At 35.9% G+C, this 66,719-nt stretch overlaps 2 protein-coding genes and 2 pseudogenes across 2 annotated transcripts; 2 read left to right on the forward strand and 2 right to left on the reverse strand.

Moving 5' to 3' along the window:
* The first annotated feature begins 20,955 nt into the window (after window positions 1-20,955).
* On the forward strand, window positions 20,956-27,880 carry LOC133853997 (respiratory burst oxidase homolog protein A-like; annotated as a pseudogene).
* A 7,264-nt stretch (window positions 27,881-35,144) lies between these two features.
* Window positions 35,145-37,466, forward strand: LOC133853998 (respiratory burst oxidase homolog protein F-like; annotated as a pseudogene).
* Window positions 37,467-37,659: 193 nt separating this feature from the next.
* LOC133854723 (ent-kaurenoic acid oxidase 2-like) lies at window positions 37,660-43,589 on the reverse strand. The gene is made up of 8 exons (XM_062290980.1): window positions 43,267-43,589; window positions 41,002-41,485; window positions 39,118-39,387; window positions 38,909-38,998; window positions 38,722-38,800; window positions 38,497-38,603; window positions 38,212-38,333; window positions 37,660-37,952 (listed from the first exon to the last, which is right to left on the reverse strand). The coding sequence occupies exons 1-8, from the start codon at window positions 43,512-43,514 to the stop codon at window positions 37,841-37,843; spliced, it is 1,512 nt and encodes a 503-aa protein (XP_062146964.1). The 5' UTR covers window positions 43,515-43,589; the 3' UTR covers window positions 37,660-37,840.
* Window positions 43,590-47,670: 4,081 nt separating this feature from the next.
* On the reverse strand, window positions 47,671-56,788 carry LOC133854999 (serine/threonine-protein kinase BSK2). Its single transcript, XM_062291293.1, has 10 exons — window positions 56,557-56,788; window positions 55,761-55,984; window positions 55,114-55,249; window positions 53,664-53,797; window positions 51,235-51,340; window positions 50,637-50,722; window positions 49,634-49,822; window positions 49,346-49,504; window positions 48,559-48,672; window positions 47,671-48,221 (listed from the first exon to the last, which is right to left on the reverse strand). Exons 1-10 carry the CDS (start codon window positions 56,624-56,626, stop codon window positions 47,970-47,972), a joined length of 1,470 nt encoding a protein of 489 aa, XP_062147277.1. The 5' UTR covers window positions 56,627-56,788; the 3' UTR covers window positions 47,671-47,969.
* Between the last annotated feature and the right edge of the window lie 9,931 nt (window positions 56,789-66,719).

Below are 66,719 nucleotides of genomic sequence, written 5' to 3' on the forward strand. Positions count from 1 at the left end.
AGAAATTGCATTCGTTTAGTTGAGCTTTTACTATCTTAAATGTCTTTATTTTTGGCACTACTATTCTTTCGATTTACTTGGGCGTGTTTTGATCGCTAGCTAATTTGTCGTTTTTTCACTTTTTGAAAATGTTCAAGCGAATTATACCTAGGATAATTTTTGTGAAAAAGAAAACTGATATTATATATATATATATGATACGATGACGTTTTGAATGCGTTTTAAAGTTGGATATAAAATTGGTGAATTAAAAAGATATTAATTATATGAGCATTAAGTCTCAATAATTAGCTGTTCACCACGTAAAACTCTCAGTTTCCAGTGATCAGATGGAAGGCGTGGCAAAGGAAAATAATGGGTGTATATATATATATATATATATATATATATATATAGGGGGTGTGGGGACCATTCGATCTGCATGGTCTGGCGAGCATTTCTTTCTATATATGTTTGTGCATATGGTTTCAGTTTCATAGGTGGTGTGGTATTATTATGGTGGTGGAAACGTACAAAATTATACAAAACCAGTGATTCGATCAGAAGCATATTACAAAAAAAGGCAACAGCTTAGAGATCAAATTGAACCAGCAGCATGCATGGCTCATCGGCTCTCTCCCCCTCCCTAGAAAAGACATTCCAGAAATCCGATTGTTTCCTTCCGAATACAAAAGGCACGCGCACAATAGCCTTTTCTTACCGATTATTGGGGCAATTTGTGTCTTCATCGTCATTGTCTGCCTATTGGGCCTGTATTTCCGCTATCGTCATGGTCAAGCTAACCACAACCGAGTGCAAGAGGTAGAAATGCAACAGATTAGTGGTGCGGTTGAACCTGATATCGTACTTGAGGGACTCTCGAAGATCATTTACCACCCTGGCAACTCCGCTGGCGCTGTACCCTTCCAACAGGACAGGTGTACGTTGTGCCTGTGCGACTATGACGATGGGAACGAGCTTACTTTGCTCAGCTCTTGCGGCCATGTCTACCACTCCGAGTGCATAGGAGAGCACTTGTCCAGGAACACAACATGTCCCATTTGCCGTAAGCCTAGCCTGTCTCACCTGTACATGGAGTCTCATAATTAACAATAGGAAATTCAAAGGGCTTTAAATATTATTTGCTTTTTTGTTTGTCAGATGTTTCTGATTTAGTTTTAGGAATTTCTGTTCACCTCAAAGTTTTACTTTTTGAGTCGATTCTAATTGAAGTCGAAGATCAAAGTGAAAGTTGCGGAGGTTTATAAAGTTGACCATGATCAAGTGCTTTTTGGGTCGTCAGACCTTGTGATTTTATTTTGTTTTATATATATATGTATGTTTTTGTTTGCTTAAATTTAATACTTTCTATTGAGTATGTGATTAACTGATAACATTAACATCTTTGAGTAAAAGAAATTGCCTTCGTTTAATTGAGCTTTTACTATGTTAAATGTCTTTATTTTTGGCACTGCTATACTTTTGGTTTACTAGGGTGTACGAGTTTAGATGTAAAAAAATAAAAAGTAAGGTTTATTAATGGTTTTGTGTTGGCATATAAATCTTGAGTTTAGGTTGCTTTTATATATGGGGCTGTGAAGAATACTCTTATAAGCTATTAGGGTAAATTGATCCTATAATTAATTTAGGTGCTGTTTAGTGGAGAATTTGTGGTTAAGATTGGTGGAAATGGATTAAAAATTTATGAGTTTAGTATATTTTAATTTCCTTTGTTCTAGCTAGGCTGCAGATAAGATCTGTGATTATAGTAGGGAAGAAGAAGAATACTCCTAGCTATAAGGTTAAAATTTGTTCTATTTTTAATTTGGTGTGCATGATTTAATGGAGAATTGGGTTAGGGTAGGTGGAAAAGGATTAACAGATTTATGGGTTTAGAATACATTAATTTTTCAGTTGTTATAAGATATTGTTTGCTCTAGGCTGCAGATAAGATCTGTCCTCTTCAAGGCTTTGTTTTTTTTAATTGATACTCCCACTTCTTTTATACCATCCCCTTCATCACCCTTTGCTCTGCGCTTCCACAGCCTCAGATCGACTAGGTTGTGCCTCAATTTCTTCCCTAACTTCTATTACCATATTATTCCCCACTTGTATCTGCTCCTCTGCGCTTTCATAAATCGTGCTCTTCTGTGGACTTTTGGACTGACTCAAATGTTTTTTCCACATCAGCATGTTGTAAAATGACAGACTTTTTAATATTTGAGATGTGTTATTTTTACATCACATTACTCTATATCAATTCTACACCAAAACACATTGGGTGTGAGATTCATGTATATAGGACCCACACCCTATGGCCCCGTTTGAAATTCACTTTCCTCTTCCATTCCCTTATTTCACTTCTCCTAAAAAATATCAACTTCAAAATATTTTTAACTTTTTTCACTTTTTATATTATTACATCAACATTTGTTTATTACTTTTTAAATAAAAAACTTACTACAATACAATTTTTTATTTTCCGCTTTTCATATAAATTATTTGAACTTTAATTATATCACATCAATTCTATTTTCCAATCATTCAAAAAATATTCCTAAGGAAGGGGAGGGGTGAAAGACTTTCAAACGGGATATGTGTCTTAGTATACGATTGATGTAAGGTGGTGTGATGTAGAAAAATTATTTTCCTTAATCTTGTCACCCTTATCTCTCAGTCTTTCCCGTATGGCTACCCCCCATGTGGCGTCTCGAGGTCTTCCAAAATTTGCTCAACTGCAAACTTGGAAATAACATTTAAAACCCGAAAATGCTAGACATACTAATTTATTTATTTATTTTTTTTTCTAAAAGTTAGTTCCCAAATAATGTGTCACAATCTCATGTGATCTACTATTTTGAGAAATGTGTCATATTTCAATGAAATTGTGGCATATCATTTGATAATCAACTTTTGAAAAAAAAATAAATAAATAAAATAAAAAAATAAAATTGAGATGTATAGCATTTCTCTTAAAACCCCTTAGCTTGTGCCTCCTGTATTTATGCCTTTCTTCCTGCAAAGGCCCCGAATTGGTGAATTCCCTCTAACTTCTATTACCATATTATCTTTCCCCTGTTTTACACCTTCCATAGAATCTTCCATACCCATCTGTATATCTTTCATTTCCCCCTCCCCTTCTGGCGTGATCCGGGTTCCTGGAGCCTCGAGGAAGCCTTGATTTCCTTCCTCTCCCCCAGGTTTCCCAAACTTGTGAGATCCCCCGTCCTGTGAAGGCAATATGTCATTCTCCATATCTCTTCTAACAACTTATTAAAGAGAAGTAGTATCCACACAAGAATTTTCTAAAAAAGAAAATATTTTAAGGGAAAACATGTCACAATTTCGGTGTCCGTTAGTCTCTCTCTCTCTCTCTCTTTTTTTTTTTTTTAAAAAAAAAAAAAAACTTTGAGACTCTAATTATGCTCCCCAAATAAAAAATTAAAAAAACAATAGAAGGACTTGCAACCATGGATCTCCTCAGCCATGGTGGAGACTCATAGCCGTGCAAGTTGTGGATATCAGTCTATAGAATCCCATGGTTGTGGATCTTTTGGCAAATCGAGCTCCCCCAATGAGGCGCATGGCAATGGGTTTAAAGATAGTCGGTATACATGATTCAATATTAATTTTTTTTTATTTTAAAAAAAGTGCTAATATTAACTTCTTATGTGGACACTGCTTGCAGTAGCAGAAAGCATACAAACTCTTCACCACCATTTTCTTTGGTGAAGGATAAAGGGGTAAAGGGATGTGCAGCATTACAAAAATGCCCTCTAGCTTAAGTAAGTGTAGTATTGTGAAATGGGCTATAATGGTAACTCAAGGTTTGGGTCTAAAAGACTCTTATCTTTTTTTCTCTTTTCTTGGGCTATCATTTACAAGCCCATATGATAAAATAAACACTTTGTTTATTTTACCACACTAATTAGACTTATTTTTATTTAATCCTAAAACCCCTTTAATAATATTCTACCATTTTCTTTTCACTTTTCTAAATTAAATCCTCAAGTTTGATTTTACCACACTAAGTGGGCTTACATTAATTTACTTCCTAATAAATTTATTAAATAATTTCTTTGACATTACAGAGACGAAGGTCACGGATACTTGTCGAGTGCCCTTTTCGATTGGGCAATACATCGAGATGAAGTAACATGTGACGTGGTGGAGATGGATGCGTGTCATGTGTTGTTGGGACAACCATGGCAGTATGATGTAGACGCCACTTATAAGGGTCGGGGTAATACCTACCTCTTTTGGTGGCATGGAAAGAAAATCATATTAGTTCCTATCGGAACAAATGCTTTGGTGCAAAAGGGTACAGTGACAGTTAGAAAATCTTTCCTTACCCTCGGAGGAGTGCAATTTATGAAAGAAGTAAAACTGCTGAGACAATGTTAACCCTGGTAGTTAAGGGTGTTGAGTCGAATTCAAAGGCAGTTATTCCGAGATTGATACGACCGATACTAGAGGAGTTCGGAGATCTCGCACCACTTGAATTACCGACCGAGTTACCTCCCCTGAGGGACATTCAACACCAAATTGACTTGGTGCCGGAAGCAAGTTTTCCTAGCCTACCCCAATATTGGATGAGTCTGAGGAGCATAAGATTTTTCAAGATCAAGTAGAGGACCTAATCCGAAAGGGCTTGATCAAAGAGAGCCTGAGTCCTTGCGTCGTGCCAGCATTACTAATTCCGAAGAAGGATGGGAGTTGGAGGATGTGTGTTGACAGCAGGGCTATCAACAAAATCACGGTGAAGTACTGATTCCCCATTCCGAGACTACATGATATGCTCGATATGTTAGCTGGGGCAAAGGTTTTCTCTAAACTTGACCTACGTAGCGGCTATCACTAAATTCGGATACGACCGGGGGATGAATGGAAGATAGCCTTCAAGACAAAGGAGAGTTTATACGAATGGCTGGTGATGCCATTTGGGCTGTCTAATGCACTGAGTACTTTCATGTGAGTGATGAACCAGGTGTTGAAACCTTTTATCGGCAAGTTCGTAGTGGTTTAGTTTGATGATATTTTGATCTACAGCTGAGGTGCTGAAGAGCACTTGGAGCAGCTACGAGAAGTCCTACTCGTGTTACGGTCCAATAAGCTGTATGTCAACATGAAGAAGTGCACTTTCCTCACGAACAAGTTGCTCTTCCTAGGATTTATTGTGGGTGCTGAAGGTATTCATGTAGATGAAAAAAAGGTTCGAGCCATCCGGGAGTGGACGACGCCCACTACGGTCGGACATGTCCGAAGCTTTCATGGCCTAGCCACTTTTTACCGAAGGTTCATTTGGAATTTTAGCAGTCTAGGAGCTCCAATTACCAAGTGCCTAAAGAAAGGACAATTCCGATTAGGAAATGAACAAGAGGCTAGTTTTGCCATTATCAAAGAAAGGCTATCGTTGGCGCCAGTCCTAGCATTGCCCCACTTCGAGAAGCTATTTGAAGTAGACTGCGATGCCTCCATTGTAGGAATTGGGGTAGTGTTGTCACAGGAGGGTCGACCAGTTGAATTCTTCAGTGAGAAGTTGTGTGAAGCTCGGAAGAAGTAGGACGACCTATGAGCTTGAATTCTATGCGGTGATCCGAGCCTTGAAGCATTGGGAACACTACCTGATTCATCGGGAATTTGTTCTTACAGTGATTACCAAGCTCTGAAGTTCGTCAACACGCAGAACACCTTGAATCGGATGCACGCCCGGTGGATTACTTTCATGCAGAAGTTTACTTTTGTGCTGAAGCATAATTCGGGAAAACAGAACAAGGTGGTGGATGCCTTGAGTCGACGTTCAACTTTACTCGTGACATTACAGTCTGAGATAACAAGCGTAGAGTACTTACAGGCTCTATATGCCAAGGATGAGGATGAGGATTTCAAAGAAGATTGGAAGAAGTGTATGTGCCGACTTCCCCATCCAAGAGGGATATCTGTTCCGAGGAAATCAATTTTGTATTCTCTGAACCTCGTTACGGGAACAGATAATGCGGGAGTTGCATGGAGGAGGACTCGATGGTCATGTGGGTCGGGAAAAAACCATTTCATTGGTCTCAGATCGGTATTATTGGCCACAACTCAGGCGAGATGTCGACAAATTTGTACTGAAGTGCCCTGTGTGTCAAACCGAGAAGGGAAGCACACAAAATACCGGGCTCTACACTCCTCTACCAGTGCCCGATAACATTTGGGAAGACCTAAGCATGGATTTCGTGCTTGGACTTCCGAGGACTCAATGAGGTATGGATTCGATCTTTGTTGTTGTAGATCGGTTCTCCAAAATGGCACACTTTATTCCTTGCAAGAAGACCTCGGATGCTACCCACGTAGCTCATCTCTTCTTTCAAGATGTTGTTCGGTTACACGGTGCGCCCAAGACCATCACTTCTGACCAAGATGTGAAGTTTGTTAGCCATTTCTAGAGGACTTTGTGGCAGAGATTCGACACCTCTCTCAATTACAACAGCACTTGTCACCCACAGACTGACAGATTGACTGAGGTGACCAACCGTACTTTCGAAAATATGCTTAGGTGTGCTTCCCGAGACAAACCGAAGCAGTCAGACATCAACATTCCTCAAGTGGAGTTCGCCTTCAATTGTATGATCAACAGATCCACAGGCAAGTCACCTTTTGAGGTCGTCTACACCAAACTTCTGAAGCATGCCCTTGACTTGGTTCCCCTTCCGAAGCTTCCGGGGTTGAATGTTGCAGCCGAGCATATGGTTGACCGAGTGCAGCAGATCCATGAAGAGGTACGTCTGAATCTGAAGCAGGCGAATGACAAGTACAAAGATGCCGCTGATTCAAAGTGGAGAGCAAAGATTTTCCGTAAAGGTGACTTGGTGATGGCGCATCTGCGCAAGAACCGCTTTCCGGCCGGAACCTATGGCAAACTGAAGAGCCGAAAGTGGCCGTTTCGGATTAAGAGGAAGATAAACGATAATGATTATGTGGTGGAACTTCCTGAGGACATGGCCATTTCCAACACTTTCAATGTGGCTGACCTATTTGCCTACCATCCTGACGATCCAATTTAAGATGACTCCAACTCGAGGACGAGTTTTCTTGAAGAAAGGGAAACTGATGTAGGACAGTCCTAAGAGGCGCCTCGGAGCATTAATTGTATTATCTCGGACAATATCCGAGATGGGGATTTTGGATCGGCAAATAGTCGAGAGGAGTTAAAAACTGCCTCGGTTAATATCCGAGACCTAAATGACCGAACCACATATCGGTCTTACTCGGCAAATAACCGAGACTCCTCGTGGTTAAGATAAACTGAAGACTGTCAGGGACAGTTGGCTTAAGAGCGGATTTCCTGGAGGAACAGCCGAGCAGATTTCCTGGGGATTTTTGTGCGGAAATCATGAAAGAGTTGTTGACTTCCATATTTTATTTTTTGTTAATTATCTTATCTTACTTTTCTTTAAATCCTGGGATTACCTTGTCCATCAAATTTCATCTCCTTAATGAGAATTTGATGATATCTTTTACTATTATTTTATTCATTTACGAGCTACTAGGGCTTCACTATAAATAGGGATGCTATGTAAGAAGAAAGAGATGATTGATTATTATTGAATGAAAGTTTGTTTTTCCTCTTCAACTTGGGAGTTGAATGTTTGTGTTTGAGAACACAGATTCTCTTCACTTCTATACGCTTGTGCTACATCAAAGTGTTTGTGAACATCTTTGGAGGTTGAGGCCTCCATCTAAAATGCTTTAGAGTCTTTGTTTTGTGTTGTCAATTGGAGGCATATTTGGAGATGAAGCTTGGGTATTATCAGTTAAGGGAATCGTTTGGGATATCTTGCATCTTTTATTTTGGACAATATCTTGCTTGATTCTCTTTTAACGGGGCAAGATTTGACTAGTGTAATTAGTTTCCTAGAGTCTTCCCCCAAACTGCCTAGGCATACAGATTTAGCTAGAAGGGTTCTAGGAAAGTTTGCCTTCATCTTCCTGTGAACGATGGTTGCAATGCTTTTCGTAAAGGGTAATGATAGTTAAAAGAACTATGATTAACTTAGGGGCAATTCTAGATAGAGAAACAGGAAAACCTGATAAAAAGAAATTAAAAAAAAAAAAAAAAAAAAAAAAAAAAAAAAAAGTCATTTCTTGTTTGGTAAACATTGTGTAGTGTTTTATTTTTTAAATAGTAATGAGAAGTGATTGATGTAATATAAAGTAAAAAGAAATTTTGATTAAAAAAAAAAAAAGTTAAGAAATTTTTTTTAAAAAAAAATGTTAAAAAGTAATTGATGTAATATAAAAAATGAAAAAAAAAAATTGTTATAAAGTGATTGATGTAATATAAAAAGTTAGAATGTATTAAAGTTAATTTTCTTTTAGATCGAGAAAAGTGAGGGAGGGGAAAGGTGATGTGAACCAATTGAAAGAGAACACAGGAAATAGATAGGTTGGCTGTTTCGAGTGAGTTAGGAACTCCCAAACACAGTAAACTATATTTTCTTAACAAAATTCAACATTCCTTTTATTCCATGATCATTCCTTTAAATATACAAAAAAGCTAGCAGACTCATCATCGGAATATACTCTATTCTAGATAGAGTTATCCCATGAATTAATCTAGATAACCTATTGCTATGCAAAGATAGAAACCTATAGCAATACCAAATAACAATAAATAAAGACTACTACTCAACTTATCCTACTATAAGAGCTAGGATCCTTATTCAAACTATACTACTTAGATATCATCTAAATAGGACTGCTAGTAAATCAAATAACATACTAATCTAGATATTCTTATCTAAAATTAAAAGACTACTTCTATTACTAATCAACCGCCTATCTCTTAAGATAAGAGATAAACTCTTATTTAAATAATACTACTCATGGCTAGAGATGTAATTGATAATGATTACAGCATTACCCCCTTCTAATCCTTTCCCTTGTCCTCAAGGGAAAAGCAAGAGAATTGCGTTTTCACTTCTTCCATGTCTCCATCTTCATCTTCTCCTAGGCAAGCTTCAATCATAAACAATTTTTTGCATCGGTGTCTTGGTCCGTATTTATCGTTGCATTTAAAACACAATCCCTTTGCTTGTCTTTCCTTTAACTCCTCCGGCGTCAACCTCTTGATGAGTAGGGATGGCGGGTTTGACGTTTGCTGGTTTCCCATATCTACTTTTCTTTCTTCCGCTTGGTTGCTTCTTGTGATAGCACTGTGTCGTGCTTCGTAAAGTCTAGCCAGCCCGATTGCAGATGTCAACGCCTCAGGTTTTCCTGCAGTGACATCAGCCCTGAGCACTTCTCGCAAGCCACTTATAAAGCAACTAACCTGACGAGTTTGGGATAGCACCCCAATTTCGGAGAGAAAGACTCGAATTTTGCCTGGTATTCTCGTATAGTTCCTTCATGTTGTAGCTTCGTCAATTCTCCAAAGGGTCGTAAATTGATTGGGTCCAAAGCGGGTAAGTAAACCTGCAGTGAATTCTGGCCACCCAATTTCTCGTTCTTCCCTGATTAAGATTTGGAACCACATCTGGGCCTCTCCTTCTAGGTGGAATGAAGCTAGGGCTGTCTTCTCGCCCTCCAATGTTCCCTGAAATCGAAAGAATTATTCAGCTCGGCAGATCCACATCGTGGGGTCTTCGTCTCCGTTGAATCGTGGGAAATCTAATTTCACATGTCGTGTGGTGATTGTTGGTTGACGTCTTTCCTGAAAGGAATTTTCTCCTTCATCTTCGTGATCTCTTCCTCGTGAATTCTCCCCATGTGATTGTTTGGCAAGCATCTCGTAGATTTCTGTCATACGATCGTGCATGGTCTGTTGACTCTTACGGAATTCCTCATGCTTATCCGCTAAGCTCTTCATTGATTGCTCCATGCTTTCTAGTCGTTGATCCATCTCTTCGTGTTGTCTCTCTTTTGTTACAGAACGTGTTGCTGGACAGATTTGTAAAGAAAAATCCCAAATTGCCCAACTTTTGTTCTTTGATTTTCCTATGTTGTCTAATATCTTGTTTCTTTTGAGGGAAACCGGTCCTCTTGGGTAAACAATTCTTGCTATTCAAGAGGAAATCGCCTGGCTCTGATACCAATTGATGTGAACCAATTGAAAGAAAACATAGAAAATAGATAGGTTGGCTGTTTCGAGTGAGCCAGGAACTCCCAAACACAGTAAACTGTATTTTCTTAACAAAATTCAGCATTCCTTTTATTCCATAATCATTCCTTTAAATATACAAAAAAGCTAGCAAACTCATTATCGGAATATACTCTATTCTAGATAGAGTTATCCCATGAATTAATCTAGATAACCTATTGCTATTCAAAGATAGAAACCTATAGCAATACCAAATAACAATAAATAAAGGCTACTACTCAACTTATCCCACTATAAGAGCTAGGAACCTTATTCAAACTATACTACTTAGATATCATCTAAATAGGACTGCTAATAAATCAAATAACATATTAATCTAAATATTCTTATTTAAAATTAAAAGACTACTTCTATTACTAATCAACCGCCTATCTCTTAAGATAAGAGATAAACTCTTATTTAAATAATGCTACTCATGGCTAGAGATGTAATCGACAATGATTACATCAAAAGGGGTTGTCAATATATCTATTGTTGGCCCGCGTTCATAAATTTATGTAGCAAAGGGTGTGTTTGATAACCAACACAACAATCTCCCCTAATTTTACTTCTTCTTCTTCTTTTATTATTTATATTTTTAAAAAAAAAAAAAAAAGAAAAGAAAAGAAAAAAAGTCAACTTCAAAACATTCGTGCATTTTTTTTTTCATTTTTTATATCACATTAATCATTTTTTTTTATTACTAATCAAATAACAAAATCTACTACAAAACAAAATTTTTTCACTTTTTTTCATATAAATTCTTTCTTTTTTATATCATTTGCCTTCAACATTTTCTGTTGTCCATCTTCAAGTATTCTCATCCTGAGGCTGTGAGGCACATTCACATCCAATTGTTTATTTTTGTTTTTATTTTTTAAAATGGAAATATTTAAAACAAGACAACAAAGAGAATGCTGAGTAGGATTTCTCTGGAAAAAAATCACTAGAGATCTCACATGTAAAAATAAAAAAAAATAAAAAAAAATCACTGAGAATGGCTGGTGCAAAAATATAAATCATTTTAATTGCATTTCTTCTCACTTGCTTTCCGTTTTAGTGGACACAAATTTCTTACAAACTGGTTTGTAGGAAACTTTTACAAACCATTTCATAAAATCGACATGTGTCCTTTAAACTATTAAAAAAGTGATAAAAATTTCCTACAACCCACATATAAGATTGACATGTGTCCCTTGGCATATGAAAAGCACATATTTTTTTTATTAATGTTATTAAAAAAGCATGTAAGAAGCCCATACTATTTAAATCACATGTGATTCTCACATGCCAAGAAACACATGTCAATCTTATATGTGTGTTGTAAGAAATTTCTTTCTGTCCAAAAAAAATTATGTAAGAAGCATATGCTATATATTAAAAAAAAAAATGTAATTCTCACGTGCTAAGGACACATCACTTTAAAAAATTGGTTTGTAGAAAGTGTGTAAAAGATTTATGTCCTTTTTAATAGCATAAATAACAAAGAGCGGTTGTAGAAACTCTTACAAGAAAATGGAATAGGATATTTGAAATAGATATGAGCCAGGTAGTGTTAAAAGAGGAGCAAAATCGTCTCAATATTAATGTTTAGATAATTTTGCCCCTCATTTTTGCCTAATTCGCAAGAAAATGGTTCTAATTCGGTAATTGTTATAATTTATTTGTCAATTACTATGTATGGTAATGCTAGTGGTAATAATTATAATTTATTTGCGAGTTACTATGGTAATTAATGCTAATATAAATTTATGATCTTTTGATTTCTCTTATAGTATGGTCAAAAATATTATTTTGTATTCGATTTCTTCTCGAAATATTCATCAAAACAAAGATTATGAAGATTATTTTTGTTAAATTTAAAAATTAAGGGAAAAGTTTTCCAATATGCTGCCTCAATAACGATACCTAATTGGAGGTTATCAAGGTTCCGTAAAGGTTCTTAATTTCTTGACCTATTCGTTTTTCGTTCTTTTTTTAGATTTCCTTTCCAATTAAAAGGTTATTGTATAAGGAAAATGTTTAATTTTAAAACGGTTAAGAAATTTTCATCTGGAACGGAGACAATATATGAATTGTTCGCGTGTGTTCATAAATTTATTTAACAAAGACTTTTCTAATATAAATAGGAAACAAATCTCATAGAATTTAAGATTAATGCCACACATATTTCCATACGAAGACCCGTTTATTTTGCTTAATTTTCTTTGTTGGTATGAGAATTTAAATCTAGAATCAGGAGAGAACTACGCAGAGGTATTCTTTAATTAGATGATTAATTAGGATCCTTCCGTTTTTTTAGGATGATCTCAAGATGGTAGAGTTTTTAAAATTTTCACCATTTTTTTAAAATTAAATGATTAAGATTATGTTAACTCATATGGAATCAAATTAAATACAATGAATAAAGAAAAAATTAAGAATCTTTTAAATATAGTAAAATGATAAATACGATCAATTCACCGTGATTTTTTCAACACACACACACATATATATATATAGACACACACACATCTCAGTTCAGCTTTTGATATCATCTGTGACTCTGAGACAATTGGTCCAATGGGTTTGTTTCTGTTAGTAATTCTTGGTGTTACTTTTAGCTGCTGTGGAGTTGATGGTAGAACAAGCATGTTCGATGCACCAGGAGTCACCAACCCAATTGAGGTACTCAAATATTTATGAAAAACACATGCCAATATCCTTTTTCTCAAGTGACAAATTAAGCACAAAGAAAAAAAAACGAAAAAAATGTCTCGTTTGGTTCGCAGAATAAGTTATTGGAATCAAAAGACTATTCTATTGGAATAGCTATTCCTTTATTTGGTAGTGACCTATTCCTGAGAATAGCTATTTCATGAGAATAACTATTCATTTACGAAAAGTAATAGCTATTCTTGAGAGAATAGACAACCTTTTTTTTGAAAAAAAAAAAAAAAATCAAATTGAACTTTTTTTTTTTTTTTTTTTTTTTTTTTTTTATAAGTAAGAAAATTTAATTAAAAAAAGTGTAAGGCGCCCCTAAGTACACAAGAAATATACACAAGAGCAACCCAGTTAGCCCACATAAAAAAACCCACAAGAAACTACATACCCATAACACCCAAAACCCACATGCAACTCAGCTAGAAAATTTCAAACTTAACTTAAAATTAGACCAAATCTGGGGTAGCAGAGTTTTTATTTATTTATTTATTTATTTTAAGATTTGAGTTTTTTAGAAAAATAAGAAATTATGTGGGGTTATAGTAATTTTGGTTCAATTCCAATTGTGATATATGTGTTGTCACCAAACTAAGGAATTGGAATAATTATTTCATTCCACTCTTCCTCATTCCTAGTAATAACTTTTCATTTTTCTAATAGAATACCCATTCCACGAACCAAACGAGGCCTAAACGATCAATTTCAGAATGCAAGTTATGTTCTAGAAATGATCTTTATTTTCTCAATTTCTTAGAATACAAATATTTATAAGTTTATTCAATGCAATACTACATAACATGTAAACTTTGGAGTGTGATTAATGAGGAAACTGTTATCAGATCTTTAATTTGTTGTTTTCATGTGAAGTCAGGTGATGTTGGTGAGTTCGATTGTGTGGATATATATAAGCAGCCTGCTTTTGATCATCCTTTGCTCAAGAATCACAAAATTCAGGTAATTGCAAATATATTTTATTCTTTCAACATTCTTTTCTTCTACTTTCATCGAACTCCTCCAGAAAATTGATCATATTTTACTAAATTATGCAGATGAACCCAAGTTTCTCAACAGAAAGGATGACAAACGAAGTTTTCTCAAAAAGCCAACTTGTGGATATCAGTTGCCCACAAGGAATGGTACCAATACAAAGAACTAAAGTTGAGGGCCAAACTCATTTGAGGTCTTTCTCAGAATTTAATGGTGGAAGCTTTCACACATTTGCATATAAATTACCCGGCGAATATGTAAGTTTTAACGCGCGCGCGCGCACATATATATTGAGTTAGGAAACCAATTAAGATTATGATATTAAGTCCATTCAAAATATAATCTAGAGTTGGACAAAAAAAGTGATGATAGTTAATTGTTGAATCTTAGGCTTAAAATCTTGTATTTTGTTTGATCATGCAGTGCGTCATAATGTTACTAATATTGATATCTATCCAATGCATTAACTTAATTATATTCAACTGACCATATATATATGCATGACATCAATTCTTGACTTAGTCCGTAAGTATTAACACAAAGGAATTTTGGAGTTACCATGGAGCAAGTGCAATAATCACGGTTAATAATCCACGTGTGGAAGTAAACGGCCAATACAGTAAAGCTCAAATATGGCTTCGAAATGGACCCGAAGCGGAAACAAACAGCCTAGAAGTTGGATGGGCAGTAAGTCATCATTAATTTCATATATACATTAATTTGAATGCTTAATTTCCTCGCATTTTCACCTTAATTAATTATGATAGATTAATGTTATTTATGTATAGGTTCATCCTCAGTTATATGGTGACAATCGCACACGACTTACTGCATATTGGACTGTAAGATCGAATTGATTTTCTTGTTCCAATCCCTTTATCTGATCTTAACTATGAAAGATGCCCTTAAATGAATCCATTTGAACATGAATGCATGATATCAACATGCAGGCAGATGGCTATCAAAAAACTGGTTGTTACAATGCACTATGTCCAGGTTATGTACAAGTTCATCCTCGATTTACCCTCGGTGGAGCTTTTTCTAATATTTCTGTCTATGATGGACAACAATACGGTGTTAATATCACCATTAACCAGGTAATTAATTATGCATCTCTTCTTACTTTTGTTAATATTAACAATTACTAGCTATTACATTAGTGCCTTTTAACGTACGTTGATAGCTATCAATCTCTGAAAGCTGGTTTTTTGGTAACACGAGTTCATCATATTTGGTAATAAATAACAAAGATATAAAAAAATGATTGAAATTGTATTTCTTCATCTTTGGTAGGATCAATCAACTGGAAATTGGTGGTTGATCGTTGGTAATAACAAATTGGGATACTGGCCCAAGGGGATATTCACTCATTTAGCTACCGGAGCACTTTATGTTCGATATGGTGGTGCAACACTTTCCCCTCCTGATGTACAAATTCCAGTACCAATGGGAAATGGTCTTAGTCCTGACTTCTTTCCCAAGCGAGCGGGTTTTTTTTCACGGGTTCAAGTAGTGAACGCAGACTACCAAATGGTTGGCATTAAGATCAAAATGGTGCATACTTTTCTTGACATTGATCAACAATGTTACTTTCTTGTAGATTTTGATGATGGGCAGGATCCAAGTATTGAGCATGCCTTCACCTTTGGGGGTCCTGGAGGGCCATGTACGTCCTAATTAAGGATTTTTTATTTATTTATTTATTCCTCTTTAATGTTCTCTTCAATGTAGGTTGGGTTGAATAATAAGATGAAGTTATATTGATCGAGATATTCTTCTTTTAAATTGAAATTTAACTTGATTATTAATTTGTTGTATTTTTTGCCCCGTACGGGTCAAGGTTTTACTAAGTTTTTCCGGAAATGATTTCTTTTGTTAACTATTCATTTGATCCAATTTATTTGAACAAATTGCAGCCAAATTTTGTTGAATAAACTTGGGATTTGGCCTCCTCACACGTCGTGGGCCTCGTGGCCTATCAAAATGATTTAAGAAATTTTTTTCGTAAAGATTTTCTTCTTGTTATAGTATTTTTCTTAATCGGAGATGTCCATATTAGTTAATCAACTTATATATATAAAATTAATTTCTAAATCCAATATATATATATATATATATATAGCATTGAGTAGAAAATACCTGCCTCCAAATTTTCCTCAAAAGCTTAGATAATTAATTTATAAATCCATATTAGTTAATCAACTTAATTATATTGCTCGACAACCAAAAAACAAACAAACAAATTCTTTGTTAGTACTGGTGATTTTTCTATTTTTTTGGGAATGCTTTTCTCTTGTGGCATAGGTTGGCCTGCTTTATAATCATGATTCAAATACTAGTTTATAAAATTAAAGGGAAGTATTATTTTAAAAACTTTACCCACAAGGCTACAAACAAAGAGTTGAATTATATTTGTCATTTTAAAAACTTACCAGGAGGAATTTCCACTTATGTAAGCAATGGCATTATGTTCATGACCTGCAAAAATGAAGTTTAATGCATAAAAGGTCTTAAGAATACGTCAACATCCATTCGAGCCAATGCAACTATTCACTATTCGTACATATAAATCTGGATATTGAGTTTATGATATTAATTATATCCGCACGCTTGGGGGTATATATATATATATATTGTTTTGGTATTTAATACTAAAATAATTCGGTTTTGCATTTGACAGCAACTACGTAGACTATAAAGGATGGGTTGAAAAGGCATATTCAGTCCATTGGTTCAAGAATTTCTTCAAGAAATAGACATGACGATGCTCTTGTTAAACTATATATACATATACTAATATTGGACCGTGTCCAAACATCAACAATAAACTTATGATCATATCTTCTGACCTATTTATGTTACATCTTAAATGATGAAATGTTTTATGACAATACATCAAAAGGCTCTCCTAATTAATGATTGTAATTAAACAGCTAATCGTAATAAGTGCTTGAATGTCCTGCTAGGCCAACATTCGCAATTAAATCCCTCGTTGTGATTTGAAAATAACAAGCGAAAATGGGTTCAATCAATTGTTGTGTTTATGTAGTCTTAGGAGGTAGCTTTTCAAGAACAAGTGTAGTTTATGTTTTGGTGGCTTAAGGAATGACAAAGGAGATTTTTTGTTTTGCTTTGGCCGCTAGGGTGAGTGGTGTGTCCTGTTCAATGTTTTTCCACCGTACGGTGCACTTGAATCTATAAATTTTTTACTGCTTCACAAATTTGATAGGAATTCAACATTAAATTAATAAATTAAAATTTTGTATTATCGAACTCAAGCGGACCAGAATTAATTTGTTTAGGTCAATTTCAAGTCAACTTATTTGACCCGTATAAATAAAATCAGATTTTTTAATTCTTCAATTAAAAACGGAAAAAAACTTTACTTACCCCCAATGTATTAACAATTTTACAGTTGAAACTTCAAACTTTTAATCACTTTCGGGTCAACCTATTTGATCCATATAAATAAAATCAAATTTTTAATTCTACAATTAAAAACGTAATAAAATTCACTTACCAGAACTTTAAATTTTTAATCAATTCCTTGTCAATCTATTTGACCCATATAAACAAAATCAGATTTTTTTTTTTTTAATTTTACAATTAAAAACGGAATAAAATTCACTTAGCAGAACTTTAAACTTTTAATCAACTCCGGGTCAACCTATTTGACCCATATAGATAAAATCAGATTTTTTAATTCTACAATTAATTCTACAATTAAAAAAAAAAAAAAAAAAAAAAAAACTTCACTTACCCCCAATGTATTAACGATTACTTCAAAATTATTAATTAATGATTCAAAACACAACACTTTTTAGTTCTTACATCATATCAAAACATTTTTTCAAACCAAAATAATAATAATAAAAGGACAAAAGTTTGTAAGAAATTTCATACAACCCACATATAAGAGTGACATGTGTCCTTTTACATACTATTAAAACAACATGCGCTTCTTATATATCAATGAACACATGTCAATCTTATATATAAGTTATATAAAATTTCCTACAAACCAATTTATAGAAAATTTATATCCATAACAAAATTACTTTTCAAAACCACTGTCATGCATACTCTATAATTTTTATTATTAATCTAATATGCTAAAAAAATTATCAGGTTGAGGTAATTCAAGGAGAAAGAAAGAAAGAAATAATAAAAATAATATATATATATATATATATATATATATATATATATAGAAATGCTTGATTGTACACTCCCATCCCACCACTATCCCACTCTTGTCTACATGGACCAATAATATTGTTAAAAAAATCAGGGTCCCACTACACTCTCTATACTATCTCTCATATTATTGGTCCACGTAAAAAAGAGTGGGATAGTGGTGGGATGAGAGTGTACAACCAAGTATTTCTCATATATATATATATATATATATATAATTTTCTTGTTGTTGCAATTTTGATGAAAATTGTCAATTATAAAGAGGAAAAAGAAAAAGCGTCGAGGTTTATGCCGTCAATCTTCAAACTTGCTCATTCGCTACCAATTCAAACCGTCAAAACTCGCTCTCTCTCTTGAGCTCCCCCCTTTTCCCTCCTTAGAGAGAACCTCCCGAACAGATCTTGTCCTTTTCACTGTAACTATCGCCATCACTACTAAAAAAACCTTGCTTTTCCCGTCTCCATCTCCCCATCCCTTTCCAAATCTCCTATCACTTTCCAGCTCTACCCCATCACTTTAGCAAGCATGGATAGCCCCAAAACAGAACTTCAAAAGCTCACAGAAGAAGTGGAAAAGATAACCGGAATCTGGCATAAAATGGCTAGATCTCGGCCAGTTGGCCGGAAGCCGGTCGTCCTGGCCAGATCCTGCCGTTCTGTGAGGATCCCGGCCATAACGGCCGGATCCAGCAGGTTTCCATTATTCGGTCAAACGAAAATTATTTTTAGGTTAATCATTATTTTTGCCCTTACCAAACCAAAAAATGTCAAAATTATTTTCTAGAAACCATTTTACACCGAATCAAACGGTTATGAGGCTGAAATCAATTCTCTTCTTCCTCTTGTCCCTGGCTTCCTTTTTCCACGCCCTGAAAAAGAGCCCCTCTGGATTAGCTTCGAGTACGAGCGCCATGCTGATTATTGCATGATTTGTGGGCTTATTGGGCATAAAAAATACAGTTGCCCTGCTCCTCCTCAGCCACTGCCTCAAGAAAAATAAGCAATTTCTCTCAAGGCCATCACGGTTTTCAGGCCCCGACTTCTACTGAGTCCCTCTGCCAGTGAGTCCACTTCAGTGCTCTCTTCGGACAGCCCTGCATCGAGCCATAGCACTGCTCCGCTGGAGATTTTCCATGGTGCTGAGTCACACAAGCTTCAATTCGTTCCATGCCCGATTCCTCTGCACCTCAGCTCACACGTGCCAATGGACAGCAGCTCAAACTCGGAAGTTCCAGATCCCAGCCACATATCAAAATACCCTTACTTATTCCTCTCCCCCTTATCCTATCCTAATTCCTATCATCAATGCCTCTGTCTTTCCCAACTAGTTCTATTAGACCATCCCCAACAGCTTATGTAAACCCAACTTTTGGCCAAAGTAGATGGCAAAAACGATAAAACCCTCCTCCAACGGATTATGCAACCCAACGCTAGAAAAGATTTCTTTTCTACATTTGTGCACAGTGGCGTGATACTGTGCACAAATGGATACTTATTTTATTGCTTTTTCCTCCTACCTTTTTCTCCTGTAAGGTTCAAAGTTGTTGTTTCTTTCATTTTCTTTCTCTTTCTCTCGTCACGGATTGGAAATCGCCCTCCATGTTCATGATCCCGTGGTTGCTGTTCATGGTGATCACGATCCCTCCGATCCTTGCCGCTTGCTGCTTCAGTCTCTTCAAAAAGTACAGGATCTTGAGCTCGTCGCCGCCGCGGTTGAGCATGTCGCTGATCTGGACCACGGTGGCCGACCTGCCGATCCATTCGTCTGGTAAAGGATTTGGATTTGGATTTTCTCTTTGAGTTGTTTTTGCAATTGGTTGGAGAATGGGTATGGGATTTGGTCGAAGGAAAGGCAGGTGGTTCTTCTTCTTGGACCACTGGGTGGCCTCGCTTAAGCCACCGCCCGCGTTAACGCCGCCGATTGGAAGATCCAGTTCGCCTCAAAACAACAACAGCTTGATAGTTGGAGGAGGAGGGGGGGTGTGGGGAAGGGGAAGGGGAAGAAGAAGACCGGGGGCGAAGCTATTCCTACTAGAGATTTGAGGATTCTTGGGCCTGTCTTAAAAAATGATTATTTTAATAAAGTAGAGGAAATTTTAGATAGGCTGTTGGATGAGGTTTTGAAAACTGGTAGCAAAAAGAGGTTTTGATTACTTATTTTGGCTCAAAATTCCCATAAGCTGATGGGACTGCTCTTACGGTTTTGCCCCTCAGCCTATCATGGATTCCACAATAACCCGCATCCAAGAAATCTCAGATCCTCCCCCTTCAACCCAACCGGTCCAATTTAAAGAGTTCTTATCTCCTTGGGCCAAATCCCATACCACCAGCCCAAATCCATTAGCACCCCAACCTTTCCAAATTAACCCACCGCCGATGACTTATCACACACATTCGGTAAAGCCTATCCACACGTGTCAGCCCATTCTTGCAAAGCCCAACCCATATGTTTTCTCCAGAAAACACGACCCAACGCCCAGCCTCAATCGTTTTCACCCCTACTGGTATCCTAAACCAGCCCGTCATTCTTCCCCTCTAGTCCCTACCGTCTCCTCACCATTACCTCCATCTCCGTCCCCCCTGGCCCTCCATCCCCGATTACCTGTCCATTATCCAAAGGAAAAAAGAGAGTTACTTTTGCTGATGATGACATTCCCCTGGCATCACTCAAATACGAGAAATTATCCCACTCCACATCCCCTGGTTCTCAAGCCCGTATGGAAATGGCTGCCATCTCTCTCATAGCCCTGAAGAATTCCACATTCTCTCTGGGACCAATGGCAACTTTCATGGCCAACCCACTGCTGCCGGCTCATGGAAGCCCTCCATACCCCAAGAAAATTGGTGTTTCTCCACATATGGCTAAAAAGGTGACTGCAACTCCGGGACCTCCCCGACGTTACACTCGAGCTGACAGAGAGCGCCACCTTTTCAGCCCTGCAGTTTAAGAAGATACAAGAGGTTTGAATGACTCATCCTCTTCTGTCACTGAAGCTGAAGCGCAACGAGCGGGTCTCTCTAGGCCCGCTCCTCAACAATGAAAACACTTGCTTGGAATTGCAGAGGGCTTACCCGTCCCTATGCAATTCACAGCCACCGGGTACAGGTTAGAAAGCATTCCCCTGATGTTCTTTTCCTTTCTGAAACCAAGATTACACCTGATGTTGCTTGCAATATTTTAAACAATCTCGGTTACTATTCGCTGGCCCATGTTCCCCTGTTGGCTCTAAGGGTGGACTTCTGGTACTGTAGAACTAGAATGCTTTGTGACCAATATAAACATGAAAGATGATAAAATGAAAACTCTCGTACAACTCTCACGCAACTCCTTTTTACATTGTGTGGGTCTCACATGTGGAACCTGTTAGAAAACTAAAGATATGGAACTACAGAAAATTGAAGAAATTAAGAAGATGAAAAAAAAAAATAAACTGTATAAAAAGAACACTGGACAGTAAAGCGAATATAAATCTGTCTCTTAGACAAATATTACTTCCCACTTAAGTAATAAGTTTTACAAAAGGGAATATAACAATTTTGTCCTCAAGATACAATACTGCCCGAATATAGTGTGCAGATCGCAAATTCTGAACACTACTCTGAATTTAGAAATTCTGTAACAGCAGAGAAGATGAAAAAAAAAAAAAAAAAAAAAAAAAAAAAAAAAAAAGAGAAGAACTTGGAACTACCAAATCTGCTGGAAAAATATAGTTTTTATCTAAAAACTCAGAATCAGTTTACAGCAGTTTTAATACAGTTTCTAACTGTTGAAAACACAGTTTCTGACTGTTGAAAAAAGCAGTTAGAAAATATAGTTTCTGACAGTTACGTATTTGAAAATATTACTGTTAGACAAACAGTTGTACACATCAGGAAAAATACACACATAATTAATTAATCTCGTGTGCAACGATGCGAATTTGCTAAGCGCGTCTAAAGCGACTAAGCGACACGCGTGCAACGACCAGTGCTTCGCACTGGGTGACGCAACTAGCATAACTAACGCATGTATACTCAAAATCTTATTTAGTATAAGAGCTTGATAAATGCTTACAAAGCACAAAAAATACTCATAACTTTTCAATGTAGGATAAAGAATAATAAAAAGAAATAGAGGGAAATTTAAATATTTAATATATATTCAAATTAGAGATAAACTTAGATTTTCATGAAATAATTTTGAATAGAACCCATATGCATGGAACCGATTTATGTGAGAATTGTGTGGAAGGGGTTGTGTGGAAATCAAACACCTTAAATATTAGTTCTTGCCTGCTTGGTGCTACTCTATCCCCCAACAACCTCTGGATATTTTCTTGTGTGTATGGTCGCCCTTACAATTAATTTTTCCAATTATTAGTTTCAACCTTTTAGCTTCAAGGGGAGTGATTTTATCTTTGCAGCGATTGTCGTCTCATGGAAAGTTGAGGTTCCCATCAGAGAATATGTCAGTTGGATAGCTAATAAGGTTTATTCCTTTGCTTTTTATTTTTCTTTCCAATACTCGACTAAAAAAACTTTGGTGTGAGAACCCTAATAAGTGTGAGTTCGTCTATCCGGCTCCCTCCCATCCAAAAATTTTGATCTCTCTCCCCAAAAATCAAAACCTCACACTCAAAACCACCCCATCTTTACACCCAATTTTGGCCACTCGGCCAATCCAAAAAACTCACTCATGACCAAAAATTTCCAACAATCAAAATCAATAACTCCTCCACCTTCGGTTGACAGAAAATCAAAACCCCAACATCGTTGAACAACCACACAGAACCACTGAACCCCAAAAATCAAACCCACCCAATAAAATTGAAATCCAAAGCAACAATCTTTTGAACCACAGTAGCTAAAAACCTCATTCTCCAACAAATTTGAAACCAGACCCAAGTCTTTGGCCTTCGAACCCGAGAACCTCCGACTCATCAAAGCCAGCTCCATAGCGTGACCGTACCTGACTATAGCGACGATCATCAGCTTCCGGCACCGCTCAATCGAGGTGACCACGTCCTGTAGGAACTTGATCTCCTGTCGAAGATTCTTTCCGGCGCCGCCTTAGTCGCTTCTGGAGAGTGACTTGTCGGAGATCGAGCCCAGGGTTGTGAGATTGATACCGGCACAGAAGTGGATGACAACGTTGACGTTGGGCTTTTGGTCGAGGGCAGCAAGGGCGTTGGGGAATTTGGAGAAGAAATCACATGAGAGCATTGGAGAGAGAGAGAGAGAGAGAGGCGTAGACACTGACGAGAGAAAGAAAGAAGAAAAGCCAAAAGAAACAATTAAAAATTAATGCATCCTTCAGAGTTGCACTGTTCACAAATGGATAAGAAATCTATTACAGCTTTTGTTTAGATAATTTAATGGTGTGAATTTTTTAGGTTTTTATTATCTATTCTAACCTAAAGATAAAAATAGATAATTTACTATGAGTGCTCTTAAATGTCTTCTTTTTGGCACTTGTCCTACTAGACTTTCGATTTATTTGGGTGTGTTTTGATTGCTAATTTGTTGTTTTTTCACTTTTTGAAAATGTTCAAGTTTAAAAAAAATAAAAAAAAAAAGTAAAAATCTTCAATATTTAAAAAAAGAAAACTGATATTATAAACTAGCTAGATTAATATATATATATATATATATATATATATATATATATATATATATATATATATATATATATATATATATGATACGATGACGTTTTGAATGTGTTTTAAAGTTGGATATAAAATTAATCGATGAATTAGAAGATATTATATGACCATTTTTTTTTTAAGATATCATATGAGCTTTAAGTCTCAATAATTAGTTGTTGGCCGGAGATGGAAGGCGCGGCAAAGGAAATTAAAATGGGTGCGTATATTTTAGGGAGAAGATAGAAACACACTCACTACATACCAACTTACCAAATATACACTCACCTTCTCACATGGGGTGAGTCTTATTACATGTGGGTCTCATCCCATGTGAGAAGATAAATGTGTAATAAGTGTATTTCTAACACCATATTATAAGGGGTGTGGGGACCATTCGATCTGCATGGTTTGGTGAGTATTTATTTGGAGAATTGATAGAGATGGGACGTTTAACCGTCCCCTCTCTTCCTTTTAATATTAAAAAAAACAATTTTAAAAGCAAAAATACACTTTTCTTTTGTTTTTTTTTTTTTTTCTTTTTGATTGAAATTGTTTTTTTTTTTAATATTAAAAAGAAGAGAGGGACGTCCCCTCTCTACCGATTCTCATTTATTTGTATTGAGATAATCGGAATCTCTTCTCTCTGCTACTACTTGTTTTTTTTTTTTTTTTTTGAGAAATCTGCTACTACTTGTTGAGATATCTTTAACGCAGGTTGTGCTTTAAAGGCACAGATATCCCTCGTCATCTTTGCTTGTTTCAGAAGAGAAAGAACACCATTGCATTAACTGACGCATATGGAGAGAGAAAGGGACCTCCCTATACAAAATCACTATCCCATCTATGAATTTCATTGTAGAATCACGTGTCAGCACCGGCGTCAATCAGGTAGAGTTCGTCGACCAGCCTCTGGCAGTTCTCGCAGGAGCTACAGGCCAAGCTGGTACGGCGGTTCTCGTGGAACCACGGCCACGCGTCGCCTACTCTGTTGGCCTCGGCAGTGGCTGAGAATGGCGCCATCGTGGAATGAGGCTCGTGCTTGGCGGCGGGAACTGGCTCAGCTTGTCCGGAATCGGTCCGGTGCTCATAAAGCTCTCGGTGTTCTCAGATTTATCAGCACCAAAACCGATGACACCGTCGATGCATGGAACCAAGTCCAAAGCAACTTCAATGTCCTCGCGAAAGACAGCTTTCTCTACCGTGCTGCTTTTGCACAATGCATAGGTCCAATTGTCCGAACTCATTCCTCATCTCTTTTTTGTTTTTTGTTTTTTTGGTCTTTTCTGATTTTCATTTTTTTTTAATAGAAATGAAAGATTCAAAGGAGTTTGCTCTGGAGATCTTCGATGCGTTAAGGCGCCGGAGACGATGGCTCGAGGTTGACAAGATCAGCCGAGACGAGCTCTACAAGTTCTGGTTGCAAATCACTGATGAAAGCTTCGATTCACGGCTCCAGATCTTCTTCCAAATGTGCGCATACATAATTAATTAATTAATTTTTCCAATAATTAATTAGTTTCAACCTTTTAGCTTCATAGTCACTCTTTTTTGGAAATAAAAATGGCATGTGTATAGAGCATTAAAAGATTGAAAATTTGCAGTTTTTCCTATAACTTTTAATTAGCATTATATATGAAAGATCGCTTTCTATGATTATAATCCACTAACAATCTAGGTTCACTAATTTTTTTTATTCAATGCCTAATATTCTGTTAATTTATTGAATACTTCCTCATTTCATTTGTGTATGCGTTTGATTACCATTGTTCACTGCATTACCACTCTTCACTGTAATCTAATGGAACGAGTTGATTTTATTTTATTTTTTTTTCTTGTGTAGTTGCAACATAAGCCCACTTATCGTACATTTGTTTAGATCAATTGAAAGTGGCCTATTTTTCTTTTGTCATTGAAACCAAATGATGTACATTAGTGCTTTTTGATACACCTATCTTTATCAGCTATGGTTGATTCTCAGAACCCGGTATGGGATATGGAGTTGTCCATTTCATTTCAATATAAAAAATCTGAAAAGGTGTAATAATTTATGGTTAAAGAAACAAATGTGTTGTAGATTTTTATGAAAAGCGGTTACCAATATATATATATATATATGATGATGATGATGATGATGATCTTATTTAATTTTTCAGGGTGGACAAGAATGAAGATGGTAGTATCACTGAGGAAGAAATTAATGAGGTAGGTTTCTACCCAAATAATAGCTCTTTTTGGTAATGTGTTTTAGAGGTTATTTTATTTGTTTTTAGTTTGAAAGTATTATAATATAATATAACATAAAAGTAAAAAGGAAAAAAAAAAAAAAGTTTGGAGTGTTTCGGTAAATTGATTATTTGGTAATATTTTTGTTTCAAGGAAAAAATAAAGAAATTTTAATAGCTAGTTAGTGAACTGTACGTAATTACTGCCGGTTTTCGAAATCTAATTTTAGGAAAATTTCTTTGTGTATATATATATATACACATCATTTTCAATGGGGTTTGTGGTGGGGGCTTTTTGGTCAAACTATTTTGTATGAGTGTTTTTTTTTTTTTCGATGAATTATTTTGTATGAGTGTTGAAAACAATTAAATTTGTTTTTCTTTAATGGCCGGGTAGATCATGCTGAAAGCTTCTGCGAACAAGTTATGGAGATTGAAGGAAGAAGCGGAAGATTCAGACCCGCAAAGATTTGGTTTCATTGAGGTGGGTACTTTTCTAATTAACAACATTAACTTAAAAACTACATGTACGTGAGGGATTGAAGATATCAACTTTTAACCTGAAAATACTTACTTATACTCGTTAATTAATCTGTTTTAATATTTTATTGACTTATTACAATTATGCCCTAGGTTAAAAAAGTATTGCTTCTTGCAAAATAACACTTCAGTTTCCTTGTCATCAGGAGGATTCAATCTCGGATGTAGTTAGTGCTCACTTCTACTGGGTAACGAGGGAGCAAGGCTCCTTTGATTGGTTTAAAGGGGTCATTAATGAAGTTGATGATCTTGATCAAAGGGTAAACACGAACGTTAATTCTTTGGCATCATGTGTTTTATTTTTTGTTGAAATTTCCCTAGTTGTCAGTTAATTTGGACTTTAATCAGGGTGTCATTGAGATGCACAACTACCTGACTAGTGTGTATGAGCAAGGAGACATCCGATCAGCCTTCATTACCATGGTCCAAGCCAAGCACTCAACCATGCTAAGAATGGAGTGGACATTGTTTCAGGCACTAGGGTAATTAATTAAGCTCTTTGATAATTACCATACTGATCATACTAATTATACTATGCCACACACCATTCATCATTCATGCCATCTTAACCTAACCCCTTGGGTGTGCTAATGTATTCAAATGATCTCATAATTGACGAATGTGACTTAATTAATGATAATTAAGCTCTTTGAGACTTAATTGCCTGGACACTTGACCATTTCCAATTTTCCATCCAACTAGTATAGAATTTATGATAACTAGCTAGCTGTATTTAGCAATATTTTATAGATTTAACAGCAATAATAATTCAGTGACTCTCAATTTTGCCCCTGCCTTGATCACCACTATCCTACACTGCTTTTTATTAACAATTTGGCTTAGGTGCTGTTCATTGATAGTGATTTACGTGGCAATATATGACATGTTCAAGAGGATCGATCATTCATGGTGATTCAACATATATATGAATTATGATGACTTTTTGATAATGGGCAGCTATGGCATTTAGAGGAGGTGTTGTTACAACAGGCCACTTACCTTGATCAATATAGTCCAGCGCCACGTTACAGCAGCCAAGCCTTGAGCCAGAAGTTACAAAGGTAAACAAAAAATTATCTCCAAGAAAATTGGAGGCAACTCGGGGTTTTGAGCTTGTGGATGGTGATCATGACTGCGCTCTTCACAGGGAAGCCACCTTGCGTGTGATTTTCCAAGGCTTGCCCATTTGCCTGAGAAAATCTATGAGCTCATTGAGAAACCCAGCTACATGAAGCTGGTTAAAGGGATAGAAGGGGTGACTGGAATTGTAATGGTGATATTAATGGCGGTTGCATTTATACTTGCAACACGATGGTTCAAATGGAGTCTTATTAAGCTGCCAAGCCCTTTGGTAGGCTCACTGGTTTCAATGCCTTCTCGTACTCACACCACCTATTTGTCGCTGTCTATGCCTTGCTCATTGTTCATGGCACATTTCTCTATCTTGCGCACAAGTGGAACCTCCAGTGGCACATATACCGTCTTGAGGTACCACTTGTGCGCCAGATAAAAAAAACGTGCCATAGACTGTTAGAAATAATTTAGACATGAATTATTTTAACCTAACATGCGCAGCGGAAAAATAAAAACAAAGTAGAGTTTCGGCATACCTCCGGCCATTGTTGCTCAAGCACTTTCTTCAGAACTTCTAGGAACAAATATGAGAGATCTTCTAACCTATGCCTATTGCTTGATGGCTGTACTGATGGTGTACACAGGCACTCTATTTATAGGCTAGGTCAGGGACCCTCAAAATGGTAAACACCTTAATTGTCTCCTTCCATCAAGGAAACAATATCGTTAATTGATTTTAAAATCAATTAACCGATTCCATATTTACGGTAATCTAAATAAATAGAATTAACCATAATACCGATTCTATATTTACGGTAATCTTAATTAATAGAAATATCTTTAATACCGTATATGTTTATTATTAAAATAATAAACATAATAGACACCGTAAATGTGATATAAAGGCCACAACCAAAAAGGAATAATATATACTATATAAATATAATATATATTACATTCTCCCACTTGGACTTTATAACACATGACCATATGGTATTAGGTTCTTTAGTTTTGGCCAATCTTTTATGGAATCCTCCAACTCAGTTAAGAAGTGTTTCACACGAATCATGGCGGTAAAACCATTATAAAAGTAGGTTGTCCCTTCCATGTATCACAATGTAAACCACTCCTTACATGAGTACCTTATGGATAATCAAGCTTTATGAATGAACTTCCTATAAGTCATTCGGGTCCAACTTTATTTATCCTCATGGATAAAAATTAACAAATGTGCACAATAAACTTTATTTCATTAACTTTATGTCTATAGATTAAAAAGGAGTACAAAGTGAATCAACAAGTCCCATATGGTCCACATGACCTTTAAACTGTTTTACCGGTAAACCTTTTGTCATGGGGTCCGCAACCATTGATTCTGTACTAATATGCTCAATAGAAACTTCATGTCTCTTAATGTTATCCCTAACACTAAGATACTTGATGTCGATGTGCTTACTTCTGCTTCCACTTTTGTTATTCTTAGAGAAGAAAACTGCAGCAGAATTATCGCAAAAGATCTTAATGGGTCTTGCTATTGAATCGACAACCTTTAGTCCACCAATGAAGTTTCTTAACCACAATGCCTGTGTAGTGGCTTCATAGCATGCAATGAACTCTGCCTCCATGGTAGATGTAGCAACTATAGTTTGCTTGCTGCTTTTCCAAGATATAGCTCCTCCAGCTAGAAGAAAGATATATCCTGAAGTAGACTTTCTGCTATCTACACATCCAGCAAAGTCTGAATCCGTATATCCAAAGACCTCCAAACTATCAGCTTGTTTGAAAGTCAAACTGTAACCCTTGGTTCCTTGCAAGTACCTCATGACCCTCTTGGCAGCTTTCCAATGCTCTAATCCCGGATTACTTTGGTACCGTCCCAGTATTCCAACCGCTAATGCAATATCAGGTCTGGTGCAGACTTGAGCATACATCAGGCTTCCCACTGCAGATGCATATGGGATACTTTTCATTTGCTGTTGTTCCAACTCATTTTTGGGACACTGGTCTTTACTGAATCTTTCTCCTTTAGAAATAGGTGCCACACTAGACTTACAGTCACTCATCTTGAATCTCTCTAAAACCTTTTCAATGTAGGCCCTCTGAGACAGTCTTAAAACTTTTTGTTGTCTGTCTCTGTGAATCTCTATGCCAATGACATAAGAGGCTTCACCCAAATCCTTCATTTCAAAGCTTTGAGAGAGTAACTGCTTAGTTTCATGTAGCAAACCTAAATCATTGCTTGCAAGTAGAATATCATCTACATACAGGACTAGAAATATCACTTTACTCCCACTGACCTTAAGGTATATACATTGATCAACAAGGTTCTCAGTAAATCCAAATGAGGTAATAACCTTGTGAAACTTAATATACCATTGACGGGAGGCCTGTTTTAGTCCATATATAGACTTCTTTAACTTGCAAGCTTTCTTGCTATCATCATCGAAGCCTTCAGGTTGTTTCATATAAACCTCTTCATCAAGATCCCCATTCAGGAATGCTGTTTTCACATCCATCCGGTGTAACTCTAAGTCAAAATGAGCTACTAATGCCATGATTATTCTAAATGAATCCTTCTTTGATACTGGAGAGAAGGTTTCATGGTAATCAATGCCTTCCTTTTGAGTGAAACCATTGGCCACAAGTCTAGCCTTATATCGTTCAACATTACCAGAAGCATCCCTTTTGGTTTTGTAAACCCATTTGCAGCCTATGGCTTTAGCTCCTTTTGGTAAGTCAACGAGATCCCAGACTTGGTTTTTGGCCATGGATTCCATCTCTTCCTTCATGGCATCGTACCATAATGTGGAGTTATCCCCACTCATGGCTTGTGAAAACATACTTGGATCATCCTTAGGTCCAACATCAAAGTCAGACTCTTGGAGGTATACAACATAATCTGTAGAGATTGCTGGTCTCCTTATTCTAGAGGACCTTCTTAATTCTACTTCCTCTGCATTTTGCAATGGGAGAGTAGATTCATTCTGAACCTGTTCTGTATGAGTTGGTTGTTCTAGAACTGGTTGTGGCTCAGGATAATCAATCTGATTTTCCCTGAATACAATCAATCTTCCTCTGTGAGGAGGAGATTTGGCCAACTCTCGTGCTTCCACTAATTCTATCCTTTGTGGATGAGCACTCCCACTAGGTTCAGCATCCTCTAGAAACTTTGCATTTATAGACTCAACAATCCTAGTACTGTGAGAAGGACAGTAAAACCTGAATCCTTTTGAGTTTTCTGCATAGCCAATAAAATAACCGCTGGTTGTCCTTGGGTCAAGTTTCTTCATGTTCGGATTGTAAATCCTCACTTCAGCAGGACAACCCCATATGTGTACGTGATTTAAACTCGGTTTCCATCCAGTCCATAATTCAAAAGGTGTCTTAGGGACAGCCTTGGATGGAACTCGGTTTAATACATACACGGCAGTCTTTAAGGCTTCACTCCACAAAAATAAAGGTAATTCAGAATTACTAAGCATGCTTCTGACCATGTCCATAAGTGTGCGATTCCTTCTTTCTGCAACACCATTTTGTTGTGGTGTGCCAGGCATTGTGTATTGGGCAACAATACCTTCTTCTTGAAGGAATCGCGCAAATGGACCGATCATTTGTCCCTTTTCTGTGTACCTACCGTAGTACTCTCCGCCTCTATCAGATCTTACAATCTTGATTCTCTTTTCCCTTTGTTTCTCCACTTCCACCTTATAGGTTTTGAAGGCATTGAGCGCTTCAGCCTTGTCATTTAGGAAGTAGAGATACATATATCTCGTATGGTCATCAATAAAAGATATGAAATATCTTTGACCATTGAGGCAAGGAGTAGAAAAAGGTCCACAGATGTCTGTGTGTATGATTTCTAGAATCTCAGAACTCCTTCTGGCACCTTTAGTGGTCTTGTTGGTTTGCTTTCCCTTTATGCAATCCACACAAGTACCAAAATTAGTAAAGTCAAGAGTTTGTAAAACTCCATCGCTTACTAATCTTTTGATTCTCTCTATGGAGATATGTCCCAATCTCCTGTGCCATAGCCAAGCGGAGTTCTCATCTACAAGGTTTCTCTTTATGCCAATATCAGTATGCAACGATAAATAATTGTTCTCAAAGTTGGGATCTAAAGAAAGTTTGTATAGACCATCAATTTTTATTCCACCACCAACAAAATTATTATTTCTAAAAATACTGAAAATTGAGTTAATAAACCAAAAACCGTATCCAAATACATCAAGTTTTGAAATAGAAATTAAATTTCTAGAAAATGATGGAATATAAAAAACATTCTCAAGGTCTAGTACATATCCAGTTTTCAAAATAAGTCTGTAGGTCCCAACTGCTACGACCGGTGAGAACAATTTATTTCCTGAGTAAACACGTTGCTCACTTCTTATCGGCTTCCTTGTTTTGAGAAATCCCTGCAATGTATTCACAATGTGGATTGTAGAACCAGAATCAATCCACCATGTATTGCAAGGAGCCTCAACAAAAAAAGATTCATGACATACAAAAGAGATGAGATTACCTTTCTTTTCCAGCCATTTAATGTATTTCTGGCATTCTTTCTTCATGTGCCCCTCCTTCTTGCAAAAGTAACAAGCATCCTTATTGCCTTTGACTGACAACTTGTTTCCTTTCTTAGAGTGGTGGGCAGCCTTGCCTTTCTTAGTCCTTGCCTTAGTACGAGCAACCAAGTGAACACTTTCCGGTTTCTCGTGTTTCAATCTCTCTTCCTCTTGAACACACATGGTCAAGAGTTCATTAATTGACCAGTTATCCTTATGTGTGTTGTATGAAATCTTAAAGGGACCATACTGAGGAGGAAGAGAGTTGAGAACCAAATGGACCAAGAAGGATTCGGAAATCTCAACCTCAAGGGACTTTAATTGAGCTGCTATATCCCTCATTTCCATGATGTGCTCACACACACCTTTGGAACTGTCGAAGGCTTGACTTGATAGTCTCTTCATTAGAGTGCTGGCCATGGCTTTAGTTGAACTCACAAACTGTGCTTCAACGGCTTTCAAAAAATCCTTAGCCTTAGAACATTCGGGGATAGAACCCCGAATGCCTTTGGCAATGTGAGATTTCATAAACATTAAGCTAAGGCGATTGGATCGCTCCCACCTTTCATGTTTAGCCATCTCTAGTGTAGTACTAGTATCCGTTAAAGCGGGTGGTTCATCCGTCCGGAGTGCCATGTCTAATTCCAAACACCCTAATGTAAAGAGTAAGTTCTCTTTCCATTCAGCAAAATTATTGCCATTGAGTTTTGGAACATGAAAAGTACCGTCAAATAATCCAGCAGGTATAGCTGCAAGAACCAAGGAAAAACAAAACTACTTAAGTGCTATGAAGTTACTTTAATTTAAATCAGCCAATGCTAATTTAAATAGTAAATTTCAACCTACCTTTGGGCAAAGGTTGCATCACGCATGAAATTTACTCCTTATTAATAAGACCAATAAATTTAAAATATTAATAAATAAAAATTCCTCGTACCTTTGGGCAACCGAGATAATTTTTATTTTTAATACTAAATTTATTATCTTATTCTAATTAAGTCATAAAAATAAAAACCATCCCTTTGGGGATAGGTAATTAAATTTATGAGTTAATTACAATACGATGTTAATTTTTCCATATGAAGTTCATATAATTAAACTTGATGCAATTATTATTCAAAATTGAGATGCTTTGGCTCTCTCAAATTATCATAATAATTGCGACTTCATTAACATCTAATAACTTTATAGATGCCCACAAATGACCCTAGGAACAAAACAAACCAACACGTAAATGAGGTAAACAACATTCTCCAAGGTGCAAGCAGATGAGCTCCCAGGAAAGTGAGGGGGGTCACACCGGACACACTTAAATCCCAAGACTTTCCTTGCCAGAACTTTCCCCGACATTGCATTCTCAGATAGCGTCATAAACCCACATTAACATATTAGGTTTTGCTAATTATCCCTTAGGTCTAGGCATCAAACAATTTATAAATATACAATTATGTATTAAACAAATTATTTCAATACATAATAATTTAAACTTCAATCCTAATAAAAGATATTAAGATAACACACTAAGCTTATAGCCTAGCCTAATGGTTTAGAATGTGGCTTTAGGCCCTTTTACACTAAGTGAACCCAAGTTCTAAACCCCATAAAGCCCCTTTTTTTTTTTTTTTTTTTTTGAACAGGCCCAATTCTGGATTGGGCTGACCCACGGGTCAGCCCACTTAATGTCAGGTTGGGTTCTGGATTGGGCTGACCCGTATGGGTCAGCCCACTTGATGTGGGATTGGGTTTTAAACCCTACCCGATTAACAACCCGACCCGACCCGTCTTTTTCAAGATGGGTTGAGAAACCCTAAGGCTAGAAAAAAGGACCCAGCCGCCGCCCCTGTCCTCTCCCGCCGCCGCCCCTTTCTGCCGTCCCTTATGCGGCGGCCAAGAGAGGCCGCCGCCCTTGACGACCACGGCGACCCTAGTGGGTCGCCGTGAGCTGAAGAAGCAGCAGCCAAAGGGCCGCTGCTGTTTGGGACAGCAGGAACGGCGACCTAACACTGCACAAGCAGCGGCCGAAAGGCCGCTGCCCAGGATGCCGAAACGGCGACCCAAGGGTCGCCGTTTCCCGCAGAGGCAGCGGCCGAGGAGCCGCTGCCCGGGTACTGGAACGGCGACCCAAGGGTCGCCGTTTTCTGCATTAGCAGCGGCCTTTCGGCCGCTGCTTGTAGCACCGGAACGGCGACCCCAGGGTCGCCGTTTACCCAGAAGCAGCGGCTAAGGGGCCGCCGCTTAGGTGCTGGAACGGCGACCCAGGTCGCCGTTCACTGCAGGAGCAGCGGCCTTTCGGCCGCTGCTTGTGGTGCCAGAACGGCGGCCCAAGGGTCGCCGTTTTACTGTAGGGGCATTAAAAATGGCAAGCATAGGGGTTTCCAGCAGGGGCAAAACAGTCATATTAAACAATGAACAGTAAATCACAGAAATCATGCGTTTCATCACAGTATCACAGTATACACAATATTCTGAATTGCAATATTGTGTGAACAAAAATGATGAATAATAACAAATAATAATAAACCTTATTCAATATTGACAACAAAAAAAATATTGGATTCAATATTGATAACGCATAGAAAAAATTGTATGCTAAGCAAAATAGCACAGAGGTTGGCTCTGATACCACATGTTAGAAATAATTTAGACATGAATTATTTTAACCTAACATGCGCAGCGGAAAAATAAAAACAAAGTAGAGTTTCGGCATACCTCCGGCCATTGTTGCTCAAGCACTTTCTTCAGAACTTCTAGGAACAAATATGAGAGATCTTCTAACCTATGCCTATTACTTGATGGCTGTACTGATGGTGTACACAGACACTCTATTTATAGGCTAGGTCAGGGACCCTCAAAATGGTAAACACCTTAATTGTCTCCTTCCATCAAGGAAACAATATCGTTAATTGATTTTAAAATCAATTAACCGATTCCATATTTACGGTAATCTAAATAAATAGAATTAACCATAATACCGATTCTATATTTACGGTAATCTTAATTAATAGAAATATCTTTAATACCGTATATGTTTATTATTAAAATAATAAACATAATAGACACCGTAAATGTGATATAAAGGCCACAACCAAAAAGGAATAATATATACTATATAAATATAATATATATTACATAGACATCAACAAATAGGTGGTGTGAATGCGAGAAGGCATTGAAACCAGCGAGCCTACCAAAGGGCTTGGGCAGCAATGATAGGTTAGAGAAAAGAAAAGTGAAAATGTATTTAGGGTACCTAGTAAATTGTATATACATAAATCAATCAATGTATTCTAACAAGGTTTCTTCTCTTTTTGTGTACGTGTGTACCTTGTGAAAATTGATGGAGTAATGCTTGTTGTACGTACACATGCACTTTGTACACAACTCTTCAACAAGAAAACCACACTACAAAGCATCCAACAACTTCAACAAGACCAGATGTCTCAGCACCAGACCTACAAAAAGCAAGGCAAAAACCAAACTTCTAACCAAACAAGTAAAACCTTCAATTGCATGCGTAGAATTTCTCTTGATTCTTTATGGTAATATGCATGCCGTACATGATTTATGTATCCCAGGCATCCATTTTCCATTACCTCCGCTCCCGGAGATGACAACCTTAGTGTTCACATTAGGCAGTTAGGTGATTGGACAAAAGAGCTTATGCGGGTGTTCTCTCAAGCCTGTAAAACACCTCTGGCCGAAAATATATAGTATGGCTGATGAAACAACCAAGAAAAGGTGCATTTTTGTACTGCATATATGCTTTCTAATGTCTTCCCTCCTTAATCATTAATTTGCATTAGTGATAAGTTATTTAATATGTGAAATGCCTCTCTGTCCGGGGATGACAGTTGGTCGAAGTTCTTAATAGATGGACCTTATGCTGCCCCAGCACAAGACTACCTCAAGTATGATGTCTTGCTACTTGTTGGTATGGGGATTGGAGCAACACCTTTTATCAGTATTCTCAAAGATTTGTTCAACAACATGATCAAAATGGAGAAGGAAGTAAGTAACTTGTCTTTTTCTTTTCTTTTTTTCTTTTTCTTTTTTATTTTTATGAATAAGCAGAAACTTTCATTAAACAACTAAATCAGTACAAGCAATCAGCCAAAACAAGCTGAAAACATAACAAAGGCGCAAACAAAAGCTCCCACACAACAACCAAAGCAAACCAACTAAACAACTAGAAAAATAAAGACAGAGCCAGACTACAAAGCCCACAGCAAAACAGAGTGTTTAAAACTACAAAACAGAGCAACTAACTTGCAAATACTTATTTTGTTTTTGGAAAAACTTCACTTACAACCCTTGATCTTTCGTCACTTTTGTAATCTTAACTTCAAACTTTTACAACTCCTGATTTTTCATTACTTTTACAATCATAACTTCAAACTTTAAAAAATGTCAATTTGGTGTATCCATCTTTCAATTTTTTTTTTTTTAATTTCATCCATCCGTTAGATTGTTAAATCTTGTCAAAATTATCAAAATACCTTTTTTTTTAAAAAAAAAAAAACAAAAAGAAAAAAATTGCAAGAATTTACGTGTGGGTTAAAATTTAACATGATTTACAAAAATACCCATGTGAATCTTTGAAATTTTTTATTAATTTTATTATTTTTTTAAAAAAAAAACAAAGATATTAAAAGATGAATATTTTAAATTGACACTTTTCAAAAGTTTGAAGTCATTATTAAAAAAGTAATGAAAGGTCATAGGTTGTAAATGAAGTTTTCCCTTTGTTTTATTTGTCAGCCACGGATTGATAGAGGATATCAACTTTTAACCTGAAAATGCTTACTTATACTCGTTAATTAATTTGTTTTAATATTTCATTGACTTATTACAATTATGCCCTAGGTTAAAAAAGTATTGCGTCATGCAAAATAATACTTCAGTTTCCTTGTCACCAGGAGGATTCAGTCTCAGATGTCGTTAGTGCTCACTTCTATTGGGTAACGAGGGAGCAAGGCTCCTTTGATTGGTTTAAAGGGGTCATTAATGAAGTTGATGATCTTGATCAAAGGGTAAAAACGAACGTTAATTCTTTGGCTTCACGTGTTTTATTTTTTGTTGAAATTTCCCTAATTGTCAATTAATTTGCACAGCTACCTGACTAGTATGTATGAAGAAGGAGACGCCCGATCAGCCTTCATTACCATGGTCCAAGCCAAGCACTCAACCATGCTAAGAATGGAGTGGACATTGTTTCAGGCACAAAGGTAATTAAGCTCTTTGATAATTACCATACTCCTACTAATTATACTATACCACACACCATTCATCATTCATGCCATCTTAACCTAGCCCCTTGTTTCCTATATTATCAGGTTTTCGAATGCATTTTGGAAGGCCTTGTTAGAGTATATCAAGGGATCAAGAATTCAAATTATATTATAGATAAAGTCTATTACCTACCCACAGTTAAAGACTGTGACGAGAAGAGACTGTAGTTAGGTCACAATCTTCAACTGTGGATAGGTGATAAGCTTCAACTGTAACTTAGAAGGCACCGGTTTTGACTAATTAAAGAACATCAACAAACTATGCAATGAGTTCAATCTAAAAGGCCCAACCAAGTACGAATTACACAAGGAGCATTTCTAGAATTGAATCTAAAACTTTATTTTAGTAATAGAACAGGATAAAAAGGGGTTCTCTTATTGACAAAACATGCTAGTATATACCATGAAGGAAAACACAATTAAGATGTAGAAAAACAGGCAATCTTCTACAAATTGCATGCTTTTTTTAGTGCTTAGAATAAAAGTAGATTGAAATCTGCATATAGGCTGAATCAAGAACAGCTAGCTAGACTTAATTTGTTTTAATTATGAGTAAATGATGATGAGAGCTTCTTGATTTTGGCCACGCAATTGTCCATGGGCCTTGTATGAGGTAAGTATCTCACTGCACTTCCCGGATTGAGTTGTTCAAGCCTGCATGCGCATCCAATGTCCACAATAAATTTTTCCATTTTTATGTATGGACAAATTGAAAAAAAAAAAAAAAAAAAAAAAAAAAAAAAAAAAAAAAAAAAAAAAAAAAAACCCTTTAAAAAAGATATATATATATATATCACAAATGGAAGTCGTTAATATAAAAAAGAAATTTGCCAAGTTTCTTGATTTTTTTTATTTTTTTTTTTTGAATAAGAAGTAGATTAGATTCAAAGACAAACAAATTAAGGGAACTCACTCGTAATCAAGAAGAAAATAATGAAGAAAAATAGAAATTTCAAGCTTGGCGAGATCACTTCCGGGGCATAGCCTACTTCCTGCTCCAAAGGGAATGAAGCTTCCTGCTTTGGGTTTATTTTCCTGCATAATTAAGTGCATATATATAACATGCATGTACGTATAAATGGCTATTCATATATATATGCTGACCAATTGAATATATACATAAATATATACATAAGTACGTACTGTACGTGCGTATATATACAAAAAGACTTATAATTAATTAATCTTAACTACTTACATCCCATCTTGAAGGATTAAATTTTTTCGGGTTCGGGTAATATTCTGGATCCATGTGAACACCCCTTAACCAGACTAACACTTTCCATCCTTGGGGAATTGTATGACCTTCAATATATATAAAAATACATAATTAGATATATAATTCTTAATTAATAAATAAATTTTAATACAAGAAACAAATAAATTATTTATAAGAGAAAATGAAGTTGGAAGAATGACTAACCACCGATGCTAACATCAGTTTTTGCCTCCCGACAAGTAAACAATGAAATATTAACTGCTCGCAGCGTTTCATCAATTACCTTTAATTTGGATCAAAATTTATAACACATGATTGATGAATATATAGGATAAGCAAACATATATATATCCAACACGATGCAATCAATTAATTAAATTAAAATATATACCTTGGAAAGATATTCCATTTGTTTGATTTCTTTGAAGCTCAATCTTTTCTCTGATGATGGTCTTCGTCTCATAATCTCCTCTTGTTCTCTCTGAAAAAATCATGCATGTTGATCAAAATAACATGCACCCGAGATATATCTATCTAAAAAATGGCACAAACACACATGCATTCATGCATGCACACATGCAATATTTTGCACCCATGCACCTTGGCTTTATGGAGACATTCTGGATGCTGATGTAAAAAGAGGGTTGCCCACATGGAGGCATGGGCTGATGATTCATGGCCAGCATTCAAGTACAGGAGGATTAAGTCTATGATCTCCTCATCGTCCAACTTTTCGCCATTCTGATCATATTCAACTTCCATCAATAACTCCATCATATCCTTGTGCTTCTGGGTCTCTGAAGGATTTCTTTTCCTTGCCCTTCTTCCATCTACTACACCTTGTAAGATCTTTACCAACTTTTGTCGAGCCTGATGAAAAAAAAAAAAAAAAAACATCATTTTCTAGTTCGTCAATTTCAAGGAAAAGTAATTCTTCGCGAATTGAAAAATTATGACAAATATCAATGCAGTACTTCTCTTATGAGAAAGGAAAAACTTCATTTGCATTTCTTGATAAGCTTTCATCACTTTTGTAATTATATCATAAATTTTAAAAAGTGTCAATTTAATGTATTTATTTTTCAATTTTTTTTAATTTACCAATCCGTTATAACTTTTCATTAAATCTTAACAAATGAGTCAAAATTCTTAAAATACCCATCATTTTTTTTAGGAAACAAAAAAGAAAAAAAAATTGCAAGGATTTAGACATTCAGGATTTAACGGAATTTGCAAAAATACTTATGCCTAAATCTTTGGTTTTTATTTTTATTTTTAAAAAAAATATGGGTATTTTGAGAATTTTGACAGGATTTAACGGATGTGTAAAATTGAAAAAAAAAATTAAAAGAAAAAATTGAAAGATAGATATATTAAATTAACACTTTTTAAAGTTTAAAGGTATGATTTCAAAAGTGATGAAAGAGGAGGTGGTAAGTGAAGTTTTCTCAATGATAAATAAATACCTAACCCACCTACATGGCCAGGTCGATAAATTTTGAGGCCTATGGCAACAAGTTTAAGTGAGACCATTTTCTTAAATTTAAATATTTATTAAATTAAATTTATTTTAATATTTATATTATATTTTTTTATTTAATATGTCAATTAGAGCACTTTCTTCGATCTATTTGTAAAATGTATTTTAAAACTTTTTTTTTAATAACTTATTAGATATAGAATGACTTATCACTTGATTCAAAGACATGAAATAGTAAGATTTTTTTAAAAATAAAAAATAAAGAGAAAAATGATAAATAAGTTATATAAAGATTGATGTGTAATAGAACATAATGCAGAAAAAAATTGTTAGACATTATTGAAGACTCACCGAAGGTATAATTCTATCTATTATGCAAAACACAAACAATGAGAATTTATGCACTTTGAAGACTTTTCATATTTTTCTAAACATTTAATTCAAATAAACGTTGGAGAAAAAATTATGCACGTTAGACTAATTTCATGAACGTAAAAATGAGGTTTTTAAAAATAGTAAATAAGAAGAACTTTTCAAAAATTTATGGATTTTTTTATTTTTTGAATGTGAATAATGGGACCTTCAATTTGTAATTACTTTTACCATGACTGAGGGCCTTAATTAGAAAATATAAACTATTTATTTAATTTTTTCCATATTAGAGTCTTCAAATTTGTTTTGGAAATAATTTTTATTGTACAATTATTAAGTGCGGGCCTTAATTAAAGAGTATTTTATTAACTTTTTACCATATTAGAGATTTCAAATGCTTCTTTTAGCCAAAATAGAAACTTATTGTATAATTATTAGTAAGGGCATTATTCAATTGAGAGCCTCGAGACATCCATGCCCACCTAATCCCTTTATTTTAGAGTTTAGTAGGTTATCGTACAACTGAAATGATGTGATAAAATTAGTATTTTATTTTTTAATTATTTTTTATACCTATCTACTAATATGATAGAATTATTACTCTTTTATATTAATATTGGATTTGACCTAACCTTGAGTGCCTTATGGTAAGCAAAGCCAGGGAGGTCAATGGCCATGGATCTTAATCCCTGATTTAGATTAGCATACTCCTCCTCCAAGGCCTTCATCAGTACTGGATCAACCTCACTGCCCAAAAAGATGTGCATAATAATTTTGAAGGTGATCTTCCTTATCTCTGTCAAGAACTCGATTGGTCTCTCCGCCGTCGCCCATTCATCTAGCGAATTTACCACAACGTCTGTGATGTACTCCTGGTACATAGATAGTGCCTTGTGGCCGTTGATCGGTGCTGCCGTCACCCGGCGGAGACGCTTGTGCTCTTCATCAGAAAGACCCATAAATGATTTCCTCCCCATTAATGTACATGTCGATTTAGGCCAACCTTGTTTGAATCTTGCATCGTCCATCAACACTCGTCTACATGTCTCAGGCTTCGTCACAATTATGCTTGGGTTTCCATACATATAGGCCTTGTACACTCCTGTGTCACCAAATCTGCAATTCAGACAATTATATATACTTAGCAATTTTTTTTTCATGATTTGCGAATCCGACACGAGCCCAACACAAAATTAGTAAGTTAGAATTAATTAAGGAGTCTAACGCGTTTAATTAAATGGGTTTGGTTAGGATTAGGACTGACAATTTTTGACATGACTCGCAAACTTCACACGAAATTAAATAGTCAAGGTTGAGGAGTCTGACCCGTTTAATTAAATGGATCGAGTTATGGTTAACTTAGATATTCTTATACTTATATTTTAACACGACCCGAATCCAATACAGAATTAAAGGGTTAGAGTTGAGAGGTTTGACCCGTTTAATTAATTAAGTGGATCGGGTTATGGTTGACATATATAATTTTATAGTCATGTCTTAACACGATTCGAACCCGACATGCGAACATAAATTGGCATTCTTAGTTAAGATTAATTTTTATAATCTTATATTTATATCTTAATATAATCCAAATCCAACACCAAAACACAAATAGTCGCATTAATGGACAATTAGGCAAGGAATAATTTCAAATAACACCAACCGATAGTGCCACAGCCATCCCATCATGGGCATTGGGCCCTCTTGTCTCCTTTCCCATTTGTCTATCTAGCTTGGCACCGGAAAGTTCCCCCATTCTTCTTGATTTTTCTATTTTTCACATGTATCATACTTGCTAAATAAAAAATAAAAAATAAACAAAAATAAAAAATGTGATGCATATACACTTTGTTCAATTTCCATTCGATCACAAATATAATTAATGTTGGAACATTTTATATTCTCTATATTAAGCTTTTATTTTATTTTCTTATAGGTTTATTCTGTTTTTGTGTAGTCTAGCTAGATTTTTTTTTTATTATTTATTTTTTTACTACTCTTTAACCTCTTTATAAATATATCACTCATTATAATACAGCTTATTATACACTTCAATATAGTCAAGATGTAGTCCTTATTCTTCATCTCTACTTCCGCTCTTTCTCTTTCTATGTCATATTGTCATATTATATATTTCTACACAAAAGAAGCAAGAGTAGCGTTAATTAAAAATATTAAAAATAATGAAAGTAATCTTCGTTTTTTAAGGCTTTTTTAATGCTACTTTTTATTTTTATTTTGAAAAAATGTTCTGATCGATGTAAGATAAAAGTGAAAAGAATTTTGAGTATTTTATATTTTAGATTATTTGTTAATGTTTTTGTTTCGAAAATAGAAAACAAAATAAGAAAGAGAATGGCTAAATTAACAAGCAAAATAAGCCAATCGCGAGTCATGATCATTATCTTCTAAAATAACAACCAGGGAATCGTGATCATCTTCTTAAAATGAACATTTTAATTAAGACCCCAAGGAAGAGGCTAGCTGGACAGCAAGAACTGCATGCAGCGATGGGCCTGATCTCCTATATTTGGCTCACAACCAGCTACCATCGATTGAAAGTACAACATGCACGATGCATGCCTGTCAATAGGTTCACATGATCAACAGCTTATATATATATATATATATATATATATATATATATATATATATATATATATATATCCACTTAGTTCAGATAATCAACCAACATGCATGTTAAAATGTTTATACTTGTTTTGATTCTCATGGGGTATTTCATCTTTCTCGCAGAAAAACAGGTTTGCAGTTTGAACCAGGGACATTGGAAGACACTATCCTACGTATACCATATTTTCTTAGAACAAAGAAAGCTCATTAAGCCATGACAGAGACAGAGACAGAGAGACACAGAGAAGAGGCAGAGAGAGAGAGACCTGGTAACAAGGTTGGCGATGAATGAATCAGGGTCACCATGTTTGAAAGCAAAGAGAAAATCCCACATATTCCCAATAAAAGGCCAGCCCATATCACCAGGAGGGAGATGATGAGAGCACTGCTTTCCATTTCCACCCAACTTAGAGACATAATACCACTCATTTGCACTCCTTAGCAACCAAAACATTGCAACAAACCCACCCGATATCAAAGCTGTGAAAACCATCAACGAAAAACCCATCTCCATCTTCCACTTTTTCTTGGATTGAAAAGCTCACAAAACCACATAAACCAGCTTCACAGGTGTGAACACTTTGACATCCCCCGTAGCATGTTCAAGACTTGGAAAAATAAATTAATAATACATGTCAGTAATCATGACATCTTGCTTTCATTAATTATTTGATGCTAACACAAGTCCCATCCACTGAACTACTATTAGTTACTGGCATCTGGCATGGAATATACATATGCAGTAAGTTAAGAGTTGAGAATCACTAGACTGGATAAAACCAATAATTTGATGTTGCTTCTTGCCGGCCATGACAATGTGGATGAGTAATCATAATAATACATCTTTTGTCCCACTCTGTAGTTGGTGTTGGTAATATTCCACTCAAAATTCGGATCAAAACTTATTCCAACTCGAACCTGGGGTAGGAGTCATAATCTGGGTTTAATTATGACTCCTTAAAGAATGTAGTTAACGGTTCAACTTTCAGTTGAATAGGGATAAGACTCTCAGATCAAATCAAACTCCAGGCACTTTCAATTTAAGTTGGAGGTAGTAAAAAACTTAATTCAGGATTGACTCAACTTCTTTGCCTATAAATAGGCTCATACCCCAGGTATAAATTACATACTGAATATTTTATGCACAGAGCATGCTTTTATCTGAGGGACTGACTTAGGCATCGAAGTCAGATCCCTGAAAGGGTCTCTTAATTTTAGTCGTTTTGCAGTAATCATGGGAGAATGAAGTACATTAAAAAGAACATGTCGTTCACATCGTATTGAAAATTGTACAAACAGTTTAATGCCGTCTATGGGAATGATTATTCGTTTATCATATACATGTGTGTGTTAGTTATGGCAGTGAGCACACTTTTTGGTGGCTGAGTCAATCGGCCGAAAAGATAGCAGCTAGAGCCAGTCATTCAACCTAATATGCTCCTAAAAGATGAGAACGATCCACAGCCTCCACCATTCTCTCCCCCGGGCGGTGGAGATCAGGACCGCGTAGCAGCATTGGAAGCTCAGATTGAAACCCTAACACGGCAGAATGCGGAGTTGCTGCTCAAAATTTTGGAACAATCCCATCCCGAGGTAAACCGGGATGAGCATGTAGAAGAAGAGCGCAATAGCCATGCCAACGGCCACGATCGTCGAGATGACGATCACCAAGAAGACAACTTTCAAGAGGATAATCATCGGGAACAAAGGAAGGGAAGGGTTTTGCAATTGGCACAAAGACACACTGTGAAGAAGATAAATGGGAAAGGAAGGTGGCTTGTGGGACGATTCCGCTCTCATCAACACCTTTGACGACTCCATATCCAAGTACAAGACTTACTATAATAAAGACAGGAGATTATCTAGATTTTGGGAGTATGGATATTTTGACTAAAAGAATAAAGCTGACTTAAGCATCGGAGTGTCCCCGATCTAAAGACCGAGAACCCGTTGATGCCGTTTCATTTATAGAAAGGAAAACATGGAGAAAACCCTCAGGCAAATCCAGGAATATAACCTTGCAAAGAAAACAAGACAGAGAGAAAACCCTCAGGCAAATCCAGAGAGACAACCCTGCAAAGAAAACAAGGCAGGGAGAAAAACTATAAGGCAAATCTAAGGAGAAAATCCTGAGGAAAAACAAGGAGGCATAGAGCAACCCCGGAGGAAGGGAGACAACCCTTGTTTTTCATGTTATAGGTTTACAAATCGGATTTGACCCTTAAGAGTACATATATTATTTTGCGCGATAACAAGTTTGATTGCAGAAATCACAAAGGTATCACATAATTCTGGAAGATATTACAGAAAAAGTTCTTTCATTCATTACCGGGAGAAATTACAAAGTTCACTAAGGAGTACCACCCTCGATAACTCCAAATCCGAGACATTCGAAGGTCGGCAGTTAAAGATTGTTTAAGTTTCAAAAGAAGTCAAGGTTCGGATTTTCAAGACATAAAATTCTCATTATTCGAGTATGTAACAATCCACTCCCAATGTATATTCGTATCCTTTTTGACACAACGCGTTTTAAAGCTGTGATGGTCATGAACCTATCAGAACTCCACAGTTAAACGTACTTCTACGAGAGTAATACCAGGATGGGTGATATATTGAAAAGTCTAGTTCGGGGGAGCCAAAAGTAAACAATATTATATCGTTTGGGGTGGGTCATTACAGAATATGTTTCGGAGGAAATTAGGGGGTAACTGTTGGGAATAAATCTCACTCAAAATTTGGATCAGATACCTACTCCAAGTCAAATTGAGGGGTAGGAGTCACAATCTGGGTCCAATTATAACTCCTTGAAGAATCTGGTCAACAGTCTAACTCCTAGTTGAATGGGGATAGGACTCTCAGATCAAATCAAACTCCTGGCATTCATAGTTTAAGTGGAAGTAGAAAACCTAATTCAGGTTTGACTTCACATCTTTGCCTATAAATAGGCACATACACCAGGTATAAACTACAGACTAAATATTTTATGCATAGAGCATACTTTTCTCTCAGAGACTAACTTAAGCATCAGAATGAAATTCCTGAAATGATCTCTTAATTTTAGCTATTTTGCAGTGATCATGGGTGTGAAAAACATTGAAGAACGCGTTGTTCACACCTTACTGGAAACTGTCACAACAGTTGGTAATGATCACGAGCGTCACGCCATAATAATAAGTTAAGATTGTATTTTGTAGCTTCAGGACAAAAATTTCTTATAAACTGGGTTTTAGATCTTTAGGAAAATTCTTCTAACATAACATTTAAAAGTGTGATGTATCCATTAGTAGATGAGAAGTACATATTTTTTCAATAGCATATGCTTCTTGCATGCTTTTTTTAATAGCATTAATAAAGAATACTTTGAGCTATTACAAAAAAAGCGTGGTAGAAGCATATACGAAAAAAAAAAAAGCATGTACTTGTCACGTTCCTAGAGACACATATTACTTTTAGAGCGAGGTTGGTTTGTAGGAAATTTGTTTACATAAAAAAATGTTTCTCACATGCTCGAATGTCACATAACACTTTTAAAGACTAATTAAAGGAAATTCCTATAATCCAATTTGCAAAAAATTTCTATCCATATTTTTAAAACTTTCTATTATCATAATAATGAGTACTTCCCAAAGTCTTAAAAAATTATAAAGTCAATAGAATATAAAGCAAAGAATCTTCCATTAATTTTAATGACATGAATGTTCCAGTAGAACTCTCGAATCAAAGCCCTAAATCAGATATCAAAGCAAGTCACTCATGAGACTTAAAAACAAAAGCAATTCTAGTACATGGACAGTAACATCACAGTCCCACATTAGAAATGTGTATAGTCTACGTAAAATTGATAGTTTATAAAAGAGTTTATGGGTGCCAAGTCAAACATTGGTTCCTTACTAAGTGAAACTAAACTTTATAAGCGATTATAGGAAGCTCAAATTGTAACTTGACTAGTCCTTTTGGAATGATAGCACAGATATGGCTAGTGCTTTCTATAGGTCATTTAAATGGCATCAGAACAATCTAAAAACATCATGTGGTACTCAGGGTCGGCTCGATACATTTTAAGACTTAAAACGACAAGTTTAAGTGAGGCATTTTAAAAAAAAATAATAATAATAATAATAATAACTAAATAATATTTATTTTAATATTAATATTATAGTTTTATTTAAAAATTATTTTTCTGGCTTTTTTAGATGCAAAATTATTGTCCATTGAAATTCTTATTGGAATTTTGGCTACTCAATGCTCATTAAAAAGCCCAAAAAAAATCTCTACCCACAGCATAATTTATATTATTATTTTCATTCTCTCTATTATTTCTAAAACCAGAACGTTTAAAGTTGAAAAATGAGTCTTGGATCTACGTAGATCCTGGATCCTAAATTTAGTAAACACCTATGTTTTTCAACTTAAATGAAACTATATTCAATCGTTCTTTGTGGAGATCTACGTAGATCCTGGATCCTAAATTTAGTAAACACCTATGTTTTATAGCACAAGATAATCAGCTCCATTGAAGAAGAGCTCATAATAATGTATCAAAATTCAAGACCTATCATTGCAAAAACATGGACTGGTCCAATATACGGGGCCCTTCAGAAACCCCAAGAAAAAGAAATACATTTCAAAAGAAACAAGAAGCTACTACTTTCTGTATTTCCAAGTCATTGACATAATTTCTGTTCAGCAGGCAACAAGATGCTGCAAAAATAATGTAGATTTAAACGCGGTAAATGTGCATCCCATAAATCAAAAACTTATTATTTATTTTTTTTCTCTTTGGGAAATTACAGTATATATTGCAGAAACTATGTAGGCAACTCGTATCTGTTAGAACTTCCTGAAAACATATACTACCACTACTCATTTTTCCCTACCACAACAATCTCTATTCTAGGCAATGTTCTCACAGAACTATGATGTCTAAGGACTGAATGAAATGTAAGAATATATCCGACAAGCTTAGAGTTCAGCTGCGCCAGCTGTTTTGTCTCTTTGCTTCAAAGGCTGCCCCATCATTGAGCATGTCCTGAGCATCAGTTTCCATTCCCAGCTTCGAGAGTGCAAGAGCCTGCAAGTAGAACGCAGTTGGCCACTCTGGTATGCACACCTGAGCCTGCATGGCATCCCTCAAGGCAAGTTCTGCTTGACCATTCATCAAGTAGGAGAATGCTCTCCTTGCAAAGACGGTAGCCGAAGGAATGGACATCATTGCTACTAACTGTTTATCACAAAGAAATCTAAATTTCCAGTGACCGACAGATACAATTGTAGAGCAAGAATTCAAACACATGCAAACAGATTATAAATGCAAGATTTATAGCTCTTTAAATAAACGGGCAGTGGGATACAAGCTTATCACCCTTTAAATACACCAGATAAAATATATTTATGAACCCTGTGCATAGTGCATACTAAACTGTGGACTTTGTTATCATTAAAAAAGCTCATGGATAGCCAAAATATTGAACAAATAATTGATTCTGCAAGCATCTGGATTTCAGAAGATATGATACCCTTATAGACAAGGAAAAAGGAGAGGGAAAGAGAGCATTTACCTTCGAATAATACTCTATAGCACTCTTGAAGTCCTTGTCCCTAAATGCAATATCCCCAAATTTCTTCGTGTTCAACATCTCCTGCACTTGTTGTGTCCATTCTTGAAATGACAGCTACATATAGAGATCAAATCATCAAAGAATAGCGTGGAATAGAATTCATGATACTATGAAGCCAAAATGAGGACAATCATAAGAAGCAAGCAAAACCACCTCAACTATGAAAACTAAGCAAAAAAACACCATAACTTTGACAAGTAAGCAAAACCACCACAATTTTCTAAACTACTGTTAAACATCATGTAATTCAAAACAATCCTATAATCTATATTGCGTGGAAACAACTTGCACATCACAGACAACTGAGACAAAAAAACATGGATATGCTAAAAGGGAAAATTTTAAGACTTGACATGGACAAGGTGACTGCACATTTCAAGACTTGACATGGAAAATTTTAAGACTTGACATGATCGGGTCTAACACACTGTCCGCAACAAATCATAGCTCCTTTGTAGTGTATTTTGTGTCTACCACACATGAGAATGATCAATGCTTTATATCTGAAAGTGGTTAAAACTAGGAATAAAAAGAAAAATAAATTAGAAGAGTTATTTGTTTAATCAAAAATATTGTCTCACCATAAATCTTTTCCCAATCAGCTAGGTTCCTCAAACTGACCAACTCAATCTAATTAGGACTAAGGGGTTGACCTGAGTATCAACATTTTCAATTTGTACAAGAACTCTATCTGAAGTGTGAAGTATAGGAGAGACCATTCAGATACCTCATTTTCTGCACCCTCTTCATCTTTATAGCCTGTTTTTAGCAAAATCTCATGCACAGCAGTAAGATCCATCCTTGCACAAGCCTTTCCAAGTGGGGAAAGCATAGTTGGCAGCACCGTTGTATTTTTAGTCAGGCCCATGAGAACATATGATGCCACCTAAAGAAAGGAAGAATGAAGAGAAAAAAATAAAGGAAAACATCATTACATCATAAAGAGAATCACAGGTTTAAAAAATGCGCAAAACATACAGTTATTTCAAGATTTGAGGATAAGATGAAATTTCACCTCTTTCTGCTTTTGAAGTGGTGCAACTGCTGTAAGAAGAAACTTCGTATCAGGTCGATCCCTTGCCTCAGACTGAAGACACTTGGAAGCAAGTTCAACCAATTTAGTAGCATCATCATTGGCATACTGTCCTTCCAATGATGAATCCATCAACAACAATACATTCTTCCCTCTTATCAAGTCCAGTGCCTGGAAATATATCAATCCTTCAAATGGGACATCATTAACGTTCAAATCCTAATGTTAGAGCTAAAAACCCTAATGTTCAAATCTCTTTATGCTTGGATAGCGGCGTACAATAGTCCTCACTTTTCTAGTTTTTTTTCTGGACTTGTGTTCTTCTATTTCTCCCTAATAGAGGATCTCTTTTTATATTGCTTGTGCACTTGAGTTGCGCCCTCTGCGCTTTTAATGAGATTGATTTATTTATCAAAAACAATTATATATGGTTTGTGTGTGTGTCTATATAGTGCCACACCAATACAGATATAAACAAGTATTAATGAGCTTTGGCAAGTTATGCAATACCAGTAATAAACACAATCTTAAAACTGGTGGAAGTCCCAGTAAATTCTGAAATTCATGTCAAACTAAGCACATAAAGAATTGTAAGGGACAATGAGTAACTGAATGTAACATTAATGAGATGATCTACAAGAGAAGAGAACTTGATGAGTGCACAGCTGTGTGTGAAGTCATTTATCATTACCTGATTGTTCCCAATAGTTGTAGGTAGCAATGATGTCTTAACTATCAAAACTTACGTACAAATAGGTACATAATAGAATGCAATGAAGCACTGAACGCATTCAAAGATAAATTGGACATATATGGAAGTCATATCCGAATTTGAAATGATGCAATACAGGTGTATGGCCGTACGTACTCTGCGTCAAAAATTCCGTGGCAAATTCCCGATTGAATAAAACAGAAAACGGAACAATCCTTGGAATTCAAACACATGGAGAACAATCTTAAGGTTTATAGAATGGAGGCAACATACATGGCTTGGAGGAATATGCTTCCCGCTTAAAAGGTCCAACAGAACTGTTCCATAACTGTAGATCACACTCTCTGGGGTGACCCTTCCTGCAGAGTATGACATTAATCAAATTCACCAGATATGGGTCTTCATATCTCCATTAATATCGATTAAACCTTTTAAAACTATCATATCACCACCAATAGCATTGGGTAATACCACTCAAGAGGAAACATATTTGCATGTACCTTACAACTTACAGCGCATAGAAAAAATAGATCTCCATACCTTCCTATTAAATGCATTATCTTGAAAGAACATAATATGCCCAAACTTGAAGTTCATTACTGCATAAAGAAATCATGCTTCTTACCTCCTAACACACTAATATGACATAGAGTGACAAAAACCTATGGTTATGGAAATATGCTATAGTAATGTGATACTTAGACTGTTATATTTTAAGTTTGATAGTTGGATGAAAGACAATCTGACCATTCCATCAAACACACGTAATTCCCTTCATCACAGTAAGCTGCAAATTGAATGGGAAGAAGGAAATAGATCCTGCAATCAAATTTCAGTCATTCATAGGGATACAATTTTTTTATGTAATTACCTGTTCGCAAAAACTCAGGTGGAGTATAAGCTAAATTAGTACTGTAGCTTTTTCCATCTCGACTATTCTTCATGAGGCCAAAACTAGACAAATGAGGGTCACCATCCTGAATATATGAATAAATCAGTCAGAATCTAACCAGGGAAAAAATTAACAGCACGACATACCATATGGCTAGAGAAATCATACATTGATGTTCATGTAAGTGTATCTACATTCATAGGCGCGCGATCACACACGCACACACATAAAGGTGGCAATAATCAAAAGCAATGTCAGAGTAACTCCGTCAATTTTTTTTTTTTTTTTTTTTATAGTAATAGAAATTCATTAAAAAACAAATGGCACATCCAAGTACATAGGAAGTATACAAGAGGGAAAAAAAAAAAAGATTTATAAAATCGTGAAAAATGGAAATATGAAAACAATCTTTAGTAGCCATCTACTGGAAAAGGGTATTAAAGAAAAAGGCATTTAACTCCGCCACCATCGTCTCACAATCTTCAAAGCTTCGTCATTTCTTTCTCTTCATATACACCACATCATGCAGAGCGGGAATCATCATCCAAATAGCTTCGCTTTGAGAACTACCAAACTGCTCTCTCCAACAAGTGAAGAGATCTCTCACTAAACGAGACATGACTCAAGCTAAACTGAACAAGCCAAATAACAAAGTAAAGAATTCCAACTCCTAATCATGCGCTGCTCTTACAAAATTAACGTTCTACGGAGAAGAGCCATGAAGGAACTGAAGATGATCGGCCACAAAAGCATCCCTTTAGCAAGCAATGGTAAACAACTCCGGAAATGCTTCCTTAAGGGGATGCTCCCCACACCACATTTCATGCCAAAAACTGATCTTGGAGCCTTCACCCACCTCAAATCTAGTAAAGCTATAAAACTCCTTCCAACCTCTCCTAATGAACTTCCAAAGACCCACCCCATAAGACCCATTGACTTCATTAAAGCACCACCCACCCCATTGACTCCCATATTTGAAGTCCACTACAATCTCCACAAAGCTTCCCTCTCATGAGTGTAACACCATAAGCAAGAGTATGATGTGTGTACAATTAAAGATTATTACAAAGGCAAGATGAAACCACATGGCTTAAGAATAATGTGAAGCACACAAGAAAGCCTGTGACTTCAAATTGAAAAAGGAAGATGTAGCTTTTATTGCAAATGCATAAATCCTACACCTTCCATCCCAATTTCGTAGTCCATATTTCATTTTTGGATTTTCCATGTTAGTTGTCTACATTGAAAATTTAACCTAAAAGATTTTCTAACTTTCCAAAATTAAACTTTTTTTGTTACGAGTTTGGCATTTTTTAATACATACGGAGTTTCCAAAATAGAGGGAAGTTACTGGAAACTCATTTTCTGATTACAGAGGGTGATCGTAATAGAAGATGTTTTTTCAAGAGGATAAATTTCCAAAGATAGATGAACAATTTTGGACAACTGGAGTCTTTTCTAACTCACTGACCATTCTCAAACCATGTTCTTGCAGATAAACGAAGTTCCATAATCACAGGACTTGTTATGAATGAATAAGCAGGATACATCCCCAAGCCTAAGTGTTACTAAGTACTACTAGCCTTGCCATTATCAAAACATGGGAGCACAATGTTCACGCACCATGATATGCAGCATGACAAATCTTGAAAGGACAACAAAAAATTTGAGAGGGAAGAAAGACACAAACACACGCAGATCTTGTTAGTAAGAATGTTAATGCAACAGGCAGGTACCCTAGTTTCCTGTCTGGAACACTCAGTATGTTGATCCTCAAAGCTGTCAGATCAAACAAAACTTTGATGGCAATGGAATCGTCAAAGAGAGAAATTAAGTAAATTATGATGGCTGACATGCTAACAAAACATCAAAATGGAATGAAGACATTCCGAATTGAATGTCATGACAAATCCACACAAGTCTCACATACTTGTAAGCGCTTACCCAAAGAGCCATAGTAACATAAAAGCAGCAAATATTTTTTTTTTGATAAGTAACATAAAAGCAACAAATATGCAACCAATACATGTAAGGTCCTTCTAGGATGACTTGGGTAAAAACCGAGCTACCATATCTTGGTCAGTAAATGACCTTGTTCATCGGTAACTAAAGTCAAAAAATTCAGTAAGCATCCGTATCTTAGTGGAACTCTAGGGCATCCCTGGGGAAAACGCAACTGTACTTCTTATTGAAAGTTGAAAGTTTTTAATAAATCGTAAAACTTTCAGTATCTTTACCTAGTTATCGCATAATTTCAGTACCTCACCTGATTATTTCCATAAAAATCTACACCAGCAACCAAAATGAACATATATTCTGGAGAATCCAAATTAAAGAATCTGAAAATGTATGTATCCCAATAAACCAGACAAACAATTAATTACATAATGGCAAATTCATAAGCATACCTCATCAAAAAGAACTCTGTACGCATTCAAATCATGATAAATTTTACGATTTTCTGTATTACAATGATCAAGTGCCTGTGCAATATAATATGCAACTCTAACGCGCATTTCCCATGGCAGTGGCTGCTTATCCCCTGCAGGAAATTATTACAGAAATCATTACAACAAAAACTGAAGAGAAATATAACATTTAAAGAATCTACTCCTATGTTCATTGATCCATCTAAATAAAATTAAGCGAGATATACACTCTGCTCAGAGAGGAATAAAGAGAAATTAGGAGTCTTCTGATGCAACAATGTCAATAACCACGAACAGTGACACTTAAAATGTTGTTTTTCTTTCAGCTTTTCCCTTTATCAGCAGGACAATGCACTTGCAGTCAGTTAAACCAAACTAGAGAACTGCCAGATGGAATGGTAGCAGTATAGAAAGTAATCAAACTGAATACAGATAGGACACCATATTATAACTCCACGCAACAATTTTATTTAGTCTCTTAGATTCAGAAAGTTGGCATTTAGCTAGGAAAGGATGGTTATTTACAATCTTCATGTGTCATTAGTAGTATCTGACTTCAAAGACAACTACAAAAATAAATATTGTTGGAAATCACTCTACATCATTCTTTTTTAATGCCGAAGGTTCATATGACTATTTACACTTCACCTATGGGGACATAGTCAATAAAATCAAGTTAAAACACACCAAAAATCAGTACTACACTGAACAAACTTGTTAATTTGATTCATTCACACATGCAGCTGATAGTTTTATACCATGGTCCAAGAGGAAATCTAAACCCAAATCCCTATTAAATCTACCATTATACAACATTATTTTCAAGCAATAAGATCTTCTCCCGATCAGAAAGGTTTCCAGTGATGTCAAAAGGGATGGAATTTGGCCCTTAAAACAAAAGAAGAATCCTTTGATCATTCAAGTTAGTTCTCCAAATTTTTCAAGGTGTATAGCACAGTGCACATGCTAACAGGTTCAAGTTAAAATTACCACCAAGCTATAGCCCACAAGTTGCCTAAGTGATCACACAGAAAACATCAACCCTTTACGAGTGATGAACTAGTATAACCAAACTATAGGTTACTGTAGTCTTGAAAATGCATGTAGTCTCTGCACGCAGCATAATCATATATAAGCTTCGCTCTTTTGGGAGAAAATACCATAATGGAGAAGCACAAGCTCATTGTACTTGATCATTTTGGCCCCGATAATATACTAACAGGTGGAAATTCAAGCCATTGAAGCTAATTTATATAGAAAGAAAGGAAAAAAAAAAAAAAAAAAAGAGGGGGCGGGGGAGAAAAGCAGATGTTAGTACACCGAAATGGTTAGAAAAGAAAAAGATCACTGATCATCAACTCCAACTATGTATCTTTCAACTCATTTTGTGAGCTTAAAAGAAACTGAAAAGGAGGAGATATAGTAATACAATGGAATAGATGCTTGGACAGAGTATCATTGGGCATGTACTCAGCTACCAAGAGCCGTTCATCTCCTTCAGCACAGCAACCAATCAGATTCACCAATCTCTTGTGCCGCACCTTCCCAACTCCTGCCGCTTCCTCCTGATGAATCAAGCATTTCCATCAGCATCAAACTCAAAACCCAATTGCTCAAAAAGTCGTAAACCAATGTTTTGTTTCCACTTATGGATATGACAGTTTCAATCAAACGCCCTAACTTATGAACGAGCTTAAGGCTACACCTTATTTCCCCTCATTTCCTTAGCAATTAAAGTGGTCCCAAAAACTATATATGTGAAACCCAATTAGAATCAAAACATTGAAAAGTAAATCCTAAAAAGTAAAAGAACTCAAGTTACCTAATGTTGAAATTAAGTTATAGAAACCCCAAACCCTGTTTGTTTTCAGAAAAAAACAAAGGACAAAATAGATAAAAGAAAATACAAAAGTTTGAATATCTTTTCCTACAATTCGCTCAATCCCAAAGTGAAGCATAATCCCTTAACCAAAAAAGTAAAAACCAAAAAGATGTCTCCTTTTCTTTTCCCAGGCAACATCTTCCCTGTCTCCTTCTCATGAACCAACAGGAAAAAAGGACTCTTGTTCGCCTCACCACGAACTGTTGAGCGTCAGGCCAAGACTGCTTGGAGAACCGTTTGACTGCGACTAAGCGGTTGTTCTCGAGCTTGCCTCTGAAAACCACATTGGGAGCTTTCTCGCCGCTCTCGGAGACAATGTACTCTGTGCTGAACCCATTGGTGGCCTTGCGGAGTTCGCAGAGACCGTACTCTTTGAATGCCGGGACTTGGAGCTCTTCATCAGCTTGATCTCCATTAGCTTCAAAACCCACGAAAATCAAACAAAACCCCATCAATATTCCCATGTCATACAAGTGAGAAACCAAGGAATCGCCTTTCCCATTAGCTTCAAAAACCCAAAAGAACAAAAACAAGACCACATAATTTCAATGTCGTAGAGTGAGGAAACCACAGCAGCTTGATCCCCAGAAACTTCAAAACCCCAACCAAACAAAACCATCCAAAATCAATCTCAAAGTGAGAACCCATAAAAAAAAAAAAAAAAAAAAAAAAAAAAAAAAAAAACAGCTTGTAACTCTACTAGCTTCAAAATCCAAAAACAAACAAACAAACAAAACCCCATAAAAATTCAGCACCATCAAAAGAGTGAGATAACAAAAAACCCGCTTGAAGCCCATTAGCTTCAAAACCCAAATAACCAAATAACCAAAAAAAGAAAAGAGGCAGCTTGATCTCATTAGCTTCAAAACCCAAAACAAAAATAAAAACCATGTAAAGTTCAAGTGTGTGTGTGTGTGTGTGTGTGTGTGTGTGTGTGTGTGTGTGAGAGAGAGAGAGAGAGAGAGAGAGAGAGAGAGAGAGAGGGGAGACCTGGGTCGAGTTGGGAGGAGGGGTCGTCTGGGGAGGGGAGGTGGGTGGTTTTGGAGTGTAAGCAACCCATCACTGATCACTCACTCACTCTACTACATACAAAAAAAAAAAACCAGAACTTCCAAGCACTTTATAAAGCTCACTCCGGTACGAGGTGCGAGTTTCGGATGGTTCTTTTCGCCGGAAATGTGAAAAACGTAGCTATTATTTGTATTTGTTGCAGCACCGGAGGCAGATCAAATTTACAAGAAGCCATTTATTTTTTAAATTTAATTTTTTTAAAAGAGTTGGAAAGGCTTAAACTTAAAGGTAAGAAGTAAATCTTTGAAAAGTGACAGGTAGAGAAAGAGAGAGAGAGGGGTCACATGATAGGCCTATGATAAGGCACGTGCTGGGCCACGTGGGGCCACTTCTCTACTATGTTTACCTGTTTGGAGACCGTTGACGCCTTGACGGACTGTTAATTTGTTAAAGATTAATTCTATTATAATTTATTTAGGTAAAGGGGCTAGAGCATTTGTAGTGAATTAGTTAAAATTTAATCAAATTTTGACTAAAAATATCATTTTTGTTATTTTAGCTGTCTAGTTTTTAAAAGCTCTAAATATTAAATTCTCTAAATATTATCTACTTTAAATAAATATTATTTTTTAATAACTTCTTAACCAACCAATTTTTCAGACTCTTCTAGAATTCAGACCTTCATCGACCCAACCTGTTCTCCAAACCCAACCCTCGACGACCGATGTAGGCTAGACAGCCAGCTTCTTCTCGACCTTCGCCGATCCGCAAAAATGAAAGATCGACAAATTGTGGACCTCCTCTACAGTTGAAGAGTGTGACCAAAATATAGTTGAAGTCTATCACTTATTCACAATTGAAGATTATTATCTAGTTGTGGTTGAAGTCTATTTGTATTATTTTCATCTACCATAATTCTCCTATAAATAAAATCATGTTATATTGTAAACACTGCCAAAGAAATAAGAGCAAAATATAACTCTTTAGACTTTATCATATAGAAGAAAGTCATAGACCGAACGACACAATTCTATGTCCTTATTTAGGTTTTGCTTTATATTTATTTGTCAATTCCATTATATAATCATTCATGTTATAAGAGCCAAATGCTAATGCCAGTTTTTGACCCTGAATTGTAATTTTAATTTTGTTGTGTGGCTATCATGATTGTTAGTATCATTGTGTTTCTGTTATTGATTTTCTTTCGGTGCTTATTCTTCATGTTGTTTACAAATCACTCGACCACAATACTGGCCATGCCTTGAGACTCAAAGTCGAGAGGACCAATTTTGTCCTACATAGTGAACCTAAATTACTAGTGAATTTTAATGATAGAAAACTCAGGGTGCTATCTTTCATAATGCTAATTAAAAGTTTGCAAATTTTAATCTTTTAATGCTTTATACATGCCATTTTTATTCCCAAAAAAGGAGATAGACTTCAACTGTGGCTAAGTCACAGTCTTTGACTGTAGTTAGGTGATAGTCTTCAACTGTTATTAAGTGATAGTCTTCAACTGTTATTAAGTGATAGTCATCAATCCGATGGTATCGTCCACTGGTTGCATCATTTCCACGTGCTGATCAATTTTACCGCCACCTAGTTGCATCATTTCCACTCACTGGTCAATTTCACTGCCACCACTACTACAATTCTGAATTCATCAGTTAATAAGTTTTGTGATGTACAACACCATTGATACCAAAAATATTACAAGCATAATCATGGTAAGGGTGTCGTTGTAGTTGAGATACAGTAGGGGAGTGGGATGGAAAACCGAAAAAACATTTTCTAGTAGGTCAGGGTGGGGGAGAGGCTGTAGAGAGACGGGAAACCGAATAAGCATTTACTGGTACGTTGTCGGGGGGAAGAAGAGACTGCATTGCCACTGCCATCACCTAGCTACAGTTAAAATCTATCACCTAATCACAATTGAAGACTATTATATAGTTATAGTTGAAGTCAACTACAACTAGGTAATAGTTTTCAATTGTGACAAGGAGATAGACCTCAATTGTGGCTAAGTAACAGTCTTCGACTGTAGTTAGGTGATGGTCTTCAACTGTAATTAGGTGATAGTCATAAATCTGATGGTGTCGTCCACTGGTTGCATCATTTCCACGTGTGGATCAATTTCACTACTACTTGGTTGCATCATTTCCACCTGCTGGTCAATTTCACTACCACCACCACAATTCTGAATGCATCGGTTAATAAGTTTGCGATGTGCAACACCATTAATACCAAGAAGATTACAAGCAGAATCATGGTAAGGATGTCGATGTAGTTATGGTACGGTGGGGGAGTAGGACGGGAAACCGAATAAGCATTTTTTGGTAGGTCAAGGTGGGGGAAAGGCTGCAGAGTGTGACGGAAAACCGAATAAGCATTTACTAGTAGTCGTTTAGGGGAAGAAGAAACTGCAATGTCATTGCCATCACCTAGCTACAATTGAAATATATCACCTAGTCACAGTTGAAGACTATTACATAGTTGTAGTTGAAGTCTACTTGTATTATTCTCGTCTACCATAATTCTCCTATAAATATGAGCATCTTATACTGTAAACATCACCAAAGAAAAAAGAGCAAAATGTAGCCATTTAATCTTTATTATGTGGACGTAAGTCATAACTGAACCATGAAATTCTCTGTATCCCTATTTATATTTAGTTTTATATTTATTTGTCAATTAACAGGCTCCTATTTATAGGAGAATTAGGGTAGACGAGAATAAGAGTAGTGATTCACTACCACCTAAATATACAACTTTTCACCACCTTGTCTATGTGGCAAGGTGGTCCCCCACTTTAATTTATTTTAAAAAAATAAAAAAACTCAAAAAGTTGTGGGGGACCATCTTGCCACATAGGCAAGGTGGTGAAAAGTTGTATATTTAGGTGGCATTGAATCATTATTCCGAGAATAATACAAGTAGACTTCAACTATAACTAGGCAATAGTCTTCAATTGTGACTAAGAAATAGACTTTAACTGTGGCTAAGTCACAGTTCTCGACTGTAGTAAGGTGATACTCGTCAATTTACTGGTGTTGTCCACTGGTTGCATCATTTCAACGTACCGATCAATTTCACTGCCACCACCGCCACAATTCTAAATACATCAGTCAGTAAATTTTGGATGTACAACAACATTGATACCAAGAATATTACAAACAGAATCATGGTAAGGATGTCAATGTGGTTGTGATACGGTGGGGGTGTGGGATGGGAAACCGAATAAACATTTTATGGTAAGTCAAGGTAAGTAAGAGGATGCAGAGTTGGATGAGAAACCGAATAAGCATTTTCTGGTACGTCGTCAAGGGAAAGAAGAGACTGCATTGCCATTGCCATCACCTAACTACAGTTAAAATCTATCACCTAGTCACAGTTGAAGACTATTACATAGTTGTAGTATAAATCTATTTGTATTATTCTCATATACCTTAATTCTCCAATAAATAGGAGCCTCTTATATTGTAAAGATCACCAAAAACATAAGAGCAAAATTTAGTCATTTGAGCTTTATTTTGTGGACGTAGCACATAACTGAACAATGTAATTCTTTATGTCCTTATTTATATTCAGCTTTATATTTATTTTTCAATTAACAGGCTCCTATTTATAGGATAATAAGGGTAGACGAGAATAATACAAGTAGACTTTAACTACAATTAGGTAATAGTCTCCAATTATGACTAGAAGATAGACTTCAACTGTGGCTAAGTCACAGTCTTCGACTGTAGCTAAGTAATAGTTTTAAACTGTAGTTAGGTGATAGTCGTCAATCTAATGGTGTCGTTCACTGGTTGCATCATTTCCACGTGCTAATCAATTTTACGGCCACTTAATTGCATCATTTCCACCTACTGGTCAATTTTACAGTCACCACCACCACAATCCTAAATATATCAATTAATAAGTTTTGCGATGTACAACACCATTGATACTAAGAAGATTACAAGCATAATCATGGAAAGGATATCGATGTGGTTGTGATACGGTGAGGGAGTGGAACGGGAAACCGAATAAACATTTTCTAGTAAGTCAGGGTGGGGGAGAGCTGCAGAGTGAGACGGGAAACTGAATAAGCATTTATTGGTACGTTGTCATGGGGAAGTAGGGACTGCATTGTCATTGCCATCACCTAGCTACAGTTGAAATATATCACCTAGTCACAGTTGAAGACTATTAAATATTTGTAGTTGAAGTCTATTTGTATTACTCTTGTCTACCCTAATTCTCCTATAAATATGGGCCTCTTATATTGTAAACATTACCAAAGAAAAAAAGAGCAAAATGTAGTTATTTGGGCTTTATTCTATGGACGCCATGTAATTCTTTGTGTCCTTATTTATATATAGCTTAATATTTATTTGTCAATTAACAATCTCATATTTAGAGGAGAATTAGGGTAAACGAGAATGATACAAGTAGATTTCAACAACAACTAGGTAATAGTCTTCAATCGTGACTAGGAGATAGACTTCAACTGTGGCTAAGTCACAGTCTTCGACTGTAGTTAAGTGATATTCGTCAATCTGATGGTGTCGTCCACTGGTTGCATCATTTCCACGTGCTAATCAATTTCACTGCCACCTGGTTGCATCATTTTCACTTGTTGGTCAATTTCACTGCCACCACCACCACAATTCTGAATACATTGGTTAATAAGTTTTGCGATGTTCAACAATATTGATACAAAAAAGATTACAAACAGAATCATGGTAAGAATGTCGATGTGGTTGTGGTACGGTGGGGGAATGGACGGGAAACTGAATAAGCATTTACTAGTATGTCATCAGGGGGAAGAAGAGACTGCATTGCCATTGCCATCACCTAGCTACAGTTGAAATCTATCTCCTAGTCACAATTGAAGACTATTACATACTTGAAGTTAAAGTCTCTTTGTATTATTCTCGTCTACCCTAATTCTCCTATTAATAGGAGCCTCTTATGTTGTAAACATCACCAACAAAATAAGAGCAAAATGTAGTCATTTGGGCTTTATTCTGTGTATGTAGGTCATAACTGAACCATGTAATTCTTTGTGTCCTTATTTATATTCAGTTTTATATTTATTTGTCAATTGACGCGCTCCTACTTATAGGAGAATTAGGGTAGACGAGAATAATACAAGTAGACTTCAACTACAACTTGGCAATAGTCTTTATTTGTGACAAGGAGATAGACCTCAACTGTAGGCAAGTCATAGTCTTGGACTGTAGTTAGGTGATGGTCTTTAGCTGTAGTTAGGTGATAGTCGAAAATCTGATGGTGTCGTCCACTAGTTGCTTCATTTCCACGTGCTTATCAATTTCATTACCACCTGGTTGCATCATTTCCACCAGCTGGTCAATTTCACTGCCACCACCACTACAATTCTTAATACATCAGTTAATAAGTTTTACGATGTACAACACCATTGATACCAAGAAGATTACAACCAGAATCATGGTAAGGATGTCGATGTGGTTGTGATACAGTGGGGGAGTGGAACGGGAAGCCGAATAAACATTTTCTGGTACGTCAGGGTGGGGGAGAGGCTGCAGAGTGGGACGGGAAACCGAATAAGCATTTACCGGTACGTCGTCAAGGGAAAGAAGAGGCTGCATTGCCATTGCCATCACCTAGCTACAGTTTAAATCTATCACCTATTCACTGTTGAAGACGACTAAATTTTTGTAGTTGAAGTCTAGTTGTATTATTCTCGTCTACCCTAATTCTCGTATAAATAAGAGCCTCTTATATTGTAAACATCACTAAGATTTAAGAGCAAAATGTAGTCATTTGGACTTTATTTTATGAACGTAGGTCATAACTGAACCATCTAATTCTTTGTGTCCTTATTTATATACAGCTTTATATTTATTTGTCAATTAACAAGCTCTTATTTAGAGGACAATTACGGTTAACGAGAATAATACAAGTAGGCTTCAACTACAACTAGGTAATAGTCTTCAATCGTGACGAGGAGATAAACTTCATCTGTGGCTAAGTCACAGTCTTCGACTGTAGTTAAGTGATACTCGTTAATCTGATGGTGTCGTCCACTGGTTACATCAATTTCATGTGTTGATCAATTTCATTGCCACTTGGTTGCATCATTACCATTAGCTGGTCAATTTCACTGCCACCACCACCACAATTCTGAATACATTGGTTAATAAGTTTTGCGATGTTCAACAATATTGAAACCAAGAAGATTACAAACAGAATCATGGTAAGAATGTCGATGTGGTTGTAGTACGGTGGGGGAGTGGGATGGGAAACCGAATAAGCATTTAGTAGTACGTCGTCAATGAGAAGAAGATACTGCATTGCCATTTCCATCACCTAGCTACAATTGAAATCTATCACCTAGTCACAATTTTGTGGAATAATTCTTGGATATCTTTTGTGATTCAAGGATACATTTGATGATTTAAGATAGTTTCATAAAATTGATAATGCTTGGTTTTATTTGATTAAAAAAAATTGGATATCTCTTGTGATTTATTCTACGGATACAATTGATGTTTTAATTTAAATTGGATATCTTGTTGTGATTTAAGGATACACATGATGATTTGATTTAAATTGGATTTCTTTTGTGATTTGTGTAAAGAATGGATACATATGGTGGTTTTGATTAAATTATTTGAAGCAAAAGTAAAACATACTTAAGATTTTATTGTGAGAACTTTGAAAAATATTATTAATCATAAGAATATGTTGCTACGAGTTTGTGAGTGCGGATTCCGATACCTTAGTGCTTTTTATTTGATTACATTCACTCTTGTTAAATTTGTTTATGCTTTTTATTTTTATTCACAAAAAAATCTCTTAATTTTTGGAACTAGGTTAGGATTAGATTAATTTAGTCATAAATTTGTTTTCAAAAACACAATTCCTTGTGGGATCGACCTCGCACTTGCAATCCATTAACTGCAAACGATTCGTGTACTTGCGAGTACAATTAAAATTCACATCACCTTCCCTAGTCCGAGTTTATGGCACTACCTCATGATAACGAGAAGGTGAGGCGGCTAGAACACAACTCTAATCTAAGGACCTCATTTACCTTCTTCCCTTATGTGATTCTCTAACGGTAGATAATTATCGCCCGGTACCCTCCCTGCCTATAGGGTGACTTAGGAAAAGCTAGGGTTTACGTACTATGTTGCGCACTTAAGAAAATCAATCCAAAACAACGGCAAATAATTGTAAACTGCGGTAGACTTATATTGTAAACATCACTAAAGAAAGAAGAGCAAAATGTAGTCATACTCAAAGATAGATGAGAATAATGCAATTGACAAATAAATATAAATCTGAATATAACTAAAGATATAGAGTAATGATTCAATGCCACCCAAAGATACAACTTTTTACCACCTTGCCTATGTGGCAAGGTGCTCCCCCCACTACTTTTTGAGTTTTTTTTTTTTTTTTTAAAAAAATAAATTAAGGTGATAGACCACCTTGCCACATAGGCAAGATGGTGAAAAGTTGTATATTTAGGTGGTAGTAAATCATTACTCAAAGATATAAATTGGTCTATGACCTACATACACAGGATAAAGTCAAAAGGGTTGCATTTTGCTTTTATTTCTTTGGTGATGTTTATCATATACCAGTCACCTATTTATCAGAGAATTAAGTTAGATGAGAATAATACAAATAAACTTCAATTACAACTAGGTAATAATCTTCAACTATAACTGGATGATAGACTTCAATTGTAGCTAGGTGATAGTCTTCAACTTTAGTTAGATTACAGTATTTAATTGTAGTTAGGTGATAGACTTCAAATGTAGGTTTGTGATAGTCTTCAATTGTAGCTTGGATTCTTGAACTTCATAATATACTCTAACAAAAAAAAACTTGAAAGTTTTGGTGTGTGCGCATTGAGAGAGTCAGAGAGAGACCACAACAAAGTAGTCATGAAAATGGAGCCTTAGTAAAATTGATGCATTTCGGGGACCCATGTGAATAGCATCTTGAACAACATAGCGGACAATAGATTCAGCTTGTGGGCATGCCTATCAAGTGAAACACAACAAGAACCAAAACCACTGAGGCCATCGGGAAGATTAAGGAAGACATGGTTGGAAAGAGAAGACTAGTGTGAATGAACAATCCTGATCACCGCCTTTTATATTTTGAAGCATGGCAGCTTCACCATATGAGACCACTACCATCTAGAACACGGTTGGCAATATGAGCCGGTGTGTGGGTTTGTGTCGGGTCGACCTAAATATGAGCCGGTTTGACCCCTTTACCTAAATAAGTTCAACCGTTAATTTGTTAGAGATTAATTCTAATATAATTTATTTAGGTAAAGGGGTTCGACCTCTCAATTCTAAATGATTCGTTTGACCTGTTGATAAACAAGTCATGTTGAATTGAACCGATAGATACAACTTGACCCATGTAACCCATTTAATAAATAGGTTGTGTTGGGTTAACCCAAACACGATCCGTTGTGTTGGATTGAACCGATAGAAACGACTCGATTTGCATAACTTATTTAATAAATAGGTCATGTTGGGTTAACCCAAACACGATCCGTTTGACCTATTATTTGAAAATTAACTCAAATAAATGAATAACCCGTTTGACTCAACAACCAACCAGGTACTTATAAAACCAAGCACCTGGGCCTAAAAACAACAACCATCCAAGCCCACCAGCTCAGGAGGAAGCGCAAAGTAGAGGATCAAACCCTCTTGCCACCTAGCGTAAGATCACCATATTCTTATCAAGGAAATAGATAACAATCATAAATTCTACCAAATAGTGAGTGGTACGATTTGACACCAGAAGTATGGGGCAAGTGGTAGGGACACGAAGCCATTACCCTACACAGGATAGACCTCACTAAAAGACACCAATCGAGTGTCATGTCACAACACGGTCTTAGCAACGACCAAGTAACACGTGGCCTGAGCAATGCATAAGGAGAACCCATTTGCATAAATGCAAGAGCAATTATTGTCTAGGTATGATCAATCCCATTCTTCTTTGACATTTGGCTTTTGAATTCTTCTCATCTGAATGTCCTTGCTAACCTAAGTATCAGAGGCACCTCTTAGAGGCATCTCCCACAAGCCTTCTTGCTTACTTTCTACGCTATTTGCAATCCCTTTTTCATTTTTTTTTTTAATATAATTTTCAATTCGGCCGAACCACCCCCATTTGGGCCACCCCTTGGTTTATAATTTTCTTTTTCTTTTTCTTTTTCTTTTTCTTTTTTTTTTTTGTATTTTTTTCAAAAAAAAAATTTTGTTGTTGTTGTGCTTTTAGTTTTAGTTTTCTTTTTTGAATTTATAAAAATATTTTTGTCTTATTAAAATTGTTTAAAGGTTATTTTTGTCTTTTTGTTAGTTTTAAGGGAGACATTGACAGTTTTTGATAGTTTAGTGAGGATATTGGTATAATTGATAATTTTGGAATACATTGACAATGAATTAATAATTTGAAGGGGCGCATGTACTTTTCAAAAGAGAAAAAAAGATAAAAAAAGAAAAGAAAAAAAAGCGAAGTTTGGAGACTTCTTGAAATGTTTGTGAACTAAAACATTTGTGCAAAAGCAATGCTCTCAATTTTTTTTTTTTTTTTTTTTTTTTTTTTTTTTTTTTTTGTTTTCTGGAAACAAAATATGATTTCAAGCCAAATGGATAAGTTTTTTTTTAATTACTTTAATTTCTCTATTCCTCCTTATCTTTCTTAAGTAATTTATTTCTCTGTTTCTCCCTTTATCCATTTTTTTTTATAAACAATTGAATATAAAATTATTAAAAAGATTATTTTAATAAAATATACAAAAAAATTAAATAAGCGGGTATATGATATTTTTAAAAAGTAACTAACTAAAATATAAAAAATAACTTGTATTTAAAATAAACCATTGGCAGTAAAAGGTTGTAGAAGTGTGGGGTATGGGCCTGTACTTCTAGCTGAACCGACACTTAGATACATATGATATGACAATAGGCAGACCCAGATTTTATACTTAACGGGCTAATCAAATATACCAAATGGGCCTTACCGCAGCAAGTTTTGCTACCAGCCTAGGATGGAGGAAAAAGAAAAAAAATCATGTTTTACCTTTTCTTTTATATAACTCCATTTTTGGTCCGTTATTATTTTTTTTTTTT

The sequence above is a fragment of the Alnus glutinosa genome, chromosome 13 (assembly GCF_958979055.1).
Source record: "Alnus glutinosa chromosome 13, dhAlnGlut1.1, whole genome shotgun sequence".
NCBI lineage: Eukaryota > Viridiplantae > Streptophyta > Magnoliopsida > Fagales > Betulaceae > Alnus > Alnus glutinosa.

Coding starts and splice junctions, on each gene's coding strand:
- LOC133854723 (XM_062290980.1), bottom strand. CDS start 43,514: ATGGAGATGGGTTTTTCGTTGATGGTTTTCACAGCTTTGATATCGGGT. Junction 38,999..39,117: donor AATGTCTCCATAAAGCCAAG/GTGCATGGGTGC, acceptor TGATTTTTTCAG/AGAGAACAAGAGGAGATTAT. Junction 37,953..38,211: donor TATTTTCTTCTTGATTACGA/GTGAGTTCCCTT, acceptor ATGCGCATGCAG/GCTTGAACAACTCAATCCGG.
- LOC133854999 (XM_062291293.1), bottom strand. CDS start 56,626: ATGGGTTGCTTACACTCCAAAACCACCCACCTCCCCTCCCCAGACGAC. Junction 51,341..53,663: donor ACAGAGTTCTTTTTGATGAG/GTATGCTTATGA, acceptor TCATATATTCAG/GATGGTGACCCTCATTTGTC. Junction 49,823..50,636: donor AGCATATTCCTCCAAGCCAT/GTATGTTGCCTC, acceptor ATATATTTCCAG/GCACTGGACTTGATAAGAGG.